Below are 67,314 nucleotides of genomic sequence, written 5' to 3'. Positions count from 1 at the left end.
ATCTATTCTATCTGTGTATGTATGTTGGATATAATTTCTATCATTTATGTAGATTTAATAAAATGATGGTATTCTAGCTTAACTTGTATAGCTAAACTAATTAATTTTACAGGGTACTTAATCGACTCGGTTTTCCTATGAAATCAGTTGGAGTACATTTTGTTAAATTGATAACCTAGCCCGTGAGTGTCTCAAATTGCAGCGCATTGTAGTTGTGCAATTCACAGTTGTGTGACTTAAGTTGCAAACTATTGGAATAAATATTCGAATTCGGAGACTATGGTGGATTAAGACAACATAAAGTGTAAACGGATGGATACTGTGCATCCTCTTGCAATTTCAGCTTATACTTCTGCGCTTTTTTTCTTTCATAAATAGCGATAATCATTTTGTTGATTTAAAACATGCATCAGACATAGTAAATGGAAGAAATATCTTTCCAAGCTGAAAAATCAACAAAAACACACTTGAACTTCCAAATCTTCATCATCAGTTTCAAATGATCTTTGTGGGCCAACATAAGCACAGTTGATCTTTTCGGCCCGGCGAATTCGTATTTTGAATAACCGAATCTAAACTTAAACTAGAATTTTGCCCATGCCTTTGTCCGGTCTTTTTTTATTTATTACGAATTTATATAAATATAAATAATTTAAATATAAAAATTAGAAACAATCCTACATGTTCATCTACATTAACTTTAAAAAATTAATGTATTCTAAATGTTCAATTATTTACTAATTTTTATAAATTTGTTTACATACTTTCACTATAATATGATAGTATACATCATATCATGTACCTCATATCAAAAACTTGGTAGTTATTCTTTTTTACAAATATTCTTTTAGATAATTTTAATTTTTCTAATGACCATAAATATAGAACTATATATTCATATTTAATTAAGTAGAAAAAAATTCAGCAATTCATTGCTCTTCATCAATAAGTATTCAGTTTCAAAAACTATTGGTAAATCTATCAGTATAACAGTTAATTCTTTTTCTTACACTAAGTTAATTCAAAATTAAGGAAAGAAATGATAAACAATTTGAATACTAAACAATGGTATGGTGGTGAAAGGAAGTAATTTGGGATATGTAAGATTTTAATAATTGTAATTAAGGAAGTAATTTGGGATGTGTAAGATTTTAATAATTGTGATTTGAAAAAGGTTTTACTATAGTTCTATATGTAATAATTTGATCAAAAGTAAAATCATTAGGATAAGATTAGTTGTTTTTTAAAACAATATCATTAAGATAAGATTAGCTATATTTTAAAGTTATTTAAAATTAGAGATAAATTTTAAACATATAATATAATCCAATTAGGATTTAATATGGGTAAAACCCAAGTGATCCATAACCCGTTAATTCTTTTCAATTAGGCAAGCCACGTAGAAGTGAGAAACAACTTTGATTAAAATAACTACTTTCATACACACACACACACACACACACATATATATATATATTACTCCAAATTGGATAAGAGGGGTTTAAATCTCACAAAGTGAAATACAAATTTGACAAAGAGCAGAGATATCACAATCAAATTTTAGGAAAAGATTTAAGCTCCTATTTCAAAACCATAAGAGGGTAAAAACTCTCGCTAAGAAATCCTATGGGGGAAGAAACATGTCTAAAAAAGAGATAGGTCTCTTCTTGCAAAAGGGAAAGCATGGAGGTACTGATGGCTAGTATTTAGACAAATAGTAGAAAGAAGGGGGTGCTGGTGGCTTTTATACCTGCTCATTTTGTAATTAAATTAGATTTCTATTATTTTGTTTTTGGTAAAAGATTTCTAGAAAGGGATACCAACCTTAGATTCCAATTATTGAAGCAAAAAAGGAAACAAGGAAATGGACACAAAGCCAAAACCTTTGCGCAAATACATCACTAGACACTTTCAACAAATGTAAACGTAAGAAACCCTTACTTATTATATTTGAGCTCAACCCTAGCAAAAACTGTACAAAAGAATGGTAGATCACTTTATTTCATTTGTCACAAAAGAATGGTATAACTTCTCGTAAGCAATGCAATACTCCAATAAAATTTGACTGTAGAATGGTAAACTCATCTCTGTTGTTAATAGTCCAAAAAGACTTCAATTTGCAATGGATGAACCACTAGATAAAAATAAGCACTTGGATTAAGGAACAGTGTCCTTGATCCCCTATTGACACCTAGAGTGGGGGTTCACCTTTGTAATTTTGCACTTATTTACTGTGCTTGGGGAAGCTATGCGTACTTGTGTTTTAAAATGTTGTTCAGTATGGTCCAGCTCTGTGTCACATTACAATTTTGTCTAATTAGGGCAATAGGCAGCCAGCCTTGGGCTAAAGGCATCAAGATGAGGGCAAACATCCGTTGGAGCCACTAATTCAATAACTTTTATCCTTCCCAATCCAAGATGGTAACCCGTTCCTCTATGGTCCTCTCTATAACTCGCCATGGATCCCACTTTTAGTCCATGTTAAAACCAAGGTTGAGGTGTAACATTTTTCAGTTCTAGAACGCCCAAATGCTCAAAGAGTTCCGAAACTATCTGTACACCAATATATATATATATATATATATATATGAGTAAATCTTTCCTACATTGACAGTGTATACACTATCATCGTTGGATTCATGACATGTGTACAAAAGTTGAATTTCAAATTTAAATTTTACATAGTTGTCATTAATCCAACGCTGATAATATGTACACTATCAATGTAGAAAAGATTAATCCATATATATATATATTATTTACTGTCCGTGACAATTAAATAGGACTCGGGGAGATATTTGAATCTGCGGTCTCTATATGATTGTTATAAACAAAGAAAAGCACCGTCATGGTACTTTTAGTCCGGTCAAGCACCGAGTGATCAGAAGTCTGTGTGGGCTCAACTGGATTTTAGTCCAGTCAATAATAGCGTGTGCCCTTTGATTTTGCTTGCATTTTAGACCATGAAACACGGACACGGGTTAATATCAGTGGTGCTAATTTAGTATAATGATTCAATTTTATTTATTCACACTAACTTAGTGAAAAATATATCAAATCTTATAAGAATTACTTACACTAATTAGACAGAACCAGACAAATTTTTAATTAGACAGGTATATCAATGCTGTTGAATCTGCATCTGCTAAGAAGCACTTTTCAATTACAAGGACCTGCTTATCAAACTGACATATTAAGTTTTGATGGATGGGCCTGTTTTTCGTATTAAATCCAAACAAACAAGTGCATTAGCAAAATTTATTGGATGATTATCATGCAAGTTTGATTATTAGCAGCATATAAGTCCAGAATTCTATCGAAAATACTTGTCGAAAATGAAAATATTGTGAAAACATATATATATGCCAATAATTTCTACATTATTCGCATGCGGGTCGATCTGGAAAATGACTTCATGTCCAAGTCTTCTCTTAGAAGAAAAGATATACGCGCTGTTGACTAGACTTAAATTTTTCTCCTATCCAACTGTTCATTGTCACAGCTGCACAAATCGAAGTAGGCCCATTTCAAAAGACAGAGGTCTCTCTCTGCTTTCTCTCTTGCTTTCTCCTATTCAACTGTTCATTTTGTGTGACTTGACTCTTTTTCTCACTAGCATTTTTTTTTTTTTTGAAAAAGACACTAGCTGTTTTAATGCAAGAAAACTGTCCAAATCTAGCATTCACAAAGATCAATAACCTTCAAAAGAAAAAACATTAATTTAGTGATTCAATAATACTTTCTACTATATATTTTAAAAATAAGAATGCCATGAAATTCCACATATCTATACTATATATAAAATCTGAGAAAAGGGTTGACATTTATTTTCACCTTATGAACTTCCTTTTTTACTCTTATAAAAACTACTTTTATTTTAACTACTTATAACTATTCATTAATATTTTTACTTTTAACTATTTAAGTATATGTGCTCAACATAATTACTTCTAAACATCATAACTACTAATATAAAGTTATTTTATGAAAAATATTTAAAAGATTAAAGTTTGTTTCAACAATAAAAATTTTATTTAAAATATATGACTATAAATATTATGTATTTTTTGATTGCACAACGTTGGGTGTGCGTTGAGCACTTGTACATAATAAGTGACGGGATTGATAATTTGATACAACCTTGCTCTTTTAGTAAACATGTTTTTTTTTTTTTTTGGTCATAACCTCTCAGCTCGTCTAGTTAATAAGGCTCGGATGGACAATCAAGGTTTTAACTTTGAGTGAAAAATAAAACCCAATTTAAGCACAAATGGCAAGAACAAATATTAAATTAAATCATCCAACCTCTATTAAAAACTCAATTTCCTCAAGTTCTCTCTCTCGCATCTAGAGGCATCTTTGATCAAAAAAGCAAAGAAGAAAAATGCTAATCTAGTCTCTGCCCTATTCCCTAAACCTAGCAAAAATTTAGCTCACATTAATCACTACCAATCGATTGTTAAAATTGCACGCGCATATGCTCAAATCCCTACATGGCTCATTTGTGGCTGTGTGTTTTCTATAATATCACTTAGCTCTTTGAAATTTTTAAAATTTCACTTATTTTCCTTATCAATTTAACAAGACTAAATATTTCTATCAAAAGCAACAAATTAACAACATTACCCTTACTCTTAATAACTATTTAACCAAAAATCCAAAACAAAATATAATTTTTAAACCAAATAATGTAAATTAAAAAATTGCTATCTAATAATGGTCCATATTTCTCTATTTGGGGTCATGATAGGATAATAAAGATATGGATAAATTAAATCTAATTAAGGTCAACCACTTAGGAGCATTTTAATGAGTAATTAACACCTTAAAAAATTTGTGGATAGTTATAATTAAGGAAGTCAAGAAATTTTTTTGGGAAATATGTTTTAATACATGATATAGTTTAAGTTGTATTGAAAACTAAAATAATTTCTTTATACATGTGAATTTTTCAAGATATAAATTTTTCTTTTATTCCAATACAACTAAAATAATAGTTTAAGTCAACAAATTTAACCTTATTTTATTTTTTATTGTTGTTATAACCTTCACAAGTAGGATAGCATAAGAGTAGTATTGGAACAAAAGTTTTATCCTTTTTGCATTTCCTCCAAAGGGGCTAAAATCTTTTAAGAAATGTCAATCCAAAAGAGGTAAATAAGATCCAAGGGAGGTAAGATTGATTTAAAAAACCTCACGAGAGTTGGGTAACATTATTAAAAGGGATAATTTCACAAACCTCCCCTGAGGTTTCTGACACTTGCACTGAGACCTCTCCAGGTTTTAAAAATTACACCTAGCTCCCTTGCTTTTCACATTTTGGTAACAATTCAATCCAATTAGCAATCCAATATTCCTGTCATGACAGAGTTGATAATTATATTCCATGAATGCCCTCAATGGAACTATATTAGTACAAGATTGGTAGTTAATAACAAGGTAGACATGATTATCAAAGTTGAAGGGGTATAAATGCAATTTAGGAAAAGTTCTTTTGTTACACCAAGCACTCTTCAGTAGGCAACGGTCTGATGCACAGGAATAGGCAACGGTCTGATGCAATCTTCCAACGGCCAAAAATTTGGAAAAGATTGTGCATATAAACATCCTCAATAGCAGATTCCATGGCCTCTTCAAGCCAAATTTTTTCATGCAAATTTGGAAAGCACATTTTATCCTCAAGAGCCAAAAGACTATGAGTAGCAGTCACAGAAGGCTAAGCTGAAAACATTTAGCAGATTCCATGGCCTCTTCAAGCCAACCAACAGAATTTTGGAATTCACCAACAACTTTCAGTATTAAGAATAGATATTGCTACTGCAATCGCAGGGCCACAGTGAAGATATCAGAGAGCGAAAAGAATCCAGACAAATTGTATTTCTGCTGCTCAAAATGCAGATATTTCAAATGGTATGATGGAGGAGAAGAAGAAGAAGTTAATAGCAGAAGAAGCAACCAAGACACAAACAGGGAAAGGGATATTAGCAGAGCTAGAGTGCTTGGCATTTCAGAAAGGCAATCTGAACCTAATGTGGAATTGCAACGACAATTGCCAGCTCAAAGTGTCTTAGGAAACGTGCTGCTCATCACCAATATGCTACTGTTAGCTATATATATTTTCATTCAAATAGTAAAATCAATCAGCTCCTGAATTCATGTAAATCTGCTGCAACAATGTAGCAGTTGTAGTATGCCTTTTGTGGTGAAAGCCAAATAAAAGTTATCCAGCTATGTCAGTTAGAATGCTACATAAACTAATGTAAAATCCATGTATGCAGTAGTTTACAGTCATTGTATGTGAAAGGGAATAGCACCAGTATGCTAATTTGATCAATAGCAACTGAACAATAGCAGCAGTTACATTACAAATGCTAAAATGCAACTTTTCTGGCCAACAGAACATATAACATTTCCATCAATGCAATCCAGAATTACAAAACACCATCTACCAAGACAGTTTCTAGAATAGATGGTGAGGATTGCACCACTAATAGTGTAAAAGAGTGTGAGCTCCCATTAACAAAATATTTCAGCAGTCTTAACTTATGGTACATTTCCAAATAGCAGCACCGAATTCAAAAGAAGCTAAACTAATCATTACATGCTAACTAGTCTGAACTTGCAACTCAAAACCAATTACTGAAAGTGCTGGTACTGCTAATGCTATTGGAGTTCATATTTGGTGGTGCATTCATGCTGACAGATGTAGCATTTTCAGCTATGTCAGAAGTCGAATGAACTGGAACCTGAGGATTGGAGTACATTCTAGTACTTTTGGTCCTACCAGCACCTCTGATTGTTGAAGTAGAAGGATTGTTTGAAGCAGGCCTTCCTCTCTGTAAACATAATAGGATGAAAATCAAGTTCAAATGAGCAAAAATTAGATCACAGAACTTGTTATTCTCTTACACAAGCTATAATATACAAGTTATTACCTTTCTGTTAGAGCCTGCAGCAGTAGTTTGACAATTATTCTGCACGTTAACACCTCCATTATGACCAGTAGGACTATGATTGCTCCCTTGACTGGAGTGAACTATAGGTACTGCTCCTTCTGCATAATCCTGTGAAATGAGAGCACTTGTGAGTCCCTGGAAACCTTTTCACATATATAATTGTAATAGATAAGAAATGAAACATAAAACTGGCAGCAGAATACCCAAAGTACAGCTCCTGATAAGCCTGTGCTGGCCATTCCTCTGCCTGGCCTACCTCTCCTATTTGTCATCTGTGATAACAACTTCAAATGAGTAGCACATAACAAAATCAATGTAAGATGATGCAGTTCAGTGATAAAATGAGAAACTACCAGTTCAGCTGTGGTTTTGTTTGCAGTCGTTCTGTGCACAGGTTGTCCTTTGCAGGTCCTCTTATTATGACCAAAAGCTCCACAATTGCCACACTTGAGAGTGCTGCTCCTTTTTGGTTGTGAAGAGGAAGCTCCCTCATCAGCTTCCCTTCTTCGATTTACTCTTGGTCTACCAGGAGCTCTTCGCAAAGGAGGTGGCAACACAGTTTTTGGGAGTAAATCAGGCATCACAGGCCACCTTTTCACATCAGGAATAGGATGAATCATTTCTGAGTATGCCTTCAAATACATGTCCCTCGTGAACCAGGTTTCACAGTAATGTTCCAATTTTTCTCTCCTGTAAATAATTCCCAATGCTGCATGTTTACATGGAATTCCAGATATCTGAAAAGCACCACAATCACAGATTCTTTTGCTGAGATTAACTATGTAGCTTCTGTCACCATCACCAATCTCGAATGTATCTTCACTAGCCATATGTATCTCACATTTTCTTGATGCTTGGCTAATCTGTGTGAGTTTCTCAGCAATCCTGGGAGTGATATTAGCAGTCAAAGTGCAACCTTTCTGGTACCTCTTGTGCAACTTTTTCATGAACTTTCTCCTCAAACCATCCACTGATGTCAGTATAGGCTTTCCTCTAAGATCACCAACCCAATTATTAAAGGATTCAGTGAAATTATTTGTTACATGATCACACTTAAATTCAGATGAGAAGACATGCCTACACCAGGAACTTCTTGGAATTTTGTCCAAATATCTCCAAGCAGCAATGTTAATATCTTTAATACTTGCCATTGCTTCATTATAGCCAACAACATCATAACTTTTTGCTGCCTTCCAAAAGAAACTTCTAAGTAATATTCCTGGAAATTTAGATTTGAAATTGCTACATATATGCCTATAACAATGCCTACCAGTTGCATTAGGAAATATCTCCTCATAAGCAAGATTCAGTTCCTTCTGCCTATCACTCATGAAAGTTAAAGGGATGTTGTTGTCTAATGGTCCAAAGAACTCTTGAAAGTAGTAGAAGAACCATCTCCAAGTATCCTTGTTCTCGCATTCAGTTACAACAAATGCTATTGGAAAAATGCTGTTGTTTGCATCCAAAGCAACTGCTGTGAGAAGCACACCTCCAAATGGACCCTTCAAGAAACACCCATCAAATCCTACAAAAGGTCTACAACCTTCTAGGAATCCCAGCTTTTGAGCTCTAAAGCTAATGAATATTCTCAGAAATTTAGGCTCAATTAACAGATTTGGCCTATCATAATGTATTTTACAAATGCTATTGGGATTATTGTTCCTTAACAGTTCAGCATATGAGGGGAGTTTAGGATAAGATTCAGCATGTGTGTCTTCTATTTCATTAAGTGCTTTGTTCTTAGCTCTGAAAATCTGCATTTTACTTGGCTTCACACCATACTTTCTCAACTCTGCCTCTACACCTTTGCTGGTCATATTAGGATGATCTCTCATGACACCAACCAGCTTCTTGGCCATCCAATCAGAAGTGGCTTCAACACAGTGTTTATCCATCACACAAGTGTGCTGTGGTTGGTAACTTTTAATCTGAAAAGTTATATTATCAGCCACTGGTGATGCATGTATTCTCCACTGGCATCCCTCAGCATTGCATATAGCAGTCACTCTCGATCTCTCATTTTTCAATCTCAGAAGTGGAAAACCTTTTTGAATAACATAATCTTTTAAAATAGCTCTAAATGCATCCACATTGGTGAATAATTGACCCTTCTCAAATTCTATGTCATCTTTAGGATTGTAAATCCACATCTTTGATCTTATTAACTGTCTCCTAGAATTATCCCCTTCCTCACTTTCAGAATCAAGCACCACAATTTCCATTTCATTGTCTTCAAAATCAAAAAAAATAGTATCACTTTCCTCACTATCATCATTTGAGACCCTATCCAGAACTAATTCATCCTCATTGTCACTATACGGATTGTATCTCCATGAAGAATCAGAGCTAGAATCTCCATACTGATCATCTGAGATATCAACATCTATAGCCACTGTCTTCTTATTCTATTTACTAATAACCAGAGTATCTTGCATGTTCACAGTAGTCGGATTTACTAAGTTATTCTCTTCATCAGCAGGGATAATTTCCATATTAGAGACATGCAAGTTTATCACTGGCTTAGATTGATGTATTTTGAACATCTCACTAACAGAATAATCATCATTAACATCCATCGTGCAATTTTTTCCAGGAATTTCACATCTCATATGCATAATCATGTTAACATTCCCACTTATCTTGCTCAGTGCCTTTTCAGTTACATCAAACAACAAGTTAATGTATGAGTAGCCACTTGGATCAACATTTGGAATCCTGATTTTGCTTGCATTACAGTGAACAACAATGTCATATGCAGCAGCAATAGTCCCCATCCTACATTTTCAGATTTGGATGCAAAGTAGTGATTAAATAAAAGTGTATGCATCCTGCCTTTACATTCTTACAGAAACACATATAATTTCCAGAAACACATAAGCATACATCTCACTACATATCAACGTACTTCAGCATTACAGAAACTACTAATCAAGCAAAACAGTCAATATTTGCTAATACATTCATACACATTTTAATAGAAGTTAATGAAATTTCCAGAAAACATCTTCCATGCATCCATCGTGCATGAAATTTCAAGAAACATCTTTAGTTACAGTACTGCATGAAGCAATAAACATCTTTAGTTTCTTGACACCTCTACTGATCAAGATTAGTGCCTTAACAGATAACATGCACTTTTTTAACAACTGATTCATTACAACGGACGAGATTATAGTACTGCATTTTTGAAAATGAAAATTGGTACCTCAATTTCTGCTTCTAAGAAGCTTAACTTCCACCAGATGAAGACAGCTTCACACCAGTTCAATTGCCTTCTTCATTGTCCCGTTTCTTAGCATTTAGATATAAGACATGTTATCTGAGGTTTGTATCTACAATGCAAGATACATCTGTTCAATCAGCCTCGTCAGATCACTCATAGTCAAAAATTGGCGCCAAATTACATCTTCTATTGGCGCCTAGGAGTAATCATTTTTTAATCACCTTCATTAGACATTAAATTTCTGTTATTCTGGTTAAACATAATTAGAAACCTCCAAATGCATTTGTGTAGGTAGTTAACGTCAGTGCAAAATGTATCCTCTGAGGACAAATAGGTCATTTCAGTGCTCTGCATGTCAGATTTGTGCCCCAATAATCTGCCAGGGGAGCTAGGTGTAATTTTTAAAACCTGGAGGGGTCTCAGTGCAAGTGTCAGAAACCTCAGGGGAAGTTTGTGAAATTATCCCTTATTAAAAAGCTCAAGGGCGGTTTCTGAAATTATCACTATGTTTTAGTACTTGACTGAATTTTCATAAGACATTTCTCCCTTGATTTTTCCTAGCCGAGTAGGACGTCCTCTCTCACCAAAAATAAATGATTAGGATGTTCAAATTACTTGGGACCCGTTTGGGTTGCGGTAACTTATTAAAATGTATTTTACTAATATAATTTTTAATAAAAGTACTTATTAAGTGTTTAAATACTTTTAAATATATTGTTTGAAAATATAGTTTAATAAGTATTTACTGTATTAGATAATGTCTAATTTAAAAATTTTTAAATGTATTTATTTCTTTATTTAGTTCAGAATATAGGATAAAATAATTCAATTTAATGTTTTATTTTTTAAAATCACTCTAAAAGCACCAAATTCAAAACGTTTGCTAAAAGTGCTTTTAATATCAAAAACTTCACTTCTAATTTTATAATAAGATGTTCATACTGCTTTAAAATTATTTTTAGCACTTAAAAAATTTTTTTTACCAAAAGTATCACGACCCTAAATGGAGCCTTTTTTTTTGGGATAATCTAAATGGAGCCTTAATCACGCGTCGGAATGGTTTCTGGTACTTTTTTTTTTTTTTGTCGACACAGGAGTGTCCGGGTCAATCCTTACAGGGCCCGACTAATCCCCTGCGGTCCGTAAGAGGAGGTCCCACTCCACACCGAATACGTTAACAGCGGGACTTGAACCCTGAACAAGCCAGGAAGGTCGCCATATCCTAAGGAGGGGGAGCGGACCATTCAAGCTACCCCGTGGGGGCAAAGACCAGCCACGTAAGGTGGCAAGTTGTGGGAGGCAGGGGTTGAACCCCTGACCTCCAGCATCCCAAAGAAAGGGATGACCACTGGACCAAATGGCCAGTGGCGAATTTCTGGTACTTGTCTCCCTCAGTTTTTCCAGTACAATCCACTTAGAATGAGGTCTAAAGTCTAGGTTGGCTGTTTTGGTTTTGGAAAGGACATTAGCTGTCGACAAGGAGGCACCTTCCATTGGTACACTTTTCAGGTGTCACGACATTACGGGAAATAAACGTATTTACAAGATTCTGTTGTTTATCTTCAAGGGATAATTTCATAAACCTTCCCTAAGGTTTTATGAAATATCACCTAACTCCCTTGAGGTTTTTAAAATCTCACTTAGCACCCCTTGAATTGACATTTTGGTAACATTGGAAGCCCTCCTAACCAAAAGTAATATTAAAAAATTCATGTTTGAGGAGAGAGATTATTTTAGTGCCTTTAATACCCTTAGACTATAAAAAAATGAATATTTTACAAACCAAGGAAAAAAAGTACTAAATTGTAACCATCTTAAAAATGAGGAGATGAAAATTGATAAGATTTTATGTTACAGCCAATAGTCACTTCTACAGTAGTAAGAGATAGTAAAAGTAAATATTATTTTTACAAATAGAACCTTTCATAGCGTTGAAGATAATTAGCATGTAAAATCATACATTTGAGCAAAAACAACTTAGTATTAGATGAAATTCAACTTCAATATCATACAAAAAATTTACTCAAAATAGACATACTATTTTTATGGGTGTGAAATATGAAAATTTTATTATAGAAAAAGTCAGAATTTGGAAAACTATTTGGAGTTTCAATTACTTTATTTCTCTTGCGCTCTACATGAATAGGAATAAATAAATAAAGTTGTGAAACATCAAAAAAGGGAAAAAATAAAAAGAACTTGCAGCCATTGTTCTCCAAATACATTGAATATTTCATTGATTAAATCCTATATTTCATTGACATTTGCAATTCAATTATATATATATATATATATATGTATATGTATATATGCATGTATGTATGTTTGTATAGACATTGTTAAAGAAAAGTAGGAAATTTAGAGAAAGAAAAACAAGTTCAAAAAATTTAAATATGAGGGTATTATTGACAATTCATCACCTTTGATATTAGTATATGGTCCTACTATCACTTTAAGGGTGCTAAATGAGATTTTGAAAAGTTTATGGGAGCTAGGTGATATTTCATGAAACCTCAAGGGAGGTTTCTGAAATTATCCCTATCTTCAATTCAGACTGTTTAACACGGATACAGGCAAGTCAAACTGAATTTTGTCACATTTGATTGCTGCAATTCTTATAATATTTAATATCGCTCATACTAGTTTAGTGTAGTTAAATTTTATTTATTTACATCAACTTAGTGAGAAGTATATATCAAATCTTCTAAGAATTCCACTTATTTGACGGAACTAGAAAAAATTTAACTAGACATTTCAACAATGCTCTATTGTAAGGTTGAGATATTACATTGCTCCTTAGAGGTTTATCATAATTACAACTGCCTCTCCTAATAATTTACTTAAGGGTCTAATGAGGACAAAAAATTGAAGAAAATTTTAAAATGACACAACTGACTAGCGAAATGGAAAGTTAGGCCTTTTTTGGATTGCATTTTTCTGAATTTTTTGTAAAAAAATTATTGTAAGGATTTGATATATGTGAGGTAAAAAGGTGATTAAAAAATGTGTTCACGAAAAATGTAACAATTATTGATGGAAAAATTGCTGTCGTGGTACAGTTCTCATAGAAAGAGTAGCACGGTCTTGTTAATTGGCCTTGCAATATGACTTTGTATTGTTGAATGCTCATTTTACTGTTGTTCTATTTTTCGCAAGTTGTTATAGTTCGATCACGTTCTTAACAATACACACACACGCCCCATTTTAACTATCTTGAGTAGAAGAAAAACCCCAATTTTCTTACCTAAGGAAAAACTCCAATCCAACATCCAAAAATGCCTCGATTGTTTTTTTCGTAACACAAACAATATGAACAAATTATAGATCATTTAATCTCTAATAAAAACTCAATTTCCCCAAGTTCTCTCTATCGCGCCTAGAATGCCTCTCTACGATCAAGAAGCAAAGAAAAAATGTAAAATTTTGACTTTTTTTTTTGTCCATCATCTATTTCAAGTCTTAGAGTCATTCACCAACAATAAAAATTGTTAAATTTTGACTTTTTTTTTTTTGTCTATTTCATTGTTAGATTCATCAAGTTTTGCCCTCAAATTTATTAGCTTTAATGTAGAAATAGATAATTTGTCTATTTCATGTTGATAATTTGAATACTTTAAAAACTCTTTGAATAGTTTACCATATTGTACAAGATGGAAAAGTCATATGCAAGGTCTACTTTACCACCACGGCGCCATAACTATCACAAGGTACTGTTCTCCAAAGACCAAAAACAAGAATAAAAAATAAAAATAAAGAAGTGTTGTTGCACTTGAATCTATTTATATATGTTCCTTATGGCAATACAAGAATGCATCCACGTTCTGGAAAAGAAATTAAATATGGAGAAAGCTTATTTCCTCTTCCTTGTAGCCATGGTCGCAAGCCTAGCCACAGCATCCTCAAGTACCACTAACGTTGTTGCCCTTAACAACACCAGTGATCATGATCTAGACGCTCTTCTTGCCTTCAAGGCTGCCATTTCCGACCCCCAAAACATCCTTCAAATCAATTGGTCCACTTCTACCTCTGTTTGTAACTGGATAGGAATCACTTGTAACAGACGCCATCGAAGAGTCGCGGCCATACAACTTCCCAAAATGGGCTTAGTTGGAACCATACCTCCACAGTTGGGGAATCTCTCCTTCTTAGTCTGGCTGGATCTTGAAAACAATAGCTTCCATGGAAATCTTCCAACTCAGATGGTTCATTTGCGTCGACTCAAGCACATCAACTTGGCATTCAATAGCTTTGATGGTGAATTTCCATCATGGTTGGGAGCTTTATCTCGACTTCGTTATCTTTCGTTCCGTAATAACATAATTTCAGGTTCATTGCCAACAACGCTCTCTAATGCAACGATGTTAGAGACCATCAGGTTAGGTACGAACCTCATAACTGGAAATCTGCCTCAAGACTGGAGCGCTTTACAGAACTTGGAGTTCCTTGACATGGGAAATAATCAACTTGAAGGCCCTTTGCCTCGGTCTTTATTCAACCTCTCGTCATTGCAAATCTTTAGTTTTACGAATAATACATTATCCGGTTACCTTCCGGCACGTATCTGCGATCATCTGCCACAACTCAAAGGGCTTTATTTGTCAAATAACGAGTTTAGCGGCGCAGTCCCTGCTGGCATTGGAGGTTGTCCGAGGCTTCAAATCTTGTCCTTGTCATACAATAATCTGGCAGGAAATATACCAAAAGAAATTTCAAATCTAACCATGCTTAGGGTGGTGTTTCTAGCTCCAAACGATGTTCAAGGTACGGTTAGATAGTAATCCCTTGATTTTGAGTTACAATTTCCTTTGGAAAAATTACACTTCATCAAATTGTGATTTAGCACTTTTCACCATAATTCTCTTATGATTTGAAAAAAATGTGTGACCCCTCATGGTTTGGAACTAGTTTAAATGTCAAGATGACCTTCATTTAGAAATTAAAACTACTGAAATGGCCAATTTATAGAAGTGTAGTATGCATTATAGTTTTAACCCTTCATCATTTAACACTTTTTTACATAACTCTCTTATTATTTTCAAAATCTATATATAAATTCCTTGTAATTAAGAAGTAAAATCCATCTTCATGTTAGGATACTTTGATGTTTTAGTCAGTATTGTTATAGAAGGATGGATCCGTCATTGTGATACTCTAATTCTAATCATGAAAACTTTATGTATAGGTGAAAAAGTGCTAAGTCACACGTGGGTTTGTTTGGATAGGAGTTTATTTAGATAATTACTGTAGTACTTTTTGTGATGATCACTGATATATATGAGATGAAAAGATTATTAAAAAGATAAAAAAATAATTAAAATTTGTGAAGGAAATTATTTTATTTCAAAATTATGTAATCCAAACACACAATGTGTAATTCACCCATTTTTTTTTTATATGGGTGGGGGGTTTGTTGTAATTCACCCAGTTTGTTGTTACATCATGTTTTAAAATAATACGCATCTCGTTATTTAAATTCAATCAGTCCGCTAAACTGTGCACAAAACACGGTTTGGGATTAGGGATGGCAACGGGGCGGGTTGGGGCGGGGGACCCCTCCCCCGTCCCCCGCCCCGTTGGCTATTAGTTCCCCCGTCCCCCGCCCCGTCCCCCCCTCCCGCTCCCCCCGCCCCGCCCCGCCCCGCCCCGCCTTGCCCCGCTTCCCCCGCGGGGGCACCCGCGGGGTTAATAAAATTTATATATAATAAGGGTAACAACTCTTGAGATTGCTGCATAGGGAGATTAATCTAAAGAATAAAAAAAAATTCTCCTATCAAGTTTGGGACTCAATTTGACCACAAAACTAAAATCACTACTCAGGCGAACTGAAATGAACCTCCTATCTGGTTGGTGGCATCTGGAGGATTAATTGAAACCCAAAGAAGAGATATGATTATGGCTACGAGTCCTGACCAAACAAAAACAATAGTAGGCGTCCTTCCTCTTCTGCCCATGAGCCCCTTGGCAAAAGGGTACAGATGTGCTAGAACCCAGAAACTGAAGAAAACTCCCCCTAACAGGCGGCTCCATTGAGGTATAACACTATATATTGTCCGGCTAATTCCAACTGCTATTGCAATGAAGTTGACCATCATAATCGTTATCGGCGGAATCATGAGAGACGTCCACTTAACAATGTAGAGATCTGCAAACTCATCCTCCTCGTCATCACCAGCTGACTTTGAAGTTAAAGTGAAGGAAATTTCATATCCGGCAATCACTTTTAGTAGTCCCTGGAGCACGGCAGCCAAGTGGGCACTAGTCCCTCCAATCAACCAAAATTGTTCATTCCTCCACCAGTCCTGTAACTCAATGCCCGACCATTTAATCTCTAAAATAGCTAGCATGGAGAGTGTGAGAGTAATCTCAAGAGTTGTAACTAATTAACTTACATATAATATAAAGTCATATATATATATATATATATATATATATATATATTTTTTTTTTTTTTTTTTTTTTTTTTTTTTTGCGGGTGGCGGGGCGGGGGATGGGGCGGGGGTATACTCCCCCACCCCCCGCCCCGTTTCTAAGCGGGGGGAAAAAATTCCCCCCGCCCCCGCCCCACCCCCCGCCCCGTGAGCCCCCCGCGGGGCGGGCACCCGCGGGCACCCGCCCCCATTGCCATCCCTATTTGGGATGATCCCTATAGCTGTCATGGTTCCAAACAAGTTACGGTCAAGATGGGCCAGAAGCTAAATTAGAATAAATGTATGGATGTCATTATATGAAGCACATGCCTTTGTCGTGGTGTACCGGCCTGACCAAATTATATCTTGAAATATTTTTTTAGTGTAAGTGAGAGGGTTTAAATTCAAGATCTCTTATTTATAGTTCTTTCTCTGAACTATTCGTCCATTCCTCCTCTAAATTATATCTTGGAATTAAGCTTCATTAACTCAAATACATAAAATTTTTAAGTTGATTTCAGTAATCAAAACAATCCGTAAATACTTCATGTTTTTCTTAGTTATATATATAAATTGAACTTAAATTATTCCGGGAACACATGTAAATCATTTTTTTTTTTGTAAACTTCTTAGTACCCTTTCGGTAGCTTAAGATATATTTCTCTTAAAACAAGTGCTTGCATATATACATGTATACTTTTTCAAGCAGTTATGTAAATATCATAATTGATCTACTCTGCAGGCCTAATCCCTGCAGATATTGGCAATCTTACTAATTTGGAGCAGCTGGGCATAGAGGTGGCTAATCTGACAGGTAACAATTAGATACTTATTGACGCTTACTTGTGCTATCATAAGCTGTTTAAATCAAACTCGAAAAAAATGATTAAGTTATGGGTCACTATTAACTTGATGGCCTAACTAGTGGTGTTCATCGGTTGATAATAAAAAATTCAGTAAAAGCAATTTTGATAATTCAAGAATTGGTTGTTTAAGATCAATATCGGATTACCATCCATACTTTAGTTTGGTAAATTGGATCAAAGAATTGGTAATTCGGTAATATCCAAAATTTGAAATATCAATAGTGGGTTAAAATATTTTAATTTTCTCTAAAAAATTGTTGTAATAAAATAATATCCCATATGTTTTTCCAATAAAATTCAATGAACTTAACTCAAACAAATATGATATACAAAAGAAGGTTCATTATTATCCTAAGTCCTAATTTATAATCTCAATTGTTAAATAATATTGAAATAAACAAGAACTCCAAATTTAATTGTCAAGTTAAATTCCAACATGTCAGCTTCCATCAAAATTTGACTTCCAAATATAGTTATAGTTAAGTTAACTAATTAGTAATTAGTAATAGGATTAAAATTCACTCTTATATTTAGTAATATATATAACATTATATTATAAAACTTTTGATAATTCGGCTACTAATTAGTAATTCGATAATGTATTTTTAATGTCCGTTTCTGAACCATTTTACCGAACATTATATTTTAGTTTTTTGAATTTCGTCCTACCAATATTCGAAATCTGATCTAGATTGGATCGACAAGTTTTTCGATTCTTTTTGAAATATGAACACCCCTAGGCCTAACTACAATTGGACCACAATTGCCCCTTGACATCATAAATAGATTATAAATTGATTTATATTTATTACATACCAAAATTGTAATACTCATACAAACTTTCATCTCTATCTGCAAGAAATAACTTTGATCTTCATTCCAAATAAATAACTGGTATCTCTAAGTTGTTTCAATAAAATCATGGAAAAATAGTTCTTAAACTATGAACAGTTAAGAGTAGTAATTGCTCACATAAACTAATTTAATGAACCTTAACTTTTCTTAGATTATATTTCATTGTCAATAAAAATTTTATACAAACGAAATTTCATTAAATTGTACAAAGAATACTTGCACAAAGAAAGAATTACTTTCGTAAATTATAAAAGTCAAATTTACACAAAGATATACAGTATTTTAAATAAATTGAGTTAGAAAAGATACAGAGAGAAATAGATACATAAATATATAATTTTGTAATTTTTGTGGAAATAGAGAAGATAAAAGCAAGCTAGCGATATTGTTAAAGCGATAATCTTTTTCAGATGCTAAGAATACCATCAATCAGTCAAGTATGCTCATTCATCCTTCTAAGGCCCATTATGCACTAACTACTCCTGTTTTCTCTGCATAAATAAGTTTTTTGGGTTTAAGGTCTCTAAATCTCTCTCCCATTATTTCTGGCTTCTTCTCTAATTTTATGATAACTTGATTTTGGCTTTAACATTTTTTTATATACTAACTCCTTTTCTCAACATGCCCTGTTTTTATTTTAAAATTTTATTTAAAAGGTTCCATTTGCAAGTACAATATAATTTAACTCAAACAAGCAATAATAGCCGTACTTTCCCCATGTACATGGGATATACAATGCAATGCAATTTAAACTTACTCTCATCAAGTCAATAAATAATATCAATACTTGATAGAAGTCAAAACCTGCATGAAAAGTATAAAAGAGTGTTAGATTCATGAGTAAAAAATTTTGTATCACATTGATTCGAGAGATAGAAAAAAGCAGTTAATATGTAAGTGATGGTCTGAAACATAATGGCTTAAATTTTGGATCAAAATTAGACCCCGACTTATATATTGAGTTCTTTAGTGGACATTCTCAAGGTGTTCTGCCCAACGAGTGGTATCAGAGCGTCTGATTGTGAGTCTAGACTATTCATTGGCTAGTGAATTCTTTTTGGAGTTGAATCAGTGAAAATTTTCTTCTTGGTAGTGAACTGAAATGCCAAGGAGTTTGGCTGGTGTTGGATTAGGTTCGCAAGAGTTTGGCAGGGAGTTCAATTGGTATTAGACCAAGGAGCCAATGGTTGGTAGAGATCCAAAATCTAGTTTGGATGTTGAAAAAGAATAGGTCTATGATTAAGAGAGGAGGTGTCCTTAAATGTTAAAGTGGGTTTGCGTTGAGTATTAAAGTTGACTCGAAAAAAAGCTTGTAAACTTGAGTTCAATGTGAGATATTACTCATGAAGGAGGAGATTTTTAGGTTCATAAGTAAAAAATTGGATTTCACATTAGTTCGAGAGATGGAAAAAGAGTACTTAATATATAAGTGAGGGTGCAAGACTTAACGGCATAATTTTTGAGCTAAAGTTGGGTTCTTGATTTACATATAGGGCTCTTTGATGGGCTCTCTCTAGACTTTTCTCCGCAACAAAGAGGAAAAGATAGCAAAGTTCTTAACAAGGTCAGTTTTAAATGTTGCATGCCAAAAATATTTTAAATATGGATGACATGCTTATTCTTGGTACAAATATAGAACACTTCTATACTAAGAAGTATCTCTCTTCAAAGTCCAAAATGAAGGGTCTTGGAGAGGGGGTAACTATCTTGGGTATTAAAGTTAAGATAAATAGTGGAGGTTATTGTTTGTATCAGTATCATTATATTGACAAGATATTGGACAAGCTTCAACATCTAAAGGTTAAAGAAATAAGTACCCTCTTTGATCCTAACTTGAAATTATGGGAACATTCTCACAATCCAATTGATCAAGTTGAATATTCAAGTGCAATTGGAAGTTTGATTTATTCAATGCATTGTAGAAAACTGGATATTCCATATGCAGTTAGTAGACTTGCAAGATACACCAAGAATTTGAATATGAACCATTGGAAGTCCACTAACAGAATTCTTGGTTATCTTAAAAGGACTAAGAGTTTAGAGGTCTTTTATAATAAATTTTCAATGGTACTTGAAGGTTACTCTAATGCTGGTTCGTTCACTAGCAACTAGCATGAGTGATAAGAATTCCACACTTAGTTGGATATTCACTTTGGGTAATGGTGATGAAATTTTATGGGCTTCTAAGAGGCAAATGGTAATTGTTCAATCCACCATGGAAGTTGAATATATAACCTTGGCTGCCACATTTAAAGAGACAAAGTGATTTAGGGATTTGTTACTTGAGATCAAGTTGTAGCCACAGCCTATGTCTCGTAAATATTGTGATAGCCATTATCTGTAGAGTCTTGAACAAGGTGTATCATGGTAATCTAAAGTTGTTAGTCTGAAACATAAGACCTCAGACAAATATCAAAAGATGGCCACATGACTGTTGAATATGAAGGAACATCCAACAACTCAGTGGATTGGCTGACTATGGCTTTGTTAAGGGGAATTCCAATGGGAGCAATACTTGAAATGATGATCCATAAAAAAAAACTCCAATAGTCAGGTCAGCCAGAATAAGTCGATAACCAAAAGGAATTATTGAATAACTTAATCAAATTGATATGACTGTGATGGATGGTCCAATACTGAATAAATGAACATCGCCTCAAGATGGAAGAAGGTTGTCTTTGAAAAGTGCAACTAGTCTTTTTCAAGAATGCCATACTCGGAGATTATCTGCTTCGGAGGGCTCGGACTCCCTGACCAAGCTGGAGCGAAACCCATAGTTATCATATTTATGAAAGTAGTAACCAGACTAACCAAAGAAGTAATCAGATCCATGAAATTACATCCCCAATTGACGTAATAAAATATGAATCAGAAATTCCAGAGCACGAGATCAAGGTTAAGGAATGTATCTATGAGCCTAAGATTGAGGAGGAAGACTATGTCCACGATCCTAATGAAGAAGATGAAGAAGTTGAATTTCTTCCATGCTTGCCCACTGTAGAATCTGAGGTAGATCCAAATTCTTCAACTCTGGCGCTTAATGGTTTGGCATAATTTCAAAATCGGAAAATTGGAGGAATTTTGCAGATGATTGCACCAACCAATCCGGCCCCATTAGATTTATCGATTGGCGACTTGATTGATGCGATTTCTCTCACGGGCCACAAGATTATTAAAATTGATGAAAAGATTGTGTTTGTTAAGCTTTCTCCAACAGAAGATTTTCCTGTGAAATTGAGACAGTTGAGTTTGTTGTCAACCAAGAGAAAATCATAAAATTTATTTTGACTAAGGCAGAAGTTGACATTATTGGATTTGAGATCTTCCCAGGATCATAGGCTGTTTCTTATGTCTATAATGGGTGCAAAAATTTCATCGCCAGCAACGATCTTACAAAATTTGTAGAAGGATCATGGTTGCTTCTTCTTATGATTCGTGTATCAAATTTTTCTGTGAAACTCAAGGGTGGGTTCTTTTCAAGTGAGGCAGTTTGATACAAAATGAGGACCCCTGGCTTCAGAGATCAGTCATCTTTATCTCGAGAAATTATTTAGGAAACTAAATTAGAGTAAATTTTATAGTTTTATTTGCAATTTTATCTATTTTAATTGATAATTTTATTATTATCATTGGTCGTAACTGGAGCGCGTAACGTGGTGGCAAAAGAAAAATGTGCTGAGGCTGTTTACTAAGGATCCATGACGGAACCCTGAGTGAAGCCTCGTGGATCCGTCCGCAAATCCTATCCTAAGGTTGGTTCCAACAAAGTTCGGTGCGTTGGACTTCAAGTCTGACTTCAGGCCAAACTTTGTCTGATCTTCCACAATAGCTAGGCGTAAATTTAGTTCATTTAAGGTTTTTTTTTTTGTATTTTTGTTTCCTTTTCAGTACAGGACTTTTTGGCATATGGCATATAAATAGGCATATCTAGAGTCCTTGTAATTATTATTCCTTTATCAAATATCAATGAAATATTAATTGATTATTCCAATTGCTAAGAGTTTTCTCTCGTTTTTCTTCGAATCATTGATTCATGTCTTAGAGTTTGATCGTGAATTGATCTATGTTCTTTTCTATGGATTTAATAACAAATCCTATTTTTCACGCTTCTATATTGCATCATTTTTCTTGTTCTTTTTCTTTTTACTTTTTTGGGTGAAGGAACAAATTAAAAAATGCTAAGAAATGATGCAATAAAAAGAAAAAGGTATAGAAAGAAATAAGAAGAACCATAAATTCATCTTTCGAGAGTAGGAAGTCGAGCAAATCACGTATATAGCTATAGCTTTTGAATTCCCAATATGATTCCTAGAGAGAAGAATCATTGAGAATCACCAGTTGAATCTATAAGGAATTATAGAGATAAAAAGTAGTGAAAAATTAAAATTTTTTTATTTCTCTGAGAATCTTTAGTTTTGATAAAATACATGCAACTAAAAGAGTGTTCAAGTGTATTATTTCAATAAAAAATACACCAACAATAGGAGCATTTGATGCAGAGGGAGGCGAGAGATCCACATAGTCGCTCCAATGTTCGGCCTCTGATAATGATTCACGCGAACCCTTTAGCCAAAATCTATAAGAACAAATTAGTTAAAACTAGAATAGTGTTAGCTATTGCCAAGATACCTCACACAAATTTTAAATATTTTTCTCTCAAGATTTTTCTCAAAAATCTTACAAGAAAATTTGTGTATCGATTAGTCTTGCGAGCAAAATTTTAATGAATATTTATAGACTAATAAGTTGTCCATATCCTTGTGGAAACTTGAAACCAATTTTCAATAGGATAACACTTGTATTTGGAAGACTTAAACTTATTTGAACTATAAGTCTCCCAAGTTCAATTTGTCTCACAAATTAAACTATAAGTTATAAAACTTATCTTTCAAGTCTCCATTTGAAATTCATTTAATTCATCTAAAGAAGTTCTTAATCTGTGTGACCCAATAGGTTCCCAAATATGTTGGCAATAAGAACGAGTCATAATTCCTAATTAGAAAGAACTAGGTAAATTAACACTTTTTTTTTTTTTGGCAAAGCCCCAAATTGGGGAAGGGATGCCAACCCCTAATTTATTTATATCGAAAAAGAAATACAGCGAATTAGAGGGGGACCAAACCTGACCTCTGTAGAAGTAAAAAAGAAAGACAGTTATGGATCAAACATATAAAAGAACCAATATGACTAAAACACATCATCCACATGAGGGTGCCCCACATTTGTGGGATTGTGAGCGAGCATGGAAATTTGGTTTAACATCTTGACGTGTTTGCATTGTTTTACCTTTTTTTGAGAGTTGCTTCCTCGTTTTCTTTGATATCACTTGGGTAAATTGATCGAGAACTAGTTTCTGGTCGTGATATTTGTCGTTATCACGTTGTGAATCATCCTTTCTCTCTTCATTTTTGTTCTCATTGTATTTTGTACTTGAATGAAGAAAAGGTTTTAGATGAACGAGAGGAATCTTACCATGTAATTTCTCCCATTGAAACTCTTCGAACACATCTTTAAACTGTGGCATATCTTCAAACCGGGACTTTTCCGTTTCTGTTCTTGTACTTGTACCCACAAGGGGTGTGTCTCCAACTAATACCACATTATGCGGATCATGACTTTTGTCTACCTTCTCAAGTGCATCGTTTCCCACTTTAGACGTAATTCGCTTACGTTGCTGTGAAGAGTCGCTAGTATCCATCGCCTTCTCTTTCGATGCAGCCTTTGTGAATGTTCTATTAGCTGGTGAATGGCCATCCTCAGACTCCGAATCAGTGAATTCCCCCTCATCAAGTTGGTTCGTAGCTTGGGGCTTTACCGAACACATCTCTTCAGTTTCCTGAAACACTTGATCAGCCAACTGATGAATGATTTCACCTGCGGTAGAAACAATGGTCTCCTCTACTAACGCAGCGACAGACAACCCAGGCTGCTGGGGTTGGGGCGAGTATCCACCATCCGACGCTGGAGAGTATCCACCATCCGACGCTGCCTCTGTCTCCTGGGTAGCCACCACACCTCCTGCCTGTGCAACCCCAACGCCAGTAGCCCCCCTGAATCCACTGCCTCCCCTCCTACATCATCCGTCGACGACTCGCTGCGCCCCTCCTGCCCCTGCCCCACACCGTTAACCACCGCCAATGCATTCCCATCCAAGTCCCCCATCTCTATCTGCCGTCGTGCGGAGCCCTCCCCCGCTGCCATCCATCCCTCGTCCACAGTCGTCCCTGCATCCTTCCGCACCTCAGGCTGCCCAGAAACCGTAATGCCTGCCCCAGCCCCTCCATCTCCTCCCTCCATTCCAGACTTCCGAATGTCCCGCACAGCATCCCCCTGCCGCCTTACCCATGTTGGCCGAGAAAGTGTCTGCTGTGGATGCGAAATCTTGGTAGGTTTCAACGTCGGGTGCTGCTTAAAACACTGTTGCTCTTCGTGGCCAAATCTTTCACAGAAAGAACAAAACTCAGGCCAATTCTCATACTCAACCTTCTGCCAGAAGCCATACTCTTCCTCCCCGATCCAGATCCGTGACACAGGCTCTTGCGTAACATCCATCTCCACCAGTACCCGTGCTACCGATGGCCGCCGCAGATCTCCCGTTGCTGCATCAATCTTCAGTAGGCGACCCAAAACAGAGGACAGCTTTTTCAGAACCTGACGGCCAAAAAAGGGTATGGGTAAGCCAGGAAAACTGACCCACACCGGTGCAATTGATATTTCCTTGTTGGCTGTGAAATCCAAGGACCACTTTGATACCGACATAGGCGAGCTTCTTATGAACCACGTACGGCGGACAAAGAGTCGAGTATAATCCTCCTCTAATGTTGGTCTGATGAGAACGTGGTTATCATCTAAGAGAGCCACCGCACACTCCCCCTTCAGACCCAGTGAAAGAAAGAACTTCCGCACAGTCTCCATTGGAGGCCTGCTGTACGAGAATCTGCCCACAAGTGCATGCTGAAACGGCAAAGCCAATTGCATGATATCTTTTTTCGCTATTCTGAGGGCAGGTTCCCCTCTATACGTGGATATTGACCCAGGATTAAATCCCTCCTCGCTCCCTGCATCTGCTACCACAGCCGCAAAACTCCTCAGAGGCTGCGCACCCTCCATAAGTCCTGCTGGCGGCGGAAAAGCCGCCATGGCAGATCTGCCTCCAACCCTAACTTTCCTTATGCACTATAAGTCTCGACCAGCTTGCATCATACGTACTCTACCAAGCAAACTAATACTTGATGAACTGAATTTCCGTTCAGCACTCTTTTAATTTATCATTGATTTGACTAATTAATCAATTCATTCTTATAGATCAAGATTGACAGCAAAAAACGAGTCATAGTTTTTAATTAGCAAGAACTAGATAAATTAAAACTCTTTTAATTTATCATTGATTCAACTAATTAATCAACTCATTCTTATAGATCAAGATTGGCATCTAACAATGCATCATGACCACCGAAGTAATGAGAAAAGTCAAGTGGATGACTTCACATTTCAATGAACGTTTACCATATAATTAATATTCTTTTACCACACTTATCTCACACTAACACTAGAATGAGTCGTGCGAACTCCAGTATGTGATTAATGTTCTTTTCTTGTACAAAAAATATAACTCTCAAAAGAACAAATACTTAGAAATTCCTTTCTAAAACTCATTCGCTTAGTACTGAGATTTCTCGAGTTATACTTCTACAAGTGATCATAAATGAGATAACTTCTCTTTTACAAGAGGTGGTAAATCCTTAAAGATTGTTCACTATCTTTCTGTGTTTCAAGTATATACTCATATGTTAATGCTTTGTGCATTCCCTTTTACTGGAGCAAACAAATAACACAGGATATAACTATCCATACTCAAGGTACCATGATAATTCTAAGTCAAAGTATTACTTACATAAAACATTATTTAGAGATTAATTCTTTTGGCACAAAAGAAATCACTATGCATATCATTCTATTAAACTTGATCATACTATCAAACACCAATATACTAGCTTAGTTTTCTTATACCATAGTAGATGAGATCTATTACTTCTCTAATGGAAACGGCATAGTATGTACTAGTCTAACCGTATTAATAATGTCTCAATCTTGTTAATACTTTGAGTACAGATATTGAAGAATAAACTTTATATTTGATCAAATGAACCTCACCATCATAACGCTTATGATTTCATTGATCAAATTTATTCTTGAGATTTTATCATACAAGTATAAATATACAAGCAAACAATATGATAAATATGTCATTTATTAATGCATAAATAGTTCAAATACATATAAAATCCCTCAATCTATAATTGTGATAGAAAGGTAACAGTTGGAGCCAAATGAAACCAAAACAAGCTTTACTTATCTTGTGAGTGATAAGCAAATAACCGAAAACAAGAAAAACATTGCTTCGAAAAAAAAAGAAAACCATTAATTAATGCAAAATGCTTAGAGTACGTATTTTTGTTGAAGTTATTGCAATAAGCAAGCAGCTTGAGGGTGTTTCGGTCAAGTAGTGCTTTAATATTAACTTTGGGGCACATTTGAATGAAATCCAATCAATGCAATATTAAAACATAAGAGGTGTCAAATGGAATTGTCAAAACTTTAGGAGAGGTGTCAATTCAAGTACAGATCTAATGGTTTAGGTTATTTAGACAATACAGTACCTTGATAAGACTACAAAACTCCACTTTAATACTATTAGAGTAAGGTCATCCTGTTCTAGGGTACCGTTTGGAAGATGAGTTTTTTGGGTGTTTGTATAAATTTTTATTGTAGATTACTGTAGAAGTTGTAAGAAAAATTTTTAGGATGAAAAACTTTAGGATGAAAATGTTTTACTGTAGATTTCTTTCTTTTTCTTTTTTTTTTCCTTCTTTTTCTTTTTCTTTTTCTTTTTTTTTTCTTTTCTTTCCTCTCTTCTTCTTCTCCTTTCCCCCTCATCCGGCAGCTCTGCCTCTGACGTAAAAGAACCAGCAGCAGCCATGGGAAAATTTTTTGCTTAGCTTTTTCTCTCCCCCTCTTCTCCCTCTTCCTCTCCCTCTCCCTCTCTCCCTATCCTCCCCCTCCCCGTCGCCCTCCGACGCCGGAATAGGTGAAGCCATGAATTTTTTTTTTTTTGGCATTTTCTCTCCCCACTCTCCTCCCCTTTCCCGCCAACCTCCCCCTCCTCTTAGTTGCGATCTGGTCGCCCAGTAGCCTGCAATTTTTTTCCCCCTTCCCTTCCCTCTTCTCCTTCTCCCTCTCCCTCTCTCTTCCACCCCTCCCCTAGCAGTCCAACTTTATTAGAACTTGCAGCCACGGAATTTTTTTTTAGCTTCTCTCCCCTCTCCTCCCTCCCCGCCACCCTCCCCCTCCCGCATTACAGAAGAATTGAGGAATTGCGAGCACACTTCAATGCTGCTGCTGCTTCTATTTCAGTAGGATCAAATACATCACAGAATGGTAAAGGTCCAACTCGTGATGGACCTGATTGACTTACAAAGATCCGTACTCAATTTAAAACCTTCCTGTCAGAGGCATACTCTATTACATGTTGTTCAGAAAAGGAATGATCTTCTAAGACAATAGCTTCATAGTTCTCTTGCATTTGTTGCCATGCATTTGGGTCAGAAGGAATTCTGGCCTGAGCTGCCTGCTAGCTGCGATCTGGTCGCGCGACTAGATCACAGCTAGCTGGAGGGGAAAGGTGACGGGGGAGGAAGAGGGGAAGAGGGAAGGGGAGAAGAGGGGGTGAGGGAGAGGGAGAGAAAACAAAAAGGAAGGCCGGCACTCATTCCAGTGCCGGAATAGGTGTCGGCGCTGGGAGCGGTGGTGGAGGTGGTGGCTGGCGACTGGTGATGTGGTGGGTTTGGTGAGGGAGGAAAAAGAAGAAAAGTTGAAGGGAAATTTTTTGTGTATTAGATTTGAAGTGTGTAGGTTAAAAACTTTGATAAGTTTTTTGGGATTCCTGTAGTAAAAGTTGTTAAAAAACTAGTATAAACTTGCAAAAAACTTGAGCTTCCAAACAGGTCCTAGATTTTAAGGCCGTAGGAAAAAAGAGGCTCAGGTATATTTTTGTCTAAAATATATATAATTATATATCAAATATTATAGCAAAAACAACAATTGAATGGAATTGGATAGAAAACAACATTACCTGCTACAAATCAACATTGTCTGCTGATTATTTTAAGGCATTTTCTATCCTAGGTTGGGGTCCACCTTCTAAATTGGAAACACCTTTGAAAAGAAAATTTAAATTGATTACTCTCTTAAGAGCTACTTGATAAATATTGGCACATCCATATCAACTAATATGCTTATCAGAACATCTTTGCCAGAAGGAAATTTGTTAACTTTAAAGTATACAATAAAGCAAATTATGCGGATACCACCAGCCATACCAAAAACTTGTTAAATAAACAATTTCATCCGCATATTTACACACCATTTAAGTACCATTCAGCAACCTCTTTAACTGTTGAATAATTTGACAATCTACTATTGAAATTGAGAAAGAATAATTCCCTTAACAGAGGAGGAGAGGGTTGGTTTGGATGGTAAGAGAGGAATAGTTGTAAGCGGGAAGTTCTGAATTCAAAACCTTCTACTTACCAAAAATAATAATTCCCTTAATAACATTAGAAGGTCTTTAGAATATTGTCAAATTAAATATTCACTATAAGATTGTTGATATTCTGATTAACAGTAAGGTCGTATCAGATAACAATCAAAACATAAAGTTGTTCTAATCATTTTTCGTTTTACTAAACTATAAACTGCTTTGACAGTTTAATCATGAACCAATATGCAAGTCCTGAAAAGGAGAACGGGTTTGGATATGGCTCCCCGTTATGCACTTTAAGTATCTCCCACCTATATATGATTTTGCTTTTATCTCACTATATGTATATGTGTGTGTGTATTATTATTATGTATGTAGCTATGTATGTAATCCTCAATTGAATTAGTTTTTTCTGCCCGTTTAACTTGTTGCCTATTTGGTTTTTGATCAGGTGCTATACCTCATGGGATTGGTGACCTTTACAAATTAGAGACACTATACTTGGGCGCAAATAAGTTAAGAGATCCCTTCCCACTGGAGCTATTCAACATTTCAACTCTTAGAACAATATCCATAGAAGAAAATAATTTTTCGGGCACTCTTCCTTCTGCTTTAGGTGTTACTTCACCCAATCTTGAGAGGCTTCTTCTTGCAAAGAACAAATTCACTGGAATTATATCGCCAACTCTCTCCAATGCCTCTAAATTGAGGGATCTAGATATGACAGGTAATAAATTTATTGGTGCAATTCCTGATTCTCTTGGGAACCTAAGATTCCTAGAACTCTTATCTCTCTCAGGCAACAATTTTACTCTAACTGGAGATATGGCCTTCTTCAGCTCTATAGGAAATTGCAGATATTTGAGAAACTTGCGGCTAGATGAAAATCCACTGAACGGCAATCTTTCAGTGTCTATCGGAAATCTTTCCAACTCTTTTGTCTCAATTAGTATGTCTCATTGTGGAATTGGAGGCGAAATTCCAAGGTCACTAGGCAACTTGAGCAACTTGATCGCCATAAACTTAGCTAGCAATGGCTTCACAGGAACAATCCCAAGTTCCATCTCAGGTTTACTAAAACTTCAGTGGATAAGTTTTGAAGGTAACAAAATACATGGACCAATTCCTAGTGAGTTTTGTCATATTCCCAACTTAGCATACCTAATTTTGACAACCAATAGGCTGTCTAGCAAAGTGCCCGACTGCATAGGGAGCATTTCTTCATTGAGATATCTTTATTTAAGCTCCAACAATCTAACATCTAGTGTACCAACAAGCTTGTGGAGCCTTAATAACCTGTTGGAGCTTGACTTGTCCGTGAATTATCTCAATGGGTCTTTGTCCTCCCAAATTGGAAATATGAAGGCACTGACCTATCTAGATCTGTCAGTTAATCAGTTATCTGGTGATATTCCTAGCACAATTGGGGCGCTACAGAATTTACTGGTACTCTCCTTAGGGTATAATAACCTAGAAGGTTTAATTCCAGAGTCCATCAGAAATATGTTGGTGTTACAGTACTTGGATCTGTCATTTAACAATTTATCTGGTGTAATACCTGCCTCACTAGGGAAACTCTTGGATCTTCAGTATCTGAATGTATCCTACAACAAACTACGAGGACCGATTCCTCAAGGAGGACCTTTTAAGAACTTCACAATCCTATCTTTTCTTGCTAATGAAGCATTGTGTGGTGCTCCTTGGTTCCAACCTTGTCAAACTTCTCAACATAGATCAAGGAAAAAGATACTCTTGCTTGTGTTGCTACCAATAGGATCTGCTGTCCTAGCCTTGGCCATTTCACTTTTGTTGATAAAAAGGTTGACAAGAAAGAAAACTACGGCTCCAGCTCCTGATTTGTTTCCAAAAACAACATATCAAAGGGTATCCTACCATGAACTTCGACGAATAACAAATGGTTTCAGCAAGAGTAATTTGCTTGGATCTGGGACGTTTGGTTCAGTTTACAAAGGGGTATCTGCAAATGGGATAATTTGGGCTATAAAGGTTTTTAATATGCAGCTTGATGGCATATTGAAAACTTTTGACACAGAGTGTGAAGTCTTGTGCCGCATCCGTCATAGAAATTTGATCAAAGTCATTAGCGCTTGCTCTAATCTGGACTTTAAAGCTTTGGTACTAGAATTCATGCCTAATGGAAGCCTGGAGAAGTGGCTTCATCTTGACCACCACGTCCTGAGTATCATGCAAAGATTGGACATCATGATTGATGTGGCTCGTGGGTTGGAATATCTTCATTATGGGTATTCATTTCCCATAATTCACTGTGATTTGAAGCCTAGTAACATTTTACTAGATGAAGCTATGGTAGGTCATGTTAGTGACTTTGGAATTGCTAAATTGCTGGGAGATGGAGAAAGCCGTGTGCAGACAAAAACCCTGGCAACAATTGGGTACATCGCCCCAGGTTATTATTCTTGGCTCTAATTCTATAACTTTTAGTTTTTGGTAAAGCAGTCTGGCACGTGCTTTTGAAGCACTCGTTAAGATACTTAATAGTAATACTTAACTTGTTATGTGAATGCACACACTTACATATATTAGTCACTTGCATTTAGATATTTCCTTAAATTAGTTTCGCTCTTATCAAAAAATTAACACTTAAAATTATCTTAATAAGTGTCCCCGGCACTCGTTAGCCAAATCAAATTTAAGATGCTATGTTTCATAACACTTCTATTCTGAATATGAAAACATTATAATCTTTTTAACTACTATTTTTTTTCCTGCTATATTCATAACAGAGTACGGACTAGAAGGACTAGTGTCAACAAGGTGTGATGTATACAGTTTTGGCATTACCATGATTGAAGCATTCACTGGAAAGCGACCTAAGGATGAGATGTTCACAGAAGAGCTAAGCATAAGGTGTTGGATTCTGGAATCATTACCAAGTTCTGTAGATCAAGTTGTCGATGTGAAATTACTTCATCTAGAAGAAGAACAAACCAACATGGACATGGCTTGTGTATCATCTATCCTGCAGCTTGCTTTAAGTTGCACTTCAGATGTCCCAGAGAACAGGATCAACATAAAAGATGCTCTCACAACACTTGAAAAGATCAAAACTCAGGTTTTACAAAGAAATTAGAAGGGCTGAAGCATTCAACATTTGATATTTATGACTATGGTGGTTGGATTGCCTTTCTTTTTTTTTTTTTTTGGTAAATTGTTGACGCTAACTTGTTCTTATTTATTTGCATATGTTGTTTGCAAGGAGTAAACAATTCGGTAGATAATTTCGAAATCTCCCTGGCATATATGACAATTATACTCAGTATTGGTCAAAATCAATTTTAATATGACAAACATGATATAATAAGCATAATGAACTTTAGCAGGTTGAAAGGAATTTTGTTGATTTATGAAGCTTTGGTAATTACATTTATTGTAGATCTTGTGATGTTAGCACTAGAGGACAAAAGCAGTTAGCAATTAAGGACATCTAAATAAATTATTTGGATTGGCTTAGGTCATTTACTGTTCAGCCTTAAAATTGCATGAAACTGAAACGTCGGCTCCTTGAAATTTTTTTTTTTTAAATCCTTGAGTTTTAATTCAACCTCTGTATTTTCTTAGCATAGGCCACTAAATATCTTGATTCTTATTAACTTTTTCCATAATACATCTAAAATTGAATTTTTAAAATTTATTCTTTCTTACTATCTCTTGAGTAGCTTTTGTATCTTCCTCGATAATCTTTCTTTTGCTCATTTACTTATCATCAAAAGGAAAAATTATTAATTCCAAAAAACCTCCTCTAAGAATACAATTTTATCACTTTGTCCCCTGAACATTAAATTGCATCAATCGCCACCTTCCCCCTCTTATGGTAGTCAATTTTCTTAATCAAATACAAATAGCATGAGTGCTAATTTTCCATTCATTTCTTCAAATGATATGCACACCCTACCAGTAAAAAGACTAAATAACCACCTAAATATTTTAGGCCTAGTTTCATTTTCAAAATACCCGTTTGTAATAGACTTTCATATTCAAACCTCTTGTATATATTACCAGAAACATAAAAACAAAATATATGCCTAAGTAAGAGTTGTGTGCATATATAACTCCATCACACACAAGGATATTTTTGGAAACAAAGTCATGCCTGAATTATTTGGGAATTATTAGTCTTTTTACAAGTGACACGTGCATGTCATGTAAGAAGATTAAAAGAAAATCTGTATGCAATTTAGCAAAAGTAGAAACCATAAAGTGGAAATTGTTGTAAATGAATATTTGGGGGCAAAGTATTGCAATTTGTAATTTTATAGGTTTTATTTGGAATTAACTGAAATGAAAAATTATAAAAATATATAAATATTGAAGAAATTTTCAAATATTAATTTTTCTTGGCTGGCTTTATTTTCTTACCATGCTATTCAACGCAGTTGTTATAAAATGGATAGATGGAGTTATAGATATCTCATTTCCCTTTCTTTATTTTCTCAAATGTTTATGTGGTTTTAACAAATGTCATTTGCTCAAATTGAAAAGCACCAGAAAGTAAAATACAATTTCAACGAACGGGATCATGACCATGCCCCTTTCCTACTAGAAATTTTTTTTTAAATAATTAAAAAAAATATCCATAACAAGAGAAGCATGGGTATTGATAATGCCTTTTATTTTAAGTTCCCTCCACCATTGCAATCTTAATTTCATTTGGTAGCTTTTTCTTCTTTTTTTATTGGTAGTCGTTGATTTTAATTTCAAAATTAAAAGTGAATCCGAAACTTAAGAGGTTCTTCGCAGCACCATCAATAAGTGTGGGAGGAAAACCAGTAGGGTAAACCGGTAAGGTAGTTCGGATTATGGTTTGATCTTTTCGCCAGCGGGGGGGTTTATTGGGTTTGAAAGGTATATGTAAGAGAGAAATGCGAGACAAAACAACCAAAATTGAAAAACGAGGGATTGCTTGGGATTTGTTATCAAGTGGGGAGGAAGAAGGCTGTGTTTTGATGAGGATTGACAAAACAAAATGAGGAGAAAGAAAGATGTTTACTTCTGAAGGTGGGGTTGATTACTGGTGGCCGGATTGAGTCATTGAAAATTGTGGGGAATGGGAGATAACTGATAAGTGAGAACCAATAATAGCTTCTTGTGGGGTTAAGACCAGTTTCATAATTCAATTCAACACTTAAATTTAATAAAATTAGATTTTAACATATTCAGACCGTTTGGTAACCAAAAATTGAACATCTAAATTAATTAAGTGGCACTAAATTTTTTAGGCAAAACTTGTTCCCAAAAGTAAGTGATAAATTATTCACTTATCACTGAATATGATATGCACTCTGTTGGAGTATTTTAATAAAATAGTTCAATTCTCAATTAAATGTGATATGCACTCTGTTGGCGCTTGTAACCTTTTTTTCTTTTAATAAGATTCCCTTTTAATAAAAAAAAAATGTGTAATTTACAAGGAGAATAAATTGGAAAATATTTTGGAGATTTATTGGTGTTTAAATGATTTTTGACTAAAGATTTATTATATGAAATTATGACTTTTCAATTACCACAATCATTGGTAACCTACAATACAAATTTTAATGTATTTTGAATGGCCAATAATTTCAGCGTTTACTTGGTGTCTTATTAGTGGTGTAGGTTATGTTTGTCTAATTTTTCTTCACCTATAAATATATGTAATTGAGATAGAAAAAAGGCCACAACAACTTATGTTTTGTGAGCTACAATTCATAAGAGAAAAAACTATCCACTCCTTTGTTATTTTCTATCTCATATATTCGCAAGAAAAATTGGTGTTAGTGGAGCTATACTCTCTTAGTTGTGCAGACTAATGAGAGTGACAGCAAGTGTGACTGGACTGTTATATCCTGAGGGTGACAAGTCGAAAATTTTGCTGCACCGGAGTTGATTCTTCCGCAGAGACTTGAATCATCTTAAAGAAAGCGAGATATTCGTACCTCAATCCTCCACATTTGTGCATTATTATATTATTAATTTAACTATTTTATTATAGTTAATTTTATAATTGTTATTATTATTATTATAACTATTGTTGATTTTGTTATTTAACATTTGTATTTTTATTCTAGCAAAACAACAATTTTAAGGTGAATCAAATCAGGATGGAGTTCAACTAACAAGTCACTTACGATCAACTCAAGCGACTTGAGTAGTCTACCTATAGACGAGAAAAAATGAGAAGATCTCAACCAATGAGATATATGAAGTATAAAAGACGTTTGTGAAGAAAAATTCAGCAAAAAAAGGGAAGTTGTTGAATTCCATTACTAGTATTATAATGACTTTTATAGTTTCTATGAAATTTCTTATCCTAATACCAAAAGTTTTCGAAGGCTTAACAGGAAAATATGGCATCAGAGAAGTAGATTTGAAGGAGTTTGAATTACTGAACAATTACAACTTGTTGCTACACTAGACTGGTTGCCACCATGCATTCTGGAAGAAATTTTAAAGGTGTCTTCTTAACAAGTAAAAGTGAATTTCCAATGGGTATGATTAATTGGGTCATTTACTTTAATTTCAATAGATATATACTCCATTGCATGTTATAAAGTTGTAACAAATAGTGGAGGTTCATAGCAATTTTCTATGCTAATATGCATAGGACTTGATCATTAAATGTGATATATGTTTAGTTGCATATCATTAAAGCATTAAAATAGTGGGCCGGGGTTATCTGTTTGCTGAAATTTAATGCACAGCATTAGATTAATTACTTGAGGATACTCAATTAAATGACATGGATCTATGTTTTCAAAAAATATATATACAAATCTCATGCGATACCATGTTATAATTGCAACTTGTGGGTGTGAATTTTAAAGTTGCAATTAAGTGCAATATTAAATGACATTGGATATCATATTTTTTTGGATTTCTTAATTCTTTGTTTGAGTTTGTGTAGATGGACACACACTCAAAAGTATGATTATCATGTGAAGGCACTTGAAGTATGTATTTCATATTTTTGCAAATAGAAATATATGGAAATTTCATGGAGATGGTAAATATGGTTCCTAGTAGGTTTATAGACTAATGGCCTACTAGATGAAATTGAGAATTATTGAGAAATAAAGTAGCTTCTAGTAGTAAACTAATGGTCATCTATGTTGATGATTTCTAGTGAGGCTACTGGCTACTAGGATGGAAAAAATTGAAAAATATTGAACCTTCACTGGAAGTGAATATAATTGCTTGTATGATAGTTAGGTGAGAAATATTCTCACAAAATATTGGTATTATCACAGTATTATTGTGATACTTGATGAAAATAATTTGACTCGAGTGTCAATGAGATCATATCTTTGTTTATGTTTTGTGATGATAGTGAATAACTCAAACTTGAGGCAAAGATATGATAAACCATGAGAGGGATGTGAATAAAGTCCACGAATCATAAATTACATGTAAGGATACCCAATCTAATGATTGGAGATCCCAAGAGTTAGGTTCAAAGGGAAAAACGAATTACATGGTGATTTGAAATGGATATGCATAAATTTTGATAAGTATGGTTCATCCCTATGGTATATATGCATACATCCTGTAACGAAAAAAGGTTGAGCTATATTGCTCTTAATGAAATCTATAGCTCCTATGGGTGGGGTGTTTGAATTATGGGAGTTCCCTTGATGGACTTCACCTATATGAGTGTTTGGGTGGGGCCGCCCTAAAGAGAATTGGAACTTTCTCTCTTATACACTCATGAAAAAATTGGGATTTAGCACAAGGCCATAAAGTGCTAGTTTTACTAGTTCGTGAGAATACTTGGACTATTGTGTGTGTAAGGTGATATCCAATATCCCAAAGCAGCCATAGTTCAAGACCGAAATTCACTATTGGCTCTAGTATTGGAAATTACTATAACACTAAATATAGGTTCAAGGCATTGCTGCCTATATTATGCATGTTAGTCTTTTCTTGCCATATAATACTATATTATCTTATTTTATTAAAATAAGTGGGGGATTGTTGGAGTATTTTCATAAAATAGTTCAATTCTCAATTAAATGTGTAAGTTATAAGGAGAATAAATTGAAAAATATTTTGGAGATATATTGGTGTTTAAATGATTTTTGACTAAAGATTTATTATATGAAATTATGACTTTTCAATTACCATAATCATTGGTAACCTACAATACAAATTTTAATGTGTTTTGAATGGCCAATAATTTCAGCGTTTACTTGGTGCCTTATTAGTGGTGTAGGTTATGTTTGTCTAATTTTTCTTCACCTATAAATATATGTAATTGAGATAGAAAAAGGTGCTACAACAACTTATATTTTGTGAGTTACAATTCATAAGAGAAAAACTATCCACTCATTTGTTATTTTCTATCTCATAGATTGGCAAGAATAACTGGTGTTTGAGGAGCTATACTTTTTTAGTTGTGCAGACTAATGACTGTGACAGCAAGTGTAGTTCGATTGTTGTATCCTGGGGGTGACAAGCCGAAAATTTTGCTGCACCGGAGTTGATTCTTTCGCAGAGGTTTGAATCATTTTAAAGAAAATGAGATATCTGTGCTTCAACCCTTCGCATTTGTGCATTATTATATTATTATTTTAACTATTTTATTATAGTTAATTTTTCTATTTAACAATTGTATTTTTGTCTAGAGGAACAACACACTCAAATGTGTTAGATTTAATACTTAATAACTCAATAATTTAATGGATTCAGACTTTAGATTTCAATTTTATCAAATGCACCTTAACTCTTTGTTCGACTATGTAATGTTGTCCGTTTAATAAAAAATTTGCCCTAAAACCTAATTTTAGCTCCGGCAGAATCACTAGCTCAAATAAATTGCTTCCAAGAACGGAATATTGAGTTGGTTGTAAAAGATGTGAATCCACTCGTCCAATGGATTTCTTGTACTCATGGCCTATGGGTCTAGCTTACTGATACATTGCAGAAAATTTTACTCAAATTCATTTAATTCTTTGGACCGACAAAACTCGTGAACAAAAAATTTTAAGCATAAATTTTTTTAGTCCAAGTCTATCTGTCTTCAACATGAATTATTTTTATCCTTTTGCTAGTGAAAGGTACTTTGATACTTAAATAAGTGGTGTGACAATATTGTTAGGTTGAGTAGCATTTTATCATCTATGCTAACGAGAGTCATACTCTCGTTAGGATTGTCAATATTGCAAGAATAGCTTGAGCATGACCTATTTGACTAGTTTAAAATAGGTTGAGATTCAGTTTAATTAGAGTTGGGCTAAGTTTGGATCTTTACTTTAGAGCCTATTAAATTATGAGTTGAGTTTGAAAAAAACTAAGTTCAAACCCAAATAAAGCGTAACCATTTACAAATCTGTACAATTATAATTCATATGTTTAACGTTAGCCTATGTTTAAAGTTTTTTTTTTTTTAGGCAGCCTATGTTTAAAGTTAATAAACTTTTATCAAATAATTGTGCATGTTTTAGCGATAATTTTGTATTGGTGCACTAATGTTTACTTAAAATAACTATATAAACTTATTTTCTTTTAATTTTACTTTTATAATTATTAAAAACAGTAAAAAAAAAAAAGAGTAAAAATACATAAACTTTCAATAAACTTCGGGCTGTTTCGATCTCAGCCCAAGGCTCATATAAATGAATGGTAAAGAGCAGCCTAATTTGAGCATTGTCCAATTCGTTGCTTAGGCCTACAAAAATGGGTTCTTATTTGGGTTGAACTTAGGTTTTCAAAGCCTAAGTCATTAGACCCTTAATTGTCATGTCCAGCCAAAAAAAAACTGGGGTTTCTTGTATCTTACTTCATAACATAGCCTCCTGTGGTTCAAATGATGGGATCATATCCCTTGGGTAGATTGTGAAGTGAAGAAGTTAATTGCGGATCTTTAGTAATTGAACTTCCTACACTTAGAATTTGGTATAAATTTAAGTTATTCAGAGATAAAAACCCACATTTAAGTTATTTTATGGTACAATTTTTTTGTATTTAAAATGTTAATTAAGATGTAAAAATTTTAATATTTATTATCACAAGCATAAATTCATCGAATAAATAAAATCTAGTATTTCTCAAGGCATGAAAGAAAAAGAAAAGTATAAAGATTGCACCTATAATGCAATGCTACATGTTAAAATACAAAAATTAAATATTTATAGTATGGTGCTACGTATGATTAAAAGAATAATTTAATTCTCTATCGAAAAAAGTAATAACAGAAGGAACCATAATAATCAATCAAAAATTAGTTTAAAGAGAAGGAATAGGTGGAAGGGGGCAGGAAAGTTTAATGAAATTTTTGGAAGAGCAAAATTAGAAGTTGAAGCCAAATTCTAGAAGTTAAATTTTTGGAATAGGTGGAGGTAGTAAATACTGACAAACGCTGCTCCTGGCAGTGACAAGTTTAGTTCAAGACTAGGCGCAACTATTAGATCGAAAAAAATTTAGCCCATTAATCAAGACAAAAGTATCGAGGCTCTAGCCGTAGTAACCAGGCCAAAGGCATGATAATGGCCCGTTAAAGCCTCTGTGAAGTTGGTATAACAGATGTGTCAGTATTCTTTTAGCAGAAATGCTCTTTTATGGTTGAAAGATAAACCAAACTACTTAATATTTAAAACGAATTTGGTTTCAAAAAAGTTTTTTCAATTTTGATTCATTAACTAATCAAGTCTAGATTGAACAGCATTTTATGTTCGATAACATTCAAATTTGATGAAAAAAAAAAACTCATTCAAACTCAATTTAGCAAATAAACAAGTTAAACTTTAATAAAATTTTAACTTCATTAAAATAATCAAATAAATTTAAATATTAGGGTGTTGGATTTGATTGGGCTCGTTTACACCCCTAACCCTTTGTGTTAAATAGTCCCTAGTAACTTGATCAAAATAAATGTGATTCTCAAAATTTCTCAAAATTAATGTGTCAAATTAGTCCCTAATATTTGAGCATATTTAAGACAATTGATGAAAATCAACAAACCCTGATGGTCCAAAATCAAATTTCGGTTAAATATTTTGACTTTGCAGTTGTGATGAGAGTTTGAATCACTATGTAGTTCCTTTAAGTTTCAAATAGTGATGCAAAGTGCATTATGCTGAAATTAGATGGGAATTGGGTTAAAATTGTGCATATGTACTAGAAGTTCTAATATTGAAAAATATGCAAAAGCTAAATAAACTTTTAAACTTCTTTTTGTCATTTTTCTATTTTCATTTATTCATAATACTAATTCTGAAATATGTTTATATCTTTTGCACGGTTGGTCTCAAATAAATATAATCATATTAATAATTAATTCATAACAAGTTTTATCATTTTCTCACTTACATTGATAATTAAACACTCAATTAAATATTCTCTTTTCATGTAAACAACTATATGTAAATTAAGTTGATTGAACTATAAATTGTCTTTTTCTTTTTAGGGCATTTCAATTGGCTATCAATTAAGTTTCAAATGAAACAGACATGTTAATAATTGTTTGAATTATTCAATGAAATTACCAATGTAGTTGAACATAAATATAGATATGGTCAAACTTTATTATTAAAATACTTGATTTAATATGAAGGAAAGACAAGAAAAAGCAATGGGAAGTTTTTTAGAAATCCACACTAGTACTTCATCTACCTATATAGTAAAAGCGCGAATGGCTTTGTTGGAGGTTGTGGTTGTTGTGCTGACGCGGCAGTATTTTACTGGCTGAAATTTGGTCGTCATTCACGTGCACCTCGCGTGGTTTCGCCGGGAGGAGGAGTGGGAATTCTTGCTGTTGTCTGAGAAGAAGCAAGTTCGGACCTTCGGTTTTTAAGAAGAAGCTGTTTCTCTGTAGCCTGAGTACCATTTGTCTTCTGGTCAACAGCTTGCTAGCTGAGTGAGCTTATGTATGACGTTGGTGATGGTTTGATTGATGACAAGTGTTGGGTGCTGGGCTCAATGTGTGGTGTGAATTGACGATATTGCCCTTCTTTTCAAATCAGATTATCCGTTGTATCTTGATGTGGTTCTTCTTTCCCTCTGCGATTTGGTGAGAAGAGTTTCAGCTCTGCTCTAGAGAGCTGCCAAAAAACGCCTTTTCCCTGCCCTTTCCTTTGATTGACGCGACTGAAAGCTCTTTGTTTCTCCGATGTATCCAGAGTTTGCTGCGTTTCTGGTGCCGCCTTTTCCAGGTACTGCCATCATGGTCCATGATAGCTGTGCCTCATTATTTCCTCTTGTTGTTTACTCCCTCTCCTGCTGCTTGCTTCTTGGTTCTGAGCTATATCCTCATTTCTTTTGCCTGCCTTTTCTTTTCTTAGTGTAAGATTTGGTATCTTACTGCCTTCTTGCGTAAGGTTTGATTCCGCTATTATTTTTAATTTTAACCTTCTTGCAACCGTCTTGCTTGCAATGTCGTGCTTATTTGGTTCTTTCCCTCCACGAATTTTATGCCCTCTTCAGCTTTTTTACAGTTTCGTTGCCTGCTTGCTTTGCTCTACGTCTCTTTTTTACTACTTCCTCTGTTTCTCGAAGGGCCTATTTCACTTTTATTTTCTGCCGGACTCTTTTAGGCTGTGTTTTCAGCCTCCTCCTGTCACCAACGCCTCATTTCTTCTTCTTCATTTATTTATTGCTCATGGGGTCTATTTAAATTTGGTGGGATTTAGATTTGATTTTTGAACACAGCATTTTTTTACTGTTTTTTCATTTTCCTCCTGTCGACAATCCTTGCATCACTGTATTCTTTTGCCTTGTGCCTTTTGTCCTGCTTTTCCTTCTTATGTTCAGGTTATCTTTCCCCGTCTCCTGTTTAGTTTTTTTCCCCCTTTCCCCGTTAATTTCCTTATACTCTTTCCCACTTTGTTCTCTGGTCCTTGTTCTCCCGCATTTATTTACTCTTTGCTAATGCATTTTCTTAACCTTTTCCCCTCTCGCTGTTTTATTGGGTACAGGATTCGGTACTGTCCTCTTCTCTGTTGCTCTACGGTTGGCTGATAAAGCCTTGTTATATATCGCTAAGGTTAAGGTGACATTACTTATTCTCCCTTGTATATGTACTTTTGCCTTGCTCTTGGCCAATAACTGTTTCATGCATGATTTTGTTGCCTCCCTTTTAACTGTTATCAGCTTCACTCGGACTTTTAGCTACTTTTTACTTGCCTGCTCTGTTCCATGGTGCCGTATAAGAGCTATGCTTTAGCTTTCCTTCACTATGCTTCTTTTTTTTGTATATTTATCCAGTTCCATATGTGCTATATAAGACCTGTAATTTAACTTTTTTTAACTATGCTTTCCTTGGTATGCTTGCTGAACTTCATGTTGTTGTGTGGGAGCTGCGATTTAGCTTCTCTTTCCTATGTTTTTAATTATTATTTGAAGAGAGGTATTTGATGCATGCCTTTGTTGTGCCGTTTACTTGTGTTACAATTTTGCTTGAACTTTGGCCTCCTTTGTACTTATTTAGTTAGGCCTATGGTGGTGTATTAGAGGTATACATTAGCCTTTCTTTTCGCCTGCTAAAGTGTGTAGCGCTCAGATGGATAGGAATGCTATGCGCCGCAAAAAATATGCAGAAATGCCGCCTCTGAAGAAAGCAGAACTTCTGCACTCTCGGAGGCAAGCTCGAGCTGCAAAGAAAGCTGAAAAAACTTTAACCCCGCGTGTTCGCAAGGTCCCGTTAGGATATGTTGAAACAGGTGTTTCGTTCCCAAATACTGATCATATGCCCTGTCATAGTGGCGGTCCTGCGCCTGTGCATTCTCAGCTGTTAGGAAGCACAGATCCTGTGCTTCCACCTGATACTGCCTTTGCAATTAGTCAGGGATTAGAATTCATGTCACGCCGTCCACCTGGTTCCTTTAGTGGTGATACTTCCTCTTCACAATCTGTCAACAATGCACATCCTGAAGTTATACTTGCCTCATTTCCTTTGAACTCACCTATTATAAACTCTGAACAATCAGCCCAAAAAAAAAAGTCTTGTAGAACTAATTCTTTGTCTGCTGGAACTTCGGATTCCACTTTAGAACCTCCTTCCACAGGTACTGCCTTGCCTAAGCATGGTCACTCTGTTTGCAAAATTCCTGAGCTACTTTGGCCACGCTATAAGCAATGAATAATCAGCTTTATAGCCTGCCTTCTGAAAACCTTCTTCTTCTGTTGCGCATCTCCCTTTGAGGGACTTTTGGCTTCTTCAACTATCTTATTTACTTCTGCAATTCGCAGACATCTTTCCTCCTTGCAGAAGGGAGGCTTCCAGGTGTGGCCCAACACCTGGTTGCTTGAAAAGAAAAAAAAGAAAGGTTGTTCCTCCTGCTGATCCGTCTATAAGTCGGTCTCGTCCAAAGAAACGCACCCCCCCTGAATCTGTGAACAAGCAGACCTCAGGTTGGAATTTACTCCTAATTTGGCTTAACCATTGCTTGCCTTATATTCTGCCTCATCTATCTGTCCAGTCACATCTGATAGAGTCGCTTATGTATGAAATAAAACTGCAGCAGTAAAGCGATCGTCTGCCCGTTCAACCCTATCTCGTCTTTCCAATATTCCTGATGCACCTCTCATTCTGCCTGATGCTCCTAATTGTGAGCATTGTGGAGCGAAAAGGTTCCATTTGGAACCTCCTTCCTTTTGCTGCTCGGGGGGAGAAATCTCTATCGTTGCTCCTCCAATGCCTTACGATTTGAAGCGTTTGTTCATTGGCAATGATGAAGAGAGTAATCAGTTCAGAAACAATGTTCGCACTTACAACAACAACCTTGGCTTTACATCTTTTGCAGCGAAATATGATTCCGAATTAACAAAGAATGCAAAAGGTGTCTATACCTTCCGTGTTCAGGGTCAAGTTTACCACTTTCTTGATGGCCTTATTCAGTTGGGCGATAGGCCATCCGGGATTCAGCTATATTTTTTTGACACTGATGAGGAATTAACAAAGAGGCTTGGTAATTCTGATAAGCTGCGCGAAAGCACTTTGAAATTGCTTATGCGCGTTCTTTCTAACAATCCTTATGCTCGTTTCTTTAAGGGCCTTAGGGATGTTCCGAACCTTGACAATCTGAACATCGTCCTTAATTGTTATCCTTCGCTTGACCAGCGAGTCTATAATCTTCCCTCCACCTCACAAGTTGCAGCTATATGGACTGAGAGTGAAGATCAATCATCCGATAGACGCGCTCATATTCAAGTTTATTCTCGCTCATCTGGTAGCCATAGGATTCAGCATTACTATGGCTGTTATGACGCTTTACAGTACCCTCTCCTTTTCCCTCGTGGTGAGTGTGGCTGGCACCATGGAATTAAAAGGCTTTGCAAGAGGAAGAGGGGAGGGGATGCTTGTGAGGATGAGATTAACATTGATCCAGCTTCAGTTAACTCCCCATCGGAGTTAATTAATTTAGAACAGAGAGGCGAGTACATTTCTCTCTTGGTATAAGCTACTCAATCTACCCATTGCATTACATAATCTGATCAGATACAACGTATTTTCCTTCTTTATAGCTGCTGATCGAGGAAAAGCAGAGGAAGATACTGTATCTGCTAGAGAGTACTACTGTTATAGGTTCCAAATAAGGGACAATGATGACTCAATGTTGTTACACGCTCTTAGGTTGCTGCAGCAATTTTCGGTTGATGCTTACGTCAAAATTGAAACATGTAGGCTAGACTTTCATAGGCATCGGCAAACCAGGATACGTTCTGAAATTCTACAAGGAGTTCTTGACAGTATTTCTGTTGGCCAAACTGCTGCTTCTAAAGTTGGTCGTAAGGTCTTTCTTCCAGCTTCTTTTATAGGTGGTCCGAGAGATATGAGGCGTCGTTACCTTGATGCGATGGCACTGGTACAAAAATATGGAAAACCAGATATTTTTCTTACAATGACGTGTAATCCAGCGTGGAAGGAAATACAGGAGAATTTGAAATACCATGAAAAGCCTCAGGATCGGCCAGACCTTTTCGCTAGAGTTTTTAGGGCCAAGTTTGAAATGCTAAAAGCAGAAATTCTCAATAAAAAAATCTTTGGCGAGGTTGCAGCGTGTGTCTACGTGATTGAGTTTCAGAAGCGAGGCTTTCCTCATGCCCATTTATTACTGATCTTAAAACCTGGTCATAAACTACTTAATCCAGAGTCGTATGACAAAGTAGTTTGTGCTGAGTTGCCCGACAAAGACCGGTATCCTCACTTATATTCTCTTGTTGTGAAGCATATGATCCATGGTCCTTGTGGAGCCATGGATCCGTCTTGTCCTTGTATGAGAGATGGAACGTGCAAAAATCGGTATCCAAAGAACTTTTGTGCTCAAATGAAGATACCTATCCGTATTATAGGAGAAGAGATGATGGCAAGAGAATCAGAGTTCGTAGATTTACTCTTGATAATAGGTGGGTTGTGCCTTACAACCCTTACCTGCTTGCTTTATTTGATTGCCACATCAACGTGGAAATCTGTTCTACTCTTAAACTTGTAAAGTACTTGTATAAGTATGTTTTCAAAGGACACGATCAGCTGAGCTTTAGGATTATATCGGGTGAACCAACAGATGATATAGATGAAATAAAAGACTTTCAAAAAGGTCGATGGGTTTCACCTCCGGAAGCTTTTTGGCGCATTTATGAATTTAGACTCAATGAAATGACCCCTGCAGTTTACACCCTCCAGGTTCACCTTCCGGACCAGCAATTCATTTCGTTTGACAAGAGCTCTGACTTGGTGCAATTACTGAGTAAAATTGACTTTTTTAAGACGATGTTAACTCAGTTTTTCCACATGAATAGAACAAATCCTACAGCACAAAATTTGAAATGCTTGTACAGAGATTTTCCTGAACATTTTGTTTGGTCTGCTAAATATAAAGAGTGGACTGAAAGAAAGCGTCGAAAGGTGATTGGTCGGATGGTGACTATTAGTCCAAGGGAAGGAGAGAGGTATTATTTGAGGTTGCTTTTGACGCACATTGCTGGGCCGACCTCTTTTGAAGACCTTTTGACTGTTAATGACCAGAGATTAGCTTCGTTTAGAGAAGCTGCTTTGGTCCTCGGCCTTTTGCAGTCCGATACGTATATAGACGAGACGCTACAGGAAGCAGTGGCATTCCAGATGCCGTGCTCATTGAGGTTATTGTTTGCCACTCTCCTTGTGTATTGTTCTCCAACAGATCCTAGATCACTTTGGGAAAAATTTGAACCTGAGCTTTCTGCTGACTATCATTACCAGCAGCCATTCGATGCCCTTTCTTCTCCTGAAATTAGAAGAAAAGTTTTGCAAGATATTAACACCTTACTAGAACAAATGGGCAAAAGCATTGCTGATTTTCACTTTGTCTCTGATGAGCTTTCACCTAGGTACACTGAGAGGTTGACAAAGGAGATTGAAACTGAAAGGAACTTAGTGGTAACACCCGATGACCTGTTGTTGCCTCAGATGTTAAATTCTGACCAAAAACATGCCTATGATCTAATCATAAAAGCATGTTCTTCCTTAGAAGGCCAAGCATTTTTCGTTGATGGCCCCGGCGGCACAGGCAAAACGTTTTTGTATCGGGCACTTCTCGCAACTTTGCGATCACAGAACCATGTTGCACTTGCAGTAGCAACGTCTGGAATTGCAGCATCGATCCTTCCTAGCGGAAGGACGGCTCACTCGAGGTTCAAGATACCACTTGATTTCTCAAAGACTAAGAATTGTCACTCTCCCTTTCCTAGCAAAGAATCCGGCACTATACAGCTCGCAACTCCAGGTAACTCACAAACATCTGGTTTTTAGTTTTGCATTTCTATTTTACTCCAAATAAATAATATGACAAATCAAAAAAAATATAATCGCAGAGGAGAATAGTGTTCGTTCAAAGGTTTGTGTTCGCCTTTCTGAAAGGTTTGATGGAACACAAAGCACTGAAGCAAATGAGGATGAAAATGCAGAGTGCAGCTCTACCAAGAAGCAAAAAACCAACTGACTTGTTACTGTTGGGTCTTTTGTCCACCTAATTCTTAGGTTCTATGCCTACCATACTATCATATATTTTTGCAAAGTTCCCTATGCATTCCTGGAAGGATCATTGATGTATTAATGAAACATGTACTTTTGTTCATAGATACCCCTTAGACTGTTTTTGATCTGCTGCCTTTTACGTTTGCTGATGACCTGCAATCAGCACCAGCTATGTATTTGAATTGATGATTTATGACTATTATGTGCTTGTTACAGTAGCCTTTAAATTCACCTTCTGCTCTATTCACCTCAGTAACTAACCTTCTACTGAATCTGCTAGCTGTTATATTAATGAAACATGTACTTTTGTTCATAGATACCCCTTAGACTGTTTTTTATCTGCTACCTTTTACGTTTGCTGATGACCTGCAATCAGCACCAGCTATGTATTTGAATTGATGGTTTATGACTATTATGTGCTTGTTACAGTAGCCTTTAAATTCACCTTCTGCTCTATTCACCTCATTAACTAACCTTCTACTGAATCTGCTAGCTGTTATACACCAAATTTTGCACAACACCTTTATCAAAACCTGTTCAAGCTTTCCCCTGCACATAGCTCTCTTACTAAATATCATACCTACTATTATGAGTTCCTCTTACTCTGAAGCTAAAGCTCACACTTCGTGTATCCATTAGCTTTAAATTGTGTAGCTGTGCAGGCTTAAATTCATTTCCAGAGGCACAACTTTTTCCCTCGGCCAGAACTGTGTATACCCTTGCTTCATTTGAAACACAGTGAATAAAATAGATGCACAGTGGTAACAATCACTGGACTTTCTCTGCATTAACTTCTTTTATTATTAACCAGTTCTGCATCTTTGATGTGCCAAATCATTAATGCCCTTAACTGTCAACAAATAAACGCCAGCTTACCTATACAGAAATTCACTTTTTTAAAAAACTATTAGCCATCGATTGTTTATATATAACTACTTCAATAAATCATACATCCCAGCAGAGCACTACAAGTTAAGTTCCGTACTTGCTTCTCTCAAATCATCTATAGCATTCAGTTATTTTCTTTGCCCTCATATAATTACATCTTTCACATTTTTCTTTAATTATCTTGTCGAATTAGATCAATGGCGGGAGGTTCGTCTACCTATGAATTGACAACTACCAGCTCGATCCCCTGTTGTTTTCTACTGAAATGCAATCACAGAGGAGAGGTTTAATTTTCTTCTATATGATGGAAAATATTTGTTAGCCATGTGCTGTCCAGTTATATAACTTCATTTGACATTTCTATTTTCCACTCCTCAAAACGCAGATTCTGCCTGCTGAATTCAGACTATTGCTTACTCAGCACCAACGCAACGCAATTATTCTCAGGCATGGAATTTATAAATGGCCTATTGTGGTTGGTGAACGTTCATTTGAACAAGGCTGGGATGAATATTGCCGTGACAACATTACTAACAGACATGATATATTGCTTCTCCGTCATACCGGCAATCTCATATTTGATGTCGTCCATTTTTCCGAGCTGCAAAAACAGGTTTACCTGTCTTGGACAGTGCCATTACCAAATTTATTCCAGGCCCATACTAATCATGCACAAGGTCAGTTTACCCTTATCTTTCTATCTGCTGCTTCTAACAAAATTATCTCTGATTTATTATCTGCTAAATAACTCCAGCTTGTGCAGATTCTATGTTAATTTCGCAGTCAGTTGCTTCATCAGCCAAGCCAGATTTAGCCCAAACTCTCACTGATTCGGTTTCCTTCTACCAAACTTTTAATACAGCAACACCAAACACATTGGTAACCTATCCTTGCACTGTTTCTTTTTCCTATATATTCTATTCTCGCATCTCACTTTCGTTCTTTTCTATTAGAAAATCCCAAGATTCGTCGATCACTTTGTTAATGGACACAAAACTCCAACCCTTCTTATTAGAACTGGAGAGAAACTTACACAGGTTGGTGTGAAAGGGAAAAAACTAAAAACAAATTGGAGAAGCTTCGTTCTTCAGCATCAGTTGCAGCACAATGACATCCTTGTCTTCATTCCAGAATCATCAACTACCTTCACAGTTTTAGTATTTGATGATAATGGAGTCGAGAAAGTCTTTCCATGGTCTTGCACCTTCAAAGTTTATTCTAATTGTCCTCATTGTACGTAACTTCTGCAACATGCCTTTCTCTATAAACTAAGTTCGCTTTTCTCTTCAAACTCTTCATCGTACAGTGTTCCAGTTTTTAATACCATTGAAGAAAACACTACATTCAGGCTCAATATGGCTATATTTCACTCAAATCAAGCATGCAGCAAGTACATTACAAATACCTAGCATCTATTATTGCTGCTCCTTTTTCCCGCATAATCAATAATTAATCAGTAACTAATTTCATATAAATGGCCTGTTATGCCATGAAAATCAAATACACTAGCCATTCCACCTTTCTATTTATCAAAGGGTTATTTGATTCTCCGATCAATAAACTTCGGTTAAGAAACATTTCCGTTGACTGTGGAAATAGATTGTTGTATACAAAATCCTTGCTTCGTACCATACATCGCACTTCCATTCTCTTATCCAGAGTTGTCGCGTTAGTTTGTCCAATTTTCATGTTACATACAAAAAAATAAATAAACAATATACAAAGGCTTGAACAACATCAAAATTAATGCTTGTTGTAGCTTTGTAACCAACACAGACAAATCAATCCTCCACAGAATAATAGAAAATTTAGAAGTGTTTACTCATTGTTTAATATTTAAAACCTCCCATTTACTTCTCCGCACAGTTCGTCCCATGTCTTCACGAAGTAAAATCATACTCGTGAGCTTCAATTTTATTCGACTCAATTGTTTTCTTTTCGTCCTTTTTCTCAACACCATCTTAAATTCAAACATTAATTTACTCGCGTTTTCTTACGACATTGTTTTTTAAAAAACTTAATCGTTTTATACCCAAATAGCTTAAATGCAATACGTCCGATTTATGATATCTTCACTCAAAAATCAGGGCATTTTCTGGGCAACATTTAATTAACACCGCGCATCGCGCGGTGATCCCCTCCTAGTATTAGTAATTACGTTTACTTGTTACTGTAATCCTAATGCCTAACTACAACCAATTCAAGCCTACATTGACACATCATACAACAAGTTGCACAATAGTATTTAGAATAAAATTATATATTAAAATTAGGATTCTCTTCTTCCCACAATTTGTTCTTTTTACATATTTTTATATATTGTTATTCAATTGTAATAAATTTAGTTAAAAAAGAATGCTCTTTAGGCTAAAAGATAGTGGTGTGCCAATTTGAAGTGCTTTTAGGGACTTTGTGGGGATTTTTTTTCTTTTTTTTAACTTTTTTATGAAGATTTGAGAACTCATGTGTTATGCATTTAAATTAATTCACATTTCATCTCATTTGAAAGTCTTCAACATAACTATTTGAAACATAAGGAACTATATTGATTGGAATTTAAAATATTAAGGATAAAATATCCAAAATCAAAACTTTTGACTAATTCTAATATGACTTTCACAGTTGGAAATTGTAATTTTCCATTAGTTATTTTAGATCTGCCTAAAATCAGAAACTTTGATAACCATATATTTTGTTTATCGAAACATTAGACACTACTTTAACACACAAGCCAAATATGAAGAACTAAAACTACATTCCTCATTTTTCTTTTCTCATTCAATCCATACTCATTAGTTATTCCATTGTCAGAACTTGACAAATGTGAAGCATCGTGACCGGTTGAACCACTATTTGGCATCAATAGTTCTAATACTTACTTTTGAACGTTCAATCAAACTTTTTTTTTAGGATAAGCGGAAGTTATCAAACTTGGAACCTCTCGTTTACGTTTCCTCCCTTATACCATCAAACCCATCTCTCTCCCCAATGTTTAATGAAACTTATGTACCAACTCTTTAACCTCACATTTGGTGATCACACTTAAGGAAGAAATATATGGCTTCTACTTGGATAGTGTATTTTTGTGGGAATTTATCTAAAAATTTACTGTAGTTTATTATAGAAATGTCAAGAAAAACTATTGTCTTTTGGAATGTGAAAAAGTTAAAAAGTTTTTTCTCTTTCTTTTTTCCTTTCCTTTCTTGCCTCTCCCCTTCTTTCTCCCCAACCCCACCATTGACCTCCTTCCTCCCACCACCGGTTGTCACTGCTGGCTGTCACTGTCGGCCACCAACACTGACGCCACCTATCTTACTCATCCCCTCTTTTTTTCCCTCCTTCCTCTCCCGGCTACCAATACTGACACCACCAATCTTACCCATCCCCTCTTTTTTTTCCTCCTCCCTTTCCCTCCTTCCCCTCCTGCCTCTTTTCCCTTCCTCTTCCTCTAATTGTATTTCCTTCAAAACTTTGATCTACATCCAACAGTTAAGCTTGAATATTTTCAAATTTCTCCACTTTTTTCAACTAGATTGTCAATTCATAGTTAAAGCGTTTCTTAGGTTTGGATAAGGTTTAGGTCTAGTTCTAGATCTAGACTTGTATTATACAAATCTAGACTCATACTTCTCTTAAAGGGTCTAGAGTTGAATAAGGCATAAGTTGAATTAGAACCAAACCAATAAAACAAACGTTAGGTTGTTAGATTTGGGTAAGAGCCAATCCATTGCTATGAATATTTCTCTCTAAACTTGAATTCTCCTCCTTCTCTCTAATTTTTCCTTCCCTTGCAAATAGAACATTTTCCTCCATGGACCTCCAATGTCATTTGTTTTCCCTTTCTTTTTGTGTTTGTGATAAAGTCTTTTCTAAAGTTTTCCTAATAAAAGTTTCTTCCAACTATGATTTTCTAGTGATAGTTTTCTCTCTCTTAGATATTTCTAGTGAGAGTTTTGTATAGATTTTCTATTTCTTTTCTTAGATCTAAGAATTTTTTTTCATATTTGATTGTGAGATATATGATTTCTTAGATCTATTTCGTCAGATCTCACCTTAACATTTGGATTTGAATCAATTCACTAATAGATTTGATGGATGAAAACAGGTAGTTGGAAGCATGCATACAAGTCTTTGGAACTACAAGTGATTTATTTTTTGAGTATTTTTAGAGGTTCATAGTGTAATTTTTATTAATATTTCAAATCTGTAGTATCTATTTTATTTGTGTATGTATATTGGATGTAATTTATGTGATTAGTTTATATTTAATAAAATAATGATATTTTGGCTTAACTATAACGAAATAGATCAACGAATTCCTACAAGCTCATAGGTCGATCATAGTAATAAATTACCTGGAGTATTCCAGGGTCGAACTCACATAGACAAGTTAATTTTCTACTTTAATTATTCTAACAAAATAAAAAATTTAAATTCAAGAAGTTGTATTTTCTAACTAAATAATAAAATAATAATCAATTCAAATAAAGTAGTCCTGAGAAAACAATAAACATGAGTCTAAGGTTTCAAGTTTTAATCTAGAATTTGAGTCAATTATCTAATTAATTTCTTAACAAACTATGAACGTATCACACAATTATACTTTAGATTATCTCTCGATATATCTAAATTGTACCTAATTAAATCCTACATATCTCTTGAAATCGCAAGTATTCAATTAAATCCTTTAAGAACATTGGTGAAATAAATGTGTCATATAAATTTTAAACTACTCACATAATTAGACTAAATATGTTTTTTTATCTAGTGCACGATTGTATCTCCTTCCTCAATTTAATACAAACCCTAAGAGCATGTCTATGGTGGCCAAGTATAAACATGTAATTAAATCAAGATAAATAAATCATAGCAAATGGCAAGAAATTAAACTAGAAGAATTAATTAAATTCTTTCATAAAAACCCTAACCCTAGAAATAATTTAGTTCAACATGATTTGGAAATTAAAACCACATATTCAAAGAGTTGCTACAATGATAAGAAAATTATTAAGAAAATTTCTCAGTTGCTTGCTCCAATCTTCTCCTTGCGCGCTCCTTGATTTGCCTCTATTTGATTTTGATCTCTCAAAGATAAACTATGAAAAGATGTTAAAACTAGACTAGACTAATATTTTCCACCCCTAAAAACATTCTAGATAGCCCCTATTTATAGTTTTTTTAAAATAGTATCCAAAATGGGGTAGAATTGGATTTAGCTGAAAAATGACAATTTCACACACTTTTCTGATGAACACCATCTCAAACACCGCTCTAAAGACCGGCATCGGTGTTAGGACCACAGGAATAACGGCAAGAAGACCGAACTTAAGACCGGTGCTAGTTACATGTGATTTGCAGACGGATCGCTTCGATCTGCGAGCTGATCCATTTCAAGACCAAAAATCTCCATCAACAAGGCTGAATCAGCTCTTGCTCAAAACATCAAATTTGTAGCTCTTTGAATTATCTTTCTAATGCTACAAGAATCATATCATTTGGTGGTTTGAATGCTGAGATATGTCCAAAATACTAAGAATTAGTTAGAAGAACTTTGTAGGGCAACTATACTTTAGTATCTTGAATATTTGGCTATGAAAACATGAGAACCAAACTTTGATGTCTCATAAGATTTGTAAAATGAAGAATCATTTCAATCCAACTTGCCTAACTCAAGTTATTGTCAAAATACTGACAGTTGTCAATCCTACCAAACCTCTTACTCTTCATGCTTTGTTCTTCCATTACTTTTTCACGCCATGTTTTTGGTCCACTTTCTCTCCAATTGAACTCTTGACCTATTAAAAAAATATAAGAGCAAAATTAAATAGCTTCTATTCAAAATGAAGCTCAAATAATATAATTAATTAGCAACTTGTACATATAAATGTAATACAAAATACACCCTATCAAACTTCCCCACACTTAGTCTATGATTGTCCTCAAGCACAAGAAGAAAAAAAACCCATTGAATGCAAACAATGGCTATATTCAAGACTTATTATTATCAAAGCAACTATTCTAAACAAGTATCAAGTGTTAATAATGAAAACCAAAGAGACACTTCTTTTCTTAGCCTTTAATGCCATATACCTTTTTCGCCTGGCTAAGTAAATTAGGTATATAAAATATTTAGCAACCATTTCCTCACAAATGGCCCAATTATTAAGCAAAATCTCAAATATATAACCACATGGATCCATAGGCTATTATTATGATCCACGTTTTTTTTCACTTATTTATTTATTTTTCTCTTTCTTTTTCTTCAAATTCTTCCACACTTAAGCTTTTTTACATTTTAACAAGGGGAATATATTTAATTCATAGCCGTTCAAGTCTTTTGACACAAATTCCAACATCTTCTAAATAAAGGAACCCAATTACTCAACTTTTCACTGCTTAAGAATCGCATACTCATAACTATCATCACCTTTTGACCTGAAAATCGACATTTTTAGGTGAAAACTCCCGGTTACTAAGCAAGGACAACTAGCGGAGTGTACTTCACTTTAATAAAATAAGCATATAACCATGAATAAGAACACAAAAACCTACTTCATATCCCAAAAACATGGAGAATTAAGATTAACAATTATGCCCAATTCACAAGAAAAATGTTAGAGAAATATTTACAATACCTAGAAAAGTTTGCCAAAAATTGAAAAAGTCTCAAAATACCAAATATTCACCAAAGAAGCACTCTAAAGCTTTCACACAAATAAACTTAAAAATAATAACACTTGAACTATAAGCCATTGTATTTCAGGGAATCAATAATAAGAACAAAATTTTGAAAATTTTAACCAAACATTTCACAAAAATTTCACTTCACTCATTCACCCCTCCCCTACACTTAAGACAACATTGTCCTCGATGTTGGGGATAAAATAAAGAAATAATAACAATAAAAGAGTAGAAAATGAAACTCCCCTGATAACAAATGAATTCCAATGACCAAGCGAAATGGAAAGGAAATTGCCAGCTACCATCCAATAGTCAAGCTCGGGAACCCATCCTATCTTTCTAAAAGACAAGTAAAAACTATAAATAGGGGTTAAACACACAACCTATTAACCCAAACTAGAAAGCAATATGAGTGATGATCATGCAAAGGCATAAATCCTATATCCTACTCTAAGACATATCTCTTACCATACAAATCATCAGTAGCAGCAATATAGGAGCAAAATTCCTTATACGAAGAGTATTTTAAGGGTTCAAAAACATTAAATTCTTCTTTCTCTTTACCAACCCTTAAAGTTAATTGTTTTTCAAGTAAATCTATATTAGCTCCCCCCATAGCTAAGAACCTTCTATCAAGGATAATAGGTATAGAAATATCTTCTTCCATATCAAGAACAATAAAATCAGGAGTAAAATAAAGTTGACCAACTTTAACCAATAGATCTTCTACAATGCCCATTGGATAACGCACTGAATGATCAGCCAATTGCAGAATCACTTGAGTAGGTACTAGGTTGGCAAACTTCAATTTCCTGAAAAATGATAAAGGCATCAAATTAACACTAGATCCAAGGTCACATAAATACTTCTCAGCAAGCATATGCTCAAATTGATAGGGCACAATAAAACTCCTTGGATCTTTCATCTTAATTGGAAGACGATTTGAAGCACTGCACTGCATTTATCAGTAAAAGACACCTCTGCAAAGTCCTTTAATTTTTTTTTATTAGACACTATCTCCTTTAAGAACTTTGCATATGCAGGAATATTTACCAAATTTTCAAAAAAAAAAAGGCATATTGACTTGTAACTTCCCAAGCATATCCATGAACTTCTGATACATCTCATCAATTGCCTTCTTCTTAAACCTTTGCTGGAAGAGGATAGGTGGCACATCAATTTTACCTTCAGGCAATTTTATACATTGATCGTCTTCACCCTTTTTGCCCAAGCCATCATGCTCATTCTCAAATTTTTCACTTCCATCACCCACTTTAACCTTATTTTTCTTCTCAAGTACCGGTTTTATTTTAACTCCTGGATCATCCAACACTTCTCAAGTACCGGTTTTATTTTATTGCCATTGTAGCCTCCTTTGAGTTCACTTCAATAGTACAAGTATGTTTGCTTGGCTCCCTTTCAGTTAGCCTCTTAGCCAATTGGCCTACTTGTCTCTCCAAACTTTGAATAGAAACTTGTTGAGATTGAGCTATTTGCTCCAATTTCCACATGCATTGTAACATCACGTTTTCAACACTCAACTTCTTTTCTTGAGCAGGCGAAGGTAGATATTGAGATCCCTGTGGCTGACCTGGGAACCTAGGTGGTCCCACAGGAGTGATCCCCAGCTTTTTCCATGATAAATTTGGGAGATTTCTCTGCCCCTCATTATGTGTATTAAAAAGAAATCATTCATTGGAACATGGTTCTGGAGACTGAGTTTCGCCTTTTAGCAATAATTGCATCTGATGCATCTGACGACTCAGTTCGGCTACTTTTGAGCCCAAATCCTTAGAAGTAGATATTTTCTTAACACTTGCTCCTTTACCTCAACTTGTTTTTTGTTGAGAGTTATTAGAAAGTAACACATATATTGCAACCAATTCTTTCGGAGTTTTATCACGAATATACCATCCTGCTGCAAAATCTACCATGTTTTGAGTTATGAAAGTTAGTCCATCATAGAAAAACTGCACTTGTAGAGCTAACAAATACTGGTGATGAGGACATTGAGTAGGCAATAGCATAAATCGTTCCCAAGTTTCGTGAATAGGCTCTCCCTCTATTTGAGCAAAGGACCAAATCTTATTCCTTAGATTAATAGTTTTCTTACTACTTGGTCATAAAGATATTGTAAACATCTTCCCAAATTCTCAAGGATCCCTCAGGAAAGTTTAGCAGCCAAGATTTAGCACAGTCCATGAGGCAATAGGGAAAACACCTCATCTGCAGATCATCTTCTGATATCCCACTCAATGGAAAAGTTTGCACCACCTAAAATTCTCAGATAAAAGATAGCAAGTCTTCATTAGGTAGACCATAAAAAATAGAAAGCATATTAAAATGCAAGGTCTTGAGCTCGTAATTTCTAACCCCATCACTTAGTCAGATACAATGTGGGGAAGCTGCTATCACGAGACGTTGGATGTTCCACAAATGAAGTCTAGCAGGTGGAGCTGGGGTGGATCTTGATTATTAGGAGTGTCCAAAGCCATCTTAAACCAAGGTACCTAAGCAAGAAAATAAAAACAAAAGTGAAGAAATAAAAATAAAAATAAAAGACAAAAATAACTAAAGTAGAAAAACTTAGTGTTGGCCTTAGCAACAACGCCAAAAACTTGATCGATGAATTCCTACAAGTACACAGGGTCGATCGTAGTAATAAATGACTTAGAGTATTTCAGGGTCAAACTGACAGAGATGAGTTAATTTTCTACTTTAATTATTCTAATAAAATAACAAAATTTAAATTCAAAAAATTGAATTTTCTAACTAAACAATAAAATAATAATCAATTCAAATAAAGTAGTGGTAAGAAAACAATAGACGTGTGTCTAGGGTTTCAAGTTTTAATCCAAAATTTGAGTCAATTATCTAATTAATTTCTTAACAAACTATGAATGCATCACATAATTATACTTTAGATTGTCTCTCAATACATCTAAACTGTGCCTAATTAAATCCTACGTCTATCTCAAGATCGCAAGTATTCAATTAAACCCTTTAAGAACTTTGGTGATATAAGTGCATCATACAAATCCTAATCTACTCTCGTAATTAGTCTAAATATGTTTATCTATCTAGTGCACAGTTGTATCTCCTTTCTTAATTCAATACAAACTCTAAGATTATGTCTATGGTGGCCAAGTATAAACACGTAATTAAATCAAAATAAATAAATCATAGTAAAGGAAAGAAATTAAATTAGAAGAATTAATAAAATTCCTTCATAAAAACCCTAATCCTAGAAACAATTTAGTTCAACATGAATTCAAAGAGTTGCTACAAAGATAAGAAAATGAGCAAGAACACTTCTCAATTGCTTGCTCCAATCTTCTCCTTGCATGCTCCTTGATTCGCCTTCATTTGATCTTAATCTCTCAAGGATAAATTATGAAAAGATGTTAAAACTCAACTAGACTAATGTTTTTCACCTCTAGAAACATCCTATATAGGCCCTATTTATGGTTTTTCAAAGTAGTATCCGAAATATGGTATAATTGGATTTATTAGAGTTGAAAAATGACAATTTCGCACACTTTTCTGATGAACACCAATGCAAACCCCACTCTAAACACCGGTGCCAGTGTTGGGACCATAGAAATAATGGCGAGAAGACCGAACTTAAGACCGGTGCAAGTTACATGTGATCAGCAGACAGATTGCTTTGGATCCACACACAGATCCATTTCAAGGCCAAAAATCTCCATCAACAAGGTTGAATTAGCTCTTTGTCAAATATGAAAGTTGTATCTCTTTGAATTAGTTTTTCAATGCCACAAGAATCATGTCATTTGGTGGTATGGATGCTAAGATATACCCAAAATATTGAGAACTGGTCAGAAGAACTTTGCAGTACAACTATACTTCAGTATTTTGGATCTTTGGCTATTAAAACGTGAGAACCAAACTTTGATGTTTTCGTAAGATTTGTAGAGAATTCATTGAGCTTCAAAATGAATTAAGAATCATCTCAATCCAATTTGTGTAACTCAAGTTATTGCCAAAATACTTACATTTATCAATCCTGCTAAACCTCTTACTCTTCATGCTTTGTTCTTTCATTGCTTCTTCGCATCATGTTTTTGGTCTGTTTTCTCTCCAATTGAACTCTTGACCCATTACAACAATATAAGAGCAAAATTAAGTAGCTTTCATACAAAAAAAAGTTCAAATAACATAGTTAACTAAAAAAATATTTTTTTTGATGAATGAAATTGTAAACTATTGGAATACAGAAATTTCATTTGGATTGCTATTTTTAGGGGCTTTTGTAAAAAAGAATATATTTTAGCGATTTGATTTATGTGAGATAAAAAGTAATTGGGAAATATATTCACAGAAAACATAAAAATTTTTTTGTAAAAAAATCACAGTCCAAACAAGGGTGGATAAAAACAACATGGAGTGCAAATGGATGCACACTAAATGGTTCTGTGCCTTTCTTCGTTCATAAATTACAATGATCAGACACTCTAAATGGAAGAACTATCCTTCCACGCTGAAAAATCAACAAAAACACCCTCGAACTTCCAATTATTTATATTCAGTTTCAAATGATCTTTGTGGGCCAATGTAGGAATGGTTGATCTTTTTTGGCCCAATGAAAGCTTACTTTGAATAATCGAATCTAAACTTAAATTAGTTCATATTGGATAAGAAGGGCTTAAATCTGGCAAAGGAAAATACAAATTTGACAAAGAGTAAAGAAATCGCAAGGAAATCGTAAAGATTAAACTCCCATTTCAAAACCGTAAGAGAGTAGAAAGCAAGGTGGTGCGGGTGGCTAGGTTTACGCGAATATAGAAAGAAGGAGGTGCTGGTGGCTTTTATACCTACTCATTTTGTAATTAAATTAGATTTCTATTACTTTGTTTTTGGTAAGCGATTTCGTACATGGGGATTCTGGGAATAGATGCCAACCTTAGATTCTATTTATTAAAAAATAATAATAAAACAAGGAGGTGGACATAAAGCCAAAACTTCCGTGCAAATGCATCATCAGAAACTTTTACAAATCTACAAGTAGGAACCCTAACTTATATATAAATATATATATATATATATATATATATATATATATATATATGAAAGTAACTATTTTAATTAGAGTGTTTCCCACTCCTATGTGGCATGCTTAATTGAAGAAAATTAATGGGTTATGGGTCATTTGGGTTTTACCCATATTAAATATTATGTTATATGTTTAAAAATTATCCCTAATTTTAAAATAAATTTAAAATATAACTAATCTTATCTTAATGATATCCAAAATAACTTTTACAAAATAACTAATCTTATTTTAATGATAGCTGCTTTCTATCAAATTGTTATATAAAACTCTAGTGAAGCTTTTTCAAATTACAATTATTAAAATCTTATATATTTCATAAATTACTTCCTTTCATCACCATATTATTGATTATAATTCGAATTGCTCATCATCTCTTCCCTTAATTTTGAATTAATTTAGTGTAAAAAAAAGAGAATTAATTATTATACCAACAGAATTACCAATGTTGTTGAAAACTAAATATTTATTGATGAAAAAAAATGGATTGTTGGGTCTTTTTTACTTAATTCAATGTGAATATATAGTTCTAGGTCTATAGTCATTATAAAAATTTAAATTATCTAAAAGAATATTTATTAAAAAATAATATCTACCAAGTTTTTAATATGGGATACATTATTTGATGAATACTATCATATTATAGTGAAAGTATGTAAACAAATGTTTAAAAATTAGTAAATAATTGAACATTTGAAATACATTAATTTTTTTTAAAGTTAATATGAATGGACATGTAGGATTGTTGTTAATTTTTGTATTTAAATTATTTATATTTGTATAAATTCAGGATAAATAAAAAGAAACCATGCTAAGGCATGGACAAAATTCTAGTTATAATTGAGCTCAATCCCAACCCAACGAAAACATAGTAATTGAACAAAAGAATGGTAGATCACTTTATTTCCTATGTCACAACGAAGATTGGATAATCGATTAGCAAGCCGATTAACTTCTTGGAAGCAGTGCAAGACTCCAATAAAATGTGACTGTAGGGTAACAAACTCATCTATCTCTTGTTAAATAGTCCAAGAAGACTTCAATTTGAGATGGATAATCACACTAAATCGAAATAAGCACTTGGATTTAGGAGCAGTGTCCTTGATCCCTTCATAGACACCTGGAGTGGGGGTCCCTTTTTGTAATTTTGCAATTATTGGCTGCGCTAAATGAAGCTATGTGGTGTGTCTGTACTTTGTAGTATTGTAATGTGCGATCCACTTTCGTATCACATTACAATTTTGCCCTTTTAGGGTGACAAGCAACCAGAATCCGGCTGAGGCGTCAATATAAGGGCAAACCTCCATTGGAGCCACCAATTCAAGAATTATCTTTCCCACTCTAAGACAGTACTTGGTCCTACTTTAGCCCTTGTTAAAACCAATGTTGAATTGCAACATTTTTCAATTCCAATTCTAGTTCTAGAAAAGGCCAAATGTCCAAGGAGTTCCGAATCTATCCACCCACAAATAGGATACCAGCATATATTATTCTCTACCATGAGAAATAAAAAGGACTTGGGGAGATATTTAAATCTGCTGTCTCTATATGATTGGCCGAAACAAAGACAAGCACTTTCATAGTACTTTTAGTCAATAGTGAAGACAATGCAGTGGGGATGAAACGAAGTTTTCGTTTCCACACTTTGACGAAGCATTAGAGCCCTGCGACTCAGTTATCCCCAAGTAATCTTCCAATGTCTTCTTTAATCACTTTCTTCATCAATCCTTTGATGGACATGATATTGAATATGAGCGATAGTTTATGACTTGACCGAATGGTCATAAGACATTTCTCCCTTGATATTTCCTCCAAAACAGATTAGGACGTCCTTTTAAAAAAAAAAATAAAAGCCGATTAGGACGTCCAAATTACTAGGTTCCAAACTTATTAAAAAATATTTTTACTTCTCTAATAGAGTTTTTAATAAAAATATTTATTAACTTATTAAGTGCTTTTAAGTATATTGTTTGAAAACATAGTTTAATGAGTATTTATTGTATTGGATAATGTATAATTTGAAATTTTTGAAATTTATTTATCTCTTTATTTAATTCATTATATAGGATAAAATGATTAAACTTAATATTAAATTTGATATTTTATTTTTTAAATCATGAAAATTACTTTAAAAGCATCAAATTTGAACTATTGCTAAAAGTACTTTTAATACCAAATACTCTACTCCTTATTCTATGAGATGATGTTCACCAAATGTTTTCAAAATACTTTTAGCAACTAAGACCCTATTTGATAATATCTAATTCAATACTTAAATTTAATGGATTCAGATCTTAATATATTTATTCGCATTTGAATTAGTTAAGTGACACTAAATTTTCTAAATAAAATTTACTCAAAAAATAAGTAATAAACTCTTCACTTATTACAAAATGTGATATATACTCAAATGTATTTTAATTTAATATTTAACAATTCAATAATTTAATGAATTCAAATTTCATATTTCGTATTTCATATTTGAGTTTCCAAACTTTTATCAAATGCATCCTAAAAGAACTTTATTGTCAAGAGAAGATGGAGCCTTAATCACGTGTGTGAATGGGTTCTGGACCTCTGCTGCACGTCTCCCTCAGTTTTTCCAGTACAATGCACTTAGAATGAGATCTAAATTCTATGTCGGCTGTGCTTGTTTGGAAAGGACATTTGCTGTCAACATGGACACACCTTCTATTGGTACACTTATCAGTTGCCACAACATTACAGACAAGCAAAGCTATTTCAGTCAGTGGCGCGCGTCGTTTGTTTACAGTTTAATAAAGAGATTTAAGCCATTGTTTATCTTCAATTTAGACTCTTAAACGGGCAAGTCCAACTGAATTTTGTCACATTTGATTGCTGCAATTCTTATAATATTTAATATCGCTCATACTAGTTTAGTGTAGTTAAATTTTATTTATTTACATCAACTTAGTGAGAAGTATATATCAAATCTTCTAAGAATTCCACTTTTTAGACGGAACTAGAAAAAATTTAACTAGACATGTACCGCAATGCTCTATTGTAAGGTTTAGAGTTCTTCTTGAATAAAATTTTTTTTTTAAAAAAAAACTGCAAAGTCTTTGAGATAATCTTACATTGCTCCCTAGAGGTTTATCATAATTACAACTGCCTCTCCTAATAATTTACTTAAGGGTCTAATGAGGACAAAAAATTGAAGAAAATTTCAAAGTGAGACTACTAACTCGCGAAACGGAAAGTTAAGTGTTGCCGTGGTATAGAACGAGTAGCACGGTTTTGTTAATTGGCCTTGCAATATGACTTTGTATTGTTGAATGCTCATTTTACTGTTGTTCTATTTTTCTCAAGTTGTTATAGTTCGATCACGTTCTTAACAATACACACACATGCCCCATTTTAACTATTTTGAGTAAAAGAAAAACCCCAATTTTCTTACCTAAGGAAAAACTCCAATCCAACATCCAAAAATGCCTCGATTATTTTTCGTAACACAAACAATATGAACAAATACTAGATCATCTAATCCCTAATAAAAACTCAATCTCCTCAAGTTCTCTCTATCGCGCCTAGAATGCCTCTCTACGATCAAGAAGCAAAGAAAAATTGTAAAATTTTGACTTTTTTTTTGTCCCTCATCTATTTCAAGTCTTAGAGTCACTCACCAACAATAAAAAATGTTAAAATTTGTCTTTTTCTTAATCTATTTTTTATTGTTAGATTCATCAAATTTTGCCCTCAAATTTATTAGCTTTAATGTTGAAATAGATCGAAGAATCAAAATTAGATACTATTTATTTTTTAGGGGATTATATGAGACTTGAAATAGATAAAATACTAGAAGTTGATAATTTGAATAGTTTAAAAACTCTTTAAATAGTTTACCATATTGTACAAGATGGAAAAGTCGCTCCACCTGGATAGCTCGGTTGGTCACGGCCCTCCTTAGAATACATTGTCCATCTCCCACCAGGGTTCGAGTTACAGGGTTAACGTGTTCAAGGGGAAGGAACCTCTCCTCTTGAACCGCAGAAGGATTAGTCGGGTCCAACTTACTCGAAACCCGAATACCTCCTGCGTCCGAAAAAAAAAAAAGGAAAAAAAAAAGTACAAGATGGAAAAGTCGTATGCAAGGCCTACTTTACCGCCACGGAGCCATCACTATCACTATCAGAAAAAAAAAAAAAAAAAAAAAAAAAAAAAAGAAGTATTGCTGTACTTCAATTTTTATATAGATGTATTTTTTGCCAATGCCAGTATACATCCACATTCTGGAAATGAAATTAACTATGGAGAAAGCTTATTTCTTCTTGCTTGTAGCCTTGGTAGCAAGCCTAGCCACAGCTTCCTCAAGCACCACTAACGTTGTTGCCCATAACAACACCAGTGATCATGATCTAGGCGCTCTTCTTGCCTTCAGGGCTGCCATTTCCGACCCCCAAAACATCCTTCCAGTCAATTGGTCCACTTCTACCTCTGTTTGTAACTGGATAGGAATCACTTGTAACAGACGCCATCGAAGAGTCGCCGCCATACAACTTCCCAAAATGGGCTTAGTTGGAACCATACCTCCACAGTTGGGGAATCTCTCCTTCTTAGTCTGGCTGGATCTTGAAAACAATAGCTTCCATGGAAATCTTCCAACTCAGATGGTTCATTTGCGTCGACTCAAGCACATCAACTTGGCATTCAATAGCTTTGATGGCGGATTTCCATCATGGTTGGGAGCTTTATCTCAACTTCGTTACCTTTCGGTCCTTGGTAACAGAATTTCTGGTTCATTGCCACCAACGTTCTCTAATGTAACAATGTTAGAGACCATCACGTTAGGTCGGAACCTCATAACTGGAAATATACCTCAAGACTGGAGTGCTTTACAGAACTTGGAGGTCCTTGACATGGCAAATAATAAACTCGAAGGCCCTCTGCCTGGATCTTTATTTAACCTCTCGTCATTGCAGCACTTTAGTTTTTCGAATAATAGCTTATCCGGTTACCTTCCGGCACGTATCTGCGATCATCTGCCACAACTCAAAGGGCTTTATTTGTCAAATAACGAGTTTGGCGGCGCAGTCCCTGCTGGCATTGGAGGTTGTCCGAGGCTTCAATTCTTGTCCTTGTCATACAATAATCTGGCAGGAAATATACCAAAAGAAATTTCGAATCTAACCATGCTTAGGGTGGTGTTTCTAGCTCCAAACGATGTTCAAGGTACGGTTAGATAGTAATCCCTTGATTTTGAGTTACAATTTCCTTTGGAAAACTTACACTTCATCAAATTGTGATTTAGCACTTTTCACCATAATTCTCTTATGATTTGAAAAAAATGTGTGACCCTCATGGTTTGGAACTAGTTTAAATGTCAAGATGACCTTCATTTAGAAATTAAAACTACTGAAATGGCCAATTTATAGAAGTGTAGTATGCATTATAGTTTTAACCCTCCATCATTTAACACTTTTTTACATAACTCTCTTATTATTTTCAAAATCTATATATAAATCCCCTGTAATTAAGAAGTAATTTCCATCTTCATGTTAGGATACTTTTGATGTTTTAGTCAGTATTGTTATAGAAGGATGGATCCGTCATTGTGATACTCTAATTCTAATCATGAAAACTTTATGTATAGGTGAAAAAGTGCTAAGTCACACGTAGGTTTGTTTGGATAGGAGTTTATTTGGATAATTTATTTGAAATAATTACTATAACACTTTTTGTGATATGATGTATATAAGATAAAAAAATTATTAAAAAGATAAAAAATGATTAAAATTTGTGAAGTAAATTATTTTATTTCAAAATTATGTAATCCAAACACACAATGTGTAATTCACCCATTTTTTTTATATATATGGGTGGGGGGTTTGTTGTAACATCATGTTTTAAAGTAATACGCATCTCGTTATTTAAATTCAATCAGTCCGCTAAACTGTGCACAAAACACGGTTTGGGATGATCCCTATAGCTGTCATGGTTCCAAACAAGTTACGGTCAAGATGGGCCAGAAGCTAAATTAGAATAAATGTATGGATGTCATTATATGAAGCACATGTCTTTGTCGTGGTGTACCGGCCTGACCAAATTATATCTTGAAATATTTTTTTAGTGTAAGTGGGAGGATTTAAATTTAAGATCTCTTATTTTTAGTTCTTTCTCTGAACTATTCGGTCCATTCCTCCTCTAAATTATATCTTGGAATTAAGCTTCATTAACTCAAATACATAAAATTTTTAAGTTGTTTTCAGTAATCAAAACAATCCGTAAATACTTCATGTTTTTCTTAGTTATATATATAAATTGAACTTAAATTATTCCGGGAACACGTGTAAATCTTTTTTTTTTTTGTAAACTACTTAGTACCCTTTCGGTAGCTTAAGATATATTTCTCTTATAACAAGTGCTTGCATATATACATGTATACTTTTTCAAGCAGTTATGTAAATATCATAATCGATCTACTCTGCAGGTCAAATCCCAGCAGATATTGGCAATCTTACTAATTTGGAGCAGCTAGGCATAGAGGTGGCTAATCTGACAGGTAACAATTAGATACTTATTGACGCTTACTTATGCTATCATACGCTGCTTAAATCTAACTCGAAAAAAATGATTAAGTTATGGGTCACTATTCACGTGATGGCCTAACTAGTGGTGTTCATCGGTTGATAATAAAAAATTCAGTAAAAGCAATTTTGATAATTCAAGAATTGGTTGTTTAAGATCAATATCTGATTATCACAGAATCAGTAATTTGGCCATATCCAAAATCTGAAATATCAATAGTGAGTTAAAATATTTTCATTTTCTCTAAAAAATTGTTGTAACAAAATAATATCCCATATGTTTTTCCAATAAAATTCAATCAACTTAACTCAAACAAATATGATATACAAAAAAAAAGTTCATTATCCTAAGTCCTAATTTATAATCTCAATTCTTAAATAACATTGAAATAAACAAGAACTCCAAATTTAATTGCCAAGCTAAATTCCAACATGTCAATTTCCATCAAAATTTGACTTCCAAATATAGTTATAGTTAAGTTAACTAATTAGTAATTAGTAATAGGATTAAAATTTACTATTATATTTAGTAATATATATATATAACATTATATTATAAAACTTTTGATAATTCGGTTGGTAATCAATAATTCGATAATGTATTTTTAAATTTTAATGTCCATTTCCAAGCCATTTTACCGAACACAATATTTTAGTTTTTCCCAATTTCGTCTTACTGAAATTCGAAATCTGATCTAGATTGGAAAGACAAGTTTTTTTATTTTTTCCGAAATATGAACACCCTAGGCCTAACTACAATTAGACCGCAATTGCCCCTTGACATCATAAATACATTACAAATTGATTTATATTTATTACTTACCAAAATTGAAATACTTACACAAACTTTCATCTCTATCTACAATAAATAACTTTAATCTTCATTCCAACTAAATAACTGGTATTTCTAAGTTGTCTCAATAAATGGGAAAATAGTTCTTAAACTATTAACAGGTAAGAGTAGTAATTGCTCACATAAACCAATTTAATGAACATTAACTTTTCTTAGATTATATTTTAATTTCCAATAAAAATATTAGACAGACAAAAATGTCATTAAATTGTAGAAAGAATAGTAGGACAAAGAAAAGAATTACTTCAGTAAATTATAAAAGTCAAATTTACACAAAGATATACAATATTTCAAACAAATTGAGTTAGAAAAGATGCAGAGAGAAATAGATACATAAATAAATATTTTTGTATTTTTTGTGGAAATAGAGAAGATAAAAAGCAGGCGAGCGATATTGTTAAAGCGATAATCTTTCTCAAATGCTAAGAATAGCATCAATCAGTCAAGTATGCACATTCATTCTTCTA

General features: G+C 34.5%; 5 protein-coding genes across 5 annotated transcripts; 4 read left to right on the top strand and 1 right to left on the bottom strand.

Moving 5' to 3' along the window:
* Positions 1 to 6,626: 6,626 nt before the first annotated feature.
* On the bottom strand, positions 6,627 to 9,730 carry LOC113752104. The gene is made up of 5 exons (XM_027296242.1): positions 9,509 to 9,730; positions 7,310 to 9,361; positions 7,160 to 7,228; positions 6,936 to 7,064; positions 6,627 to 6,836 (listed from the first exon to the last, which is right to left on the bottom strand). Exons 1-5 carry the CDS (start codon positions 9,728 to 9,730, stop codon positions 6,627 to 6,629), a joined length of 2,682 nt encoding a protein of 893 aa, XP_027152043.1.
* Positions 9,731 to 14,018: 4,288 nt separating this feature from the next.
* Positions 14,019 to 21,361, top strand: LOC113752103 (receptor-like protein 12). The gene is made up of 4 exons (XM_027296241.1): positions 14,019 to 14,940; positions 17,329 to 17,400; positions 19,944 to 20,399; positions 21,180 to 21,361. The coding sequence occupies exons 1-4, from the start codon at positions 14,019 to 14,021 to the stop codon at positions 21,359 to 21,361; spliced, it is 1,632 nt and encodes a 543-aa protein (XP_027152042.1).
* Positions 21,362 to 29,080: 7,719 nt separating this feature from the next.
* Positions 29,081 to 31,168, top strand: LOC113752101 (receptor kinase-like protein Xa21). The gene is made up of 3 exons (XM_027296240.1): positions 29,081 to 29,147; positions 29,299 to 31,111; positions 31,165 to 31,168. Exons 1-3 carry the CDS (start codon positions 29,081 to 29,083, stop codon positions 31,166 to 31,168), a joined length of 1,884 nt encoding a protein of 627 aa, XP_027152041.1.
* Positions 31,169 to 42,357: 11,189 nt separating this feature from the next.
* Positions 42,358 to 46,774, top strand: LOC113752100. Its single transcript, XM_027296239.1, has 6 exons — positions 42,358 to 42,862; positions 43,047 to 43,208; positions 43,319 to 44,230; positions 44,322 to 44,994; positions 45,150 to 46,558; positions 46,647 to 46,774. The coding sequence occupies exons 1-6, from the start codon at positions 42,358 to 42,360 to the stop codon at positions 46,772 to 46,774; spliced, it is 3,789 nt and encodes a 1,262-aa protein (XP_027152040.1).
* Positions 46,775 to 63,717: 16,943 nt separating this feature from the next.
* Positions 63,718 to 65,980, top strand: LOC113752099 (LRR receptor-like serine/threonine-protein kinase GSO1). The gene is made up of 2 exons (XM_027296238.1): positions 63,718 to 64,639; positions 65,898 to 65,980. The coding sequence occupies exons 1-2, from the start codon at positions 63,718 to 63,720 to the stop codon at positions 65,978 to 65,980; spliced, it is 1,005 nt and encodes a 334-aa protein (XP_027152039.1).
* Positions 65,981 to 67,314: the final 1,334 nt, after the last annotated feature.

This window comes from Coffea eugenioides, chromosome 11 (genome assembly GCF_003713205.1).
Source record: "Coffea eugenioides isolate CCC68of chromosome 11, Ceug_1.0, whole genome shotgun sequence".
In the NCBI taxonomy this organism is placed as follows: domain Eukaryota; kingdom Viridiplantae; phylum Streptophyta; class Magnoliopsida; order Gentianales; family Rubiaceae; genus Coffea; species Coffea eugenioides.
This window is presented reverse-complemented; position numbering and strand designations above follow the sequence as displayed.

Coding starts and splice junctions, on each gene's coding strand:
- LOC113752103 (XM_027296241.1), top strand. CDS start 14,019: ATGGAGAAAGCTTATTTCCTCTTCCTTGTAGCCATGGTCGCAAGCCTA. Junction 17,401..19,943: donor AGAGGTGGCTAATCTGACAG/GTAACAATTAGA, acceptor GTACAAATATAG/AACACTTCTATACTAAGAAG. Junction 20,400..21,179: donor TGAAGGTTACTCTAATGCTG/GTTCGTTCACTA, acceptor AATATGAATCAG/AAATTCCAGAGCACGAGATC.
- LOC113752099 (XM_027296238.1), top strand. CDS start 63,718: ATGGAGAAAGCTTATTTCTTCTTGCTTGTAGCCTTGGTAGCAAGCCTA. Junction 64,640..65,897: donor AGCTCCAAACGATGTTCAAG/GTACGGTTAGAT, acceptor TCTACTCTGCAG/GTCAAATCCCAGCAGATATT.
- LOC113752100 (XM_027296239.1), top strand. CDS start 42,358: ATGGATAGGAATGCTATGCGCCGCAAAAAATATGCAGAAATGCCGCCT. Junction 43,209..43,318: donor TGTGAACAAGCAGACCTCAG/GTTGGAATTTAC, acceptor ATAAAACTGCAG/CAGTAAAGCGATCGTCTGCC. Junction 44,231..44,321: donor AATTAATTTAGAACAGAGAG/GCGAGTACATTT, acceptor CCTTCTTTATAG/CTGCTGATCGAGGAAAAGCA.
- LOC113752101 (XM_027296240.1), top strand. CDS start 29,081: ATGAACCAATATGCAAGTCCTGAAAAGGAGAACGGGTTTGGATATGGC. Junction 29,148..29,298: donor CTCCCCGTTATGCACTTTAA/GTATCTCCCACC, acceptor GTTTTTGATCAG/GTGCTATACCTCATGGGATT.
- LOC113752104 (XM_027296242.1), bottom strand. CDS start 9,730: ATGGGGACTATTGCTGCTGCATATGACATTGTTGTTCACTGTAATGCA. Junction 7,229..7,309: donor ACAAAACCACAGCTGAACTG/GTAGTTTCTCAT, acceptor TTGTTATCACAG/ATGACAAATAGGAGAGGTAG. Junction 7,065..7,159: donor TATCAGGAGCTGTACTTTGG/GTATTCTGCTGC, acceptor CTCATTTCACAG/GATTATGCAGAAGGAGCAGT.